This window comes from Nerophis lumbriciformis, linkage group LG29, assembly GCF_033978685.3.
Source record: "Nerophis lumbriciformis linkage group LG29, RoL_Nlum_v2.1, whole genome shotgun sequence".
NCBI classification, from domain to species: Eukaryota; Metazoa; Chordata; class Actinopteri; order Syngnathiformes; family Syngnathidae; genus Nerophis; species Nerophis lumbriciformis.
Window position 1 is genome coordinate 19573222 of NC_084576.2, and position 72089 is coordinate 19645310.

The following is a 72089-nucleotide window of genomic DNA, read 5'->3' on the forward strand; positions in this document are numbered from 1 at the left end:
GTGTACGTTATATGAGGCATAAATAACCAACTGAGAACGTGCCTGGTATGTTAATGTAACATATTATGGTAAGAGTCATTCAAATAACTATAACATATAGAACATGCTATACGTTTACCAAACAGTCACTCCTAATCGCTAAATCCCATGAAATTTTACACGTCTAGTCTCTTACATGAATGAGCTAAATAATATTTGATATTTTACGGTAATGTGTTAATAATTTCACACATAAGTCGCTCCTGAGTATAAGTTGCGCTCCCGGCCAAACTATAAAAAAAACTGCGATTTATAGTCTGAAAAATACGGTATTAGCTTATACCAAACATCACAAAAACATTCAACTATCACAGCACGTGACGTCGCAGAAGCTACGGGGTAAAATATTGCAAGTCCAGGAAGTTCAATAGGGTATGTTCAATGGGATCATCAAGTAGTGATAGATGCTTTTCAAAGACAGACTGCTCCGTTACGCCAAAAAAAATCCATAAATTAGCAACATAGCAAGATTGTATAGAGCGCATGGTTCAAAAAGTAGCGGCTTATAAACCTTAAATTACAGTTATCGCGTTGATGGTTAAAAAAAAAAGAAAGTGTTCGATTCTTCTTTTTTTTCGATTATTGAAAATTATGACTCTGTTTAAAATAACAATAATAGGAATCACGATTCGAATGTGAATTGATTTTTTTCATCACCACTATCAAATAGTACAATCGTCTGCTAAAACATTGATGTAACCTGTGACAAAATGTGTCAAAACAAGTGGCACTGAACCTCGAGGCCAAACTATGACTGTAACAAAGCACCCAAAGTACTTCAAATATCGACTTTGGACAATCTGGACCAGCCTATGCCAAGACTGACATACTGCTTAACACTTCTATTGCAGTCATCTTTCATTGAGAACCATGTTGATATTATGTAATTATATTATGGATTATACAATACGTGACTGTGCATTCCGGTTTTGTGAGCGCAGAGAAATAGTGCACAAACGGTTCAAGTAAACAAGCATCAAAAGTGGAAGCGCTTGTGGAACCACCCTCATTCGCCACATGCGAATCCCGCCCAATGTTACTTTGTTGTTTATTCCTGGCTCCTTTCTCGCAGGAAGTGTAATGCAATGATGGCTGTAAGACTTCCATTCCTACACTGATGTTCAGTTCACAGTTTTATGCTGTTGGTTGCGACCACTGTTTGAACTTAAAAGTGTTTATAAAGTACAAGGAAGAACATTTTTGATAAACAAATAGATAATCTTTTTCCATCTCATTATGTAAATCAAATTTTTTCAACCAACTATTTATTCATGGGAACTTTATGTCATCTGTGTGACAAACTGTGCACAGGCAGTGAGTAATTGCTATGAAATGGAAAAGAGGTAGGATTAAAGCAGCACTAAGTAACTTTTTAACCTTCATAAAATATTTTCATAACGTTTGGGATGATACAACTAGTGGAATGACACCTCTGTCATGCCCTGAGGGGGTCTGAATTGCTTTTACTGGCACTTAGCAACTTTGAGGAGGGTGGCAGTACGTCTCTAATTTTATTTTTTGTAATGTAAAAAGCAGACCGCATCAAGAAATGTTCTTGGATTGCGCTACAACATGACGCTACTACCAACAATGTATTAGGCCGGATACCGATGCAAAGAAAGACCAACCGAGAGAGTTTTTTAAAATAATTTTTAGACGCAGAATCAGAGAAACAAAACTTTTGAATGTCTTGGCGTTTATTCACAAGGCTCTGTGGATTCATGGAAGGAGTTTAAAATCCAAAAGGAAAAGGCAGTTCGTGCCACGACTGACACGGTTCCAGAGGAAGGTTCTGGACTATCTTGCCAATTGTGCGGAAAGTTAATCAGTTTGGAGTGCACAAATGCAGAGTGAAGAGGTTTGTGTACGCTTTATTATTCGCCTTTAATATACCTGATTCATTATCTTTCATCTCATTTGTAAGTCCGAATTAAACCAGCATTTCCATAGCTACCTTCTTAAATAAATCGTTTTTTTCAAACCACCGATGCCCTTCAAAATGTTATGTTCTTTTCATTTATGAAGCAAGTGAACAGCCTCCACTTCATGACAATTGTTGCTACGTTTATATCTGCTTCCGGTTTGTCATCATCATCGGCGGTCACTCGAAGAGAGTATGACAATCCTCCTGGTAGGGGTGTATCCCTTTATGGAGGATGCCTGTGCGTGACTTTGTTTAACGTGGGGAGACTGGTGCACAGACAGTCACCACACGACCCTTGACAGATCCGGATCAGGGTCCAGTGGCATGGAGTCCAAAACGACTGGGGCCCCTTTTCTGATGCAGCCTTCATCCGCCATCCCAGCCGTTGTGACTCTTGTTTGTTTGTTGTTGACGCTTGCTTCCGGCTTGTATCCCTTACATTGAGACTGGGGTCCTGTCAGGCCGCACACAACCCCTCAAGAGTTCTGGTTTCCAATCGCATGATCCAGGTGTGTTAGTACAGCTTGTATCCCTTACATTGAGACTGGGGTCCTGTCCGGCCGCACACAACCCCTCAAGAAATCTGGTTTCCAATTGCATGATCCAGGTGTGTTAGTACGACTTTTCAAACATCAAACACGATCGGATTAAGGTTATTTCCATGGGTTATAAGAGGCTTATTTGAAAAATCTGACTAATTTAGTGCTCGGACACGTACTGACTGTCATATTCCTCAGGAGTATAGACGCACAGCTTGTAGGTTTAATGTGCACAGTTGAATATCTTAGTTGCTCAGTCATTTTTTTATACAAGTTTAGATTGGGTTATATAATTTCAGGATGGGGAAAGACGGTAAAATCTCTTGTTTCCATGTTAGCATTTAAGCCTGCAAGCTAGGCCGGTCTGTTTGTGAGTTTATCAAAGTGCAGTTATCAATTAAGTTTTTTTGATGATTTGAATTTGCCACTTAAAACTTTTATCACTGTTGTCATTAACACCATTTATGGCTACATCCCTATTGAAGACCAACACAGAAGTGTGCAAATTCGAGATGCAGTCTCATTTTTCAGCATGCAGTTCCTGTGTCACCGTGCAGTCACGAGCTCAGGCAGTAAACAAAAGAGGCCTTCCGTGAAAGGGTGTGTTGGCATGGCCTCTATAAAACCTTGTGGGTGGTGCAAGGATGAAATGTTAAACTACTCTGCTGTTGGCCTCATTAAAACATTTATAGGTTGCAAAAAAAGAACCAAGAACATAACACATCAGATACCAGGTGTAGTTTTGTCTTTCTGTGATGAAAGGTTGTAAAACGTAACTGTGGAGAAGCCTTTGCAATACAGCACAAGGCCATGTGTTTAGCAAGTGTTTCCAATACATTCTCTTATTAGTGGCGGCCCATTACAAATAGATTCATCACTACCTGTTCCCTCTTGCTCATTACCACATAAAGCACCTGGTCTGCCAGAGAATAACACAACGAAGCAGGAGGGATCAGTGTTGCCAATTTAGAGAGTTCTTGCACCGCTCTAGATAATCTAAACAACTATTGACAAATCTAGTGTAGACTTTTGGAGAGTGTGACATGAAAGCTTGAGTACTGCTGTGGGCTCCTCCCCCATGTAAAAAGCATTCTGTGAGATAATAAAAAGACAAACCCCGACGTAATAAAGTTAATTTGTGCTCAGGGTTTCCCCCTACATGTAATTGACTGTGGCACCACGCCACGGAAAAATAAAGGCCGCCACACCTTAAAAATGCGGGGTTTTTATAAATGTGAAAACCAATTAAAGTAGTATAATGTACAAACGGACCTATATAGCCTATTATTTGTCCACTATTGACTAGTGTATGCAATGAAAATTCAGCCACCAAAATAAGATTGATCACCAAAACAGGATATTGGGATGACGTAAGCAATACGCACGAGATTGTCTAGAGTGAAGGCAGCATGTCTGCGACGTGGGGGTACTTTAAAACATCAGAGAAATACCCACGGACAGCGATCTACAAAATGTGCAATGAGCAAATAGTAAGAGAACAGTGGTGGCTTTTAAAGGAGAAAAAGGCTGGCGCGGCAGCACAAAGCAAGTGTGACGTCAGGCTCTTTGCAGCTCTCGCTGTTTGTCGCGGACATCGAGCGACAGAAGTAAAGAGTCTCCAAACACGAGTACAACCTCCAATAACACCAGAAAAAGATGCTACATTTGTTGCTAGTTGTTTTTGATAAAGAAAGTCACTGAAAGGATTGTAGAAGTCACAGGAAACTTAAAAAATTCTTAAAATATATTGTACAATAAGCAGCAACAATCGAAAAATAGAGCAAAACTATATATAAAAATAAGTTATTAATACAATTGAACACAGATTTGTTTTTAAATGTATGTATAACTTGTTTTTGGCCTTTTTAAAGAAAATGTATGCATCATCGCATATTATTGGCAATTTGGTACAATATTTCTAAATAGGGGATGCGTAAAAAAAAATGTATTCACATCCGCAAAGCGATTCTTATTCATGCAGATTCTAAAATCAATTCCATCCATTTTCTACCACTTGTCCCTTTCGAGTCGCGGGGGGTGCTGGAGCCTATCTCAGCTGCATTCGAGCGGAAGGCAGGGTACACCCTGGACGAGTCGCTACCTCATCACAGGGCCAACACAATTCATGATTATCAAATATTTTTAAAGATTGATTCTTAAAAAAACAGTGTCTTTAGGCCATGTGTATTTGATAATACATCCGCAACCAAAAAAGGAGATATTGTAACCTGTGAACCTTTGAAAAGGTTTTCTTATAATTATACCAAATATATTGCGAGAAGCGGATTGAATCAGAAATCGTGTCGAAATCGAAAATCAGTCTGAAGTGAATCACCAAATCGAACCGTGAGGTGCCCAAACACTACCACTTCTAGGTCTTTTTTTTTTTTGCTTTTACAACTGCGTCATAGCCACTTATGCAAACATCCCAACCCAAACAAACAGATTGCACTTCTGTGTGAGTAGAACATGCCCTAGAGTAGCATTAAACTACATTTGCACCGCCATCATGCAGGCCGTTAAACGAAACCTCAGCATACGTCACCAGAGTACAAAGGATTAATGGTCCGCGTTCTGCTGAAAGGCGCCAATCAACAACAAACGCGAGCGTGTTGGCATGTTGACGTCAAACTAAAAGCAGCACTTAAAGCTGACAGTGTGATACGCTCAAGCCTGTTAGCCTCTTGCAGATAAACGCTCGCCTGGAGTGAAACCGAGGCCTCCAAAGCGTTGATGAACGCTGGAACGCAGTTGGGATGTTTGGCTGAAGTGACGGAAAATCTTACAGCCACTCAGAACCAGAACCTTCCAGAAAACCCAGCAAAGGGATTCGTTTAGTTACAGTCAAGGAGGTTAGATAATAAAGTCTCTGGTACTGTTCGCGTGCATATGTAGAAGTGGTTACATAAGACCAGATGTAGGCCAGCCGATGCCTTTTTGCTGACATGGCAACAACTCTCACAGCCAACACGAGCGTTGGATGACACGACAACACAACAGACGCTAAAACTAGCTTTATTCATCTCAGGCAGTCTACATATTTATTATTCACCATCGGAACGCTGATATCAGAGCGCCATTCTGCAACCACAGTGAGAGCACTGTGCCTACTAGACTCATGACCCAGGCACACAATAATGGCTCACTGCCCGCGGACACACAACCAACACCATGCCTAAAAATATCAATACTGACAAACGCAATGTTGTTTGTGGTTGTCGGTTTACGGCGTTTTGTGCTGACAAAATACTCACATCAATGACTTAAGTTTGTACTACGACTAGGCAATAAAACAATATCAATATGTATTACTATAGACCAGGGGTCGGCAACCCGCAGCTCCGGAGCCGCATGCGGCTCTTTGATCACTCTGATGCGGCTCAGCAGCTTACTTGCTGAACCCCCCCAATTTTCCCGTGAGACTTCCGGATTTCAGTGCCTCTCGCAGAATTCACCGATTTTTACCCTTTCAGCTATAATAAGGGCGTGCCATGATGGTACAACATTTGGCGCCCTCTACAATCTGTATTAACAGCGTGCCAACCCAACACTTGTTATACAATATACATTTGCTGCTGTCACACGTATGTGACAACAAAGCATACTTGGTCAACAGCCACACAGGTTACACTGACGGTGACTATATAAAACAACTTTAACACTCTTACTAATAATGCGCCACACTTTGAACCAAAACCAAACAAGAATGACAAACACATTTCGGGAGAACATCTGCACCTTAACACAACATAAACACAACAGAACAAACACCCAGAATCCCATGCAGCCCTGACTCTTCCGAGCTACATTATACACCCCTGCTACCACCAAACCCCGCCCCTACCCCAAGCCTTCTCCCTCACACATCAAACCCCCCTCCCCCCCACATCAACCCCCCCTCTGTGCGTCGGTTGAGGTGGGCGGGGTTTGGTAGCGGGGGTGTATAATGTATCCCGGAAGAGTTAGGGCTGCATGGGATTCTGGGTATTTGTCCTGTTGTGTTTATGTTGTGTTACGGTGCAGATGTTCTCCCAAAATGTGTTTGTCATTCTTGTTTGGTGTGGGTTCACAGTGTGGCTCATTATTAGTAAGAGTGTTAAAGTTTTTTTTTATACCGCCACCGTCAGTGTAACCTGTGTGGCTGTTGAACAAGTATGCCTTGCTGTCACCTACTTGAGCAAGCGGAAGCCCCACACAACATGTGGCTGATCATGCTCGCTGATTGTGGTGGGCGCTATATGCTGTACCATCACGGCACGCATGACGCTTCATTTAAAACCCGCGTGCCGCACCAGCTTACAAATTCCATACAAAAGGTGTGGGCGGCGTGTCTGAGACCCCTGGTTTATACAAAGCAAAAAAAAAAAAAAAATTTATGCAGCGTTATTTCATTTAAAATTTCAAAAATGTTTGCGGCTCCCATTGTTTTCTATAATTTGTGAAACTGGTCAGAATGGCTCTTTGACTGGTAAAGGTTGCAGACCCCTGCTATAGACAATCGATATCAATAAAAAATGCAATCAATCAAACGTTCAATATTTTTTTCTTCTCCGTCGGAAAAAAAACTGAAGTTGCAAAGCAAGGTTGGTTGCATGAACAAGAGGCACTCGCTCTCTGGTAACAGAGCAACGCGGGAAGTAATCACTGATCGTTGGGAGTGACATTCTAACCGCCAATCAGGTAACAGTGTCAACTATCAGGTTTGGTTGCGCTGTCTTATCTCGCGGTTGATTCTTTGCATGGCTTGAGAAAAGAAAGAAAAAAATGAGTTCTGCAGAGAGCAAAAAAAAACAGGAAACAGGAAAGGTCCCCTCGACATTATGTCAGTTTTTTGGAGTTTTTCAGACCAATGTGGTTTGTAAATGATGCAAGTCACTTGTCCTCACTAAGATCCGTAATTCCACACCACCTTAGCCTAAACCTGCAGAAAATAGTTCTCGGGTTTATCAAAGTCGCATTTTCATACTTTGCGCCATTTTGTTACACTTTATTAAACATTACCTACATATTCCTTTTGCACCATAACTTAAAGAGGTTATTGTTAAGTGTTCAATGTGAATTTACAATTTTGTTTACATTGATTGTTTTCTATGGTTGTGTTGACATTTCCTTTCCGTCTGAATGGCTGAGAGAATTATAATCAGAGAAGGGTTGCATTTAAAATAAAAAGGTTTACATTTCATATATTTTTCTCCTGCTCCTTATTAGAGAGGTGATAAAAACATAGAATTTTTCGATATCGACCTATACAAAAAACACATATTGTGATCGTTTTTAGCCGTATCACCCAGGCCTAGTTTGTACCACTTTTTATCACTGTGTTTTATATATTCTAACGTACAAATGGACACTTCCTGTAAACCCTTGTTATACTGCAAGCACACACAATCACAGGTCACAGCGTTGGGTACAACTGCACAATCTAATGCAATCTAATAATACAGGACAACAGTTTACAAAGATAATTCACATATAGAGAACAGCAACAGTATGGTCATTTTATTATTATTTTAACGGCTGAATTCATGCAGAGCAACACATATCCTAGAATCAAGGAAATATATGATCTAATGCTGTTGCTAGCCCGGTGCTATATTTGCATCACTGCACAGTACTTTTTTGGTTTTTACAGTGACTGACAGGAGTGTACACGAATGATAATTATGTAAAACAAAATGCAATGGGAAAATGCTAAATAAAGAAGCAGCAATCACATTAACTCTGCTACACAAATGCTATGAAATAAAACAATGCTGCAAATGCCAAACACACACAAACCCCCCAAAAAACTTGGTGAGCGGCTGCATCGCTACTGAAAGTTACTCGAGATTATAAATCATGCCTCTTACCTGGATAGTAGGAGGATGTGGCCATAAACCGAGAAGATGGTAAACTTTGACATTCAACTTGCGAGAAAGACACTCGTTTGCGGCCACTTTTTTTCTCTCTTTTTTTTTTTTTAAACCTCCGGGTGGATTTTGATTGATTCTTCATCTCAACGAGAAGCATACTTGCCAACCTTGAGACCTCCGATTTCGGGAGGGGGGGGGGGGGGGGGGGGGGGGGGGGGGGGGCGTGGTTAAGAGGGGAGGAGTATATTTACAGCTAGAATTCACCAAGTCAAGTATTATTTATTTTTACACACACACACACACACACACACACACACACACACACACACACACACACACACACACACACACACACACACACACACACACACACACACACACACACACACACACACACACACACACACACACACACATTAGGGCTGCAACAACTAATCGATTAAATCGATTATAAAAATAGTTGGCGATTAATTTAGTCAGCAATTCGTTGGATCTATGCTATGCGCATAGGCTACGTTTTGGGGTGTAACGGTACGTGCATTTGTATCGAACCGTTTCGGTACGGGGGTTTCGTTTCGGTGCGGGGGTTTCGTTTCGGTGCGGAAGTGTACCGAACGAGTTTCCACACGGACAAATTAAGTAGCGTACTGCACGTTGTGTAAACAATACTCAAAATGCCGGACATTTGAGGCATTTATCAGAATCAGAATGAAACTCCGCCCTGACAGCTCCGCAAAAGAGGACATGGCCGGTGAAAAGAGGACGGATGGTCAGTCTATCGTAGCCCGTTAGCTGCTAGCATGCTAGCAGCGACCGATCGTAGCCCGTTTACTGTCTCATGCTGCTTCCCTTATTCCGTCACATATTAATTGTGCCCCCAACAATGTGACCAAACCGGAACAAAAAATATGGTCCTCTCTAGAGATGTCCGATATTGGCCTGCCGATATCGGCTGATAAATGCGTTAAAATGTAATATCGTAAATTATCGGTATCTTTTTTTTAATTATATATATATATATATATATATATATATATATATATATTATTAAATCAACATAAAAAACACAAGTTACACACTTCTTTCTGTTATTAATATTCTGGTTCCTACATTATATATCAATATATATCAATACATTCTGCAAGGGATACAGTCCGTAAGCACACATGATTGTGCGTGCTGCTGGTCCACTAATAGTACTAACCTTTAACAGTTAATTTTACTAATTTTCATTAATTATTAGTTTCTATGTAACTGTTTTTATATTGTTTTACTTTCTTTTTTATTCAAGAAAATGTTTAATTAATTTATCTTATTTTATCATTATTATTATTTTTATTTTTTTTTAAAGTACCTTATCTTCACCATACCTGGTTGTCCAAATTAGGCATAATGTGTTGATTCCACGACTGCAAATATCGGTTGATATCAGTAATTAAAGAGTTGGACAAAATCGGAATATCGGATATCAGCAAAAAGCCATTATCGGACATCCCTAGTCCTCTCCAATTTACATGAGTTTTGTAACAAAAATAAAGTTAACATATACTTGCATGAAATTACCAAAGAAAATACATTTTTAATCATATTATATGTAAATATGAACTTGTATTTACACATTGTATATATTTACTCTAACCAACTATGAAATTATATAACACATATACAATGTGCTTCTGTCAGCAGCTACACTGCATATTGTTTAAAGACTACAGCGGAGTAAAAACACTGCAAGATGTGTGTGTACCAATGGTTGTCACACACACACTAGGTGTGGTGAAATTATCCTCTGCATTTGACCCATCACCGCCCTGAGGTCGTGAGTTCGAACCCTGGCCGAGTCATACCAAAGACTATAAAAATGGGACCCATTACCTCCCTGCTTGGCATTCAGCATCAAGGGTTGGAATTGGGGGTTAAATCACCAAAAATTATTCCCGGGCACGGCCACCGCTGCTGCTCACTGCTCCCCTGATCAGCGCTCTTCAGCACAAAGATGCCCCACAAAAGTTGCTGCAAGTCGAAAGCTCCTTTCGTTCTTTATCTCCATTTGTTGTGATAGAAATACACAAGAAATAAACAAGTCATCCTCGTGGTGGGCGTGTGTTTAAAAAATATGTTTTAGGAACGCCCCCATCGGTGATCAACCAACCAGCGTTTGACAGTAAAGTCCCCCGAAAGGCTTCAGGGTCCCTTCGAAAAGTCCCACCGAGCGTGGAGGAACTCCGAAAGGCTCCTGAAGAACTAAAAAACTACCTGGGTAGGTTTTGGTGGAAACACAGGGAGAACTTAATTTACCTGGGTAAGTCCCTGTGGTGGAAAAGGGCCTAGCTGACTTTTTGCTGGCGTTTATTTACGAGTTAGAATGCATAACACAAATGAAAAACATGTGTGCTTGTCTAACATAAGGATTGTGAATGTTAGGGCACAATTTAAAAAAATGCAGTTCCGCTTTCTTTCATGCAGTTTTTTTTTTATCTGGCAGGGTTGACGTGCTTTCAGTTTTATTAAAGTTGCAGCATCTTCCGGTTGCATTTGATTTACGGTGTTTGTGAGCTTCTGATTAATTTCTGTGTGCAGGCGCTTTAAGACTCAATCAACCCTGTCGGCCACCGTAGATGTTTTGAGAACTGTAGAAACATGACACGCATGTATGTCATTAGAATATAAAACACATCAAAAGTTAGCTCTTATTCTGCCTACAATCAAAACATAATGTAAGTCATGTCGTCATAAAACACATTAAATAACACTGAGATGACGAAACACTCACTTTCACAACTGCAAATGCTGAACATTTTAAAACGAGTTCAACTTGGAAACATTCGATGTGCTCGACATTAACCGGAAGTCATGTTACCTAATATTTAAAAACACCCAATAAGTGTTTGCATTGCGTTTAAACGGTCGTTACTCAGCCTGGGCTTAATATTTATCGACATTAACAAGGGGAAATGTTTTTTTTTCCAGGTAAAGACTGAGACGCGCGAAGCTAAAAAGTGCTACAATTAGCATGAAAACATGAGACTTCCTACCTTTGCTCTGTTTTCAACATGACAGCCTTTTCACGTCCTTGGAAAATTCTTTTAACAAAAAAGACGCTCAAGAAAGTTCACCATCCGGCAGGAAGAAGCGAAACCCTTGAAGCAGAGTCTTTGGCTGCTCGTTTATGTTTGTCTTTTTTAAAAACAGGTACAAAGTTGGCTATGATCATCGCTTGACTGCCGCTGGGAATCTGCTGGTCTGAGTGGCAAGAGGCGCTATTTAAATGGCAGGAGCCGCCGCAGTGCATTGTGGGTAGCACACCCGCCCCACGCACGAAACTGCAAATACTGTATTGACTTGTTCCTAAATAATAATATTACACACCCCGTTTCCATATGAGTTGGGAAATTCAGTTAGATGTAAATATAAACGGAATACAATGATTTGCAAATCATTTTCAACCCATATTCAGTTGAATATGCTACAAAGACAACATATTTGATGTTCAAACTGATAAACTTTTTTTTTTTTTTGCAAATAATCATTAACTTTATAATTTGATGCTAGCAACACGTGACAAAGAAGTTGGGAAAGGTGGCAATAAATACTGATAAAGTTGAGGAATGCTCATCAAACACTTATTTGGAACATCCCACAGGTGTGCAGGCTAATTGGGAACAGGTGGGTGCCATGATTGGGTATAAAAACAGCTTCCGGAAAAAAATGCTCAGTCTTTCACAAGAAAGGATGGGGCGAGGTACACCCCTTTGTCCACAACTGCGTGAGCAAAGAGTCAAACAGTTTAAGAACAACGTTTCTCAAAGTGCAATTGCAAGAAATTTAGGGATTTCAACATCTACGGTCCATAATATCATCAAAAGGTTCAGAGAATCTGGAGAAATCACTCCACGTAAGCGGCATGGCCGGAAACCAACATTGAATGACCGTGACCTTCGATTCCTCAGACGGCACTGTATCAAAAACCGACATCAATCTCTAAAGGATATCACCACGTGGGCTCAGGAACACTTCAGAAAACCACTGTCACTTAATACAGCTCGTCGCTACATCTCTAAGTGCAAGTTAAAGCTCTACTATGCAAAGCGAAAGCCATTTATCAACAACATCCAGAAACGCCGCCGGCTTCTCTGGGCCAGAGATCATCTAAGATGGACTCATGCAAAGTGGAAAAGTGTTCTGTGGTCTGAGGAGTCCACATTTCAAATTGTTTTTGGAAATATTTGACATCGTGTCATCCGGACCAAAGGGGAAGCGAACCATCCAGACTGTTATGGACGCAAAGTTCAAAAGCCAGCATCTGTGATGGTATGGGGGTGCATTAGTGCCCAAGGCATGGGTAACTTACACATCTGTGAAGGCACCATTAATGCTGAAAGGTACATACAGGTTTTGGAACAACATATACTGCCATCTAAGCGCCGTCTTTTTCATGGACGCCCCTGCTTATTTCAGCAAGACAATGCCAAGCCACATTCAGCACGTTACAACAGCGTGGCTTCGTAAAAAAAGAGTGCGGGTACTTTCCTGGCCCGCCTGTAGTCCAGACCTGTCTCCCATCAAAAATGATGCGTAAAATACGACAGCGGAGACCCCGGACTGTTGAACGACTGAAGCTCTACATAAAACAAGAATGGGAAAGAATTCCACTTTCAAAGCTTCAACAATTAGTTTCCTCAGTTCCCAATCGTTTATTGAGTGTTGTTAAAAGAAAAGGTGATGTAATACAGTGGTGAACATGCCCTTTCCCAACTACTTTGGCACGTGTTATAACCATGAAATTCTAAAGTTAATTATTATTTGCAAAAAAAAAATAAAGTTTATGAGTTTGAACATCAAATATCTTGTCCTTGTAGTGCATTCAATTGAATATGGGTTGAAAAGGATTTGCAAATCATTGTATTCCGTTTATATTTACGTCTAACACAATTTCACAACTCATATAGAAACAGGGTTTGTAAAAAAAAAAAATCAAAAAATCAAATGACCCCTTTAAAGTTTTTGTTGTTATGCAAACTAAAGCGAAGACAATTCTTTCCACAATGATCCCGTTTGTGTCACGTGGGGGCTGCAACTTACTACGGGGTCGCTCCTCCCAGATGCAGACGTACAACGTGAGGTAGGAGATGATTTATTTCTCATAAATCATACACCGAAGATACAAACAGGCAAAAACAAAACAAAAGGGATGCGTGCCTAAGGTAATTACTTAGCACATGAATCATAGAAGCTAGGAGACAAGAAATACCTGTTATACCTCAATACATGTTGCGTGTAGCAAACAATGAAGCCAGACCGAGTGTGACGAGCAACGTGAAAAAATAGCTCTCTGATTAGTGGTCGACAGTAGGTGAGCGTGCCGACCACTAACCAGAGGCAGGCGAACCCAATTAATCCCCATGGAAACCAAAACAAACCCAGAGGTGCACAAAACAGGAACTGAGGGAGTCCAAAACTAACAGAACATAACTAAACAAAACATGATCCGGCCACGGATCATGACAGTTTGTACATTTTACAGTGTCATTTCCAATCAAGAAACCACTTGCTGATTACAAAAAGGGGGACCTGTTATTATGCAAAACCAACTTTTCTTACCTATTGGTACCTGCTGTCGTGTATTTGGGATATGCATAATGGTGCCTTCCATTTACCTGAGAAGTTGGAAGTCGGAGCTGGGAATGACATTGTGAGCGTTCTAGTTACGAGGTCGGAAATCATGATGGCTTTTTTTTGTGCTTGCCTTGTCCAAACGTAAACAACTTATGGGAAAATATGCACTCCTTCTGCAACATTCAAACACTGCGGTTTAAGAGGAAACACACACGCTATTGCTAGCGGCGTAAAACGTAGTGGAAATGGAAAAAAAAACTGAATTTACACTAGAGTAACGTTACCATATATAAACAGATCACATCATATGTGGCTGATTTAGTGCGACAAAAACTAATCAAAAGTGTTAATAATGGATATTACAGGAGACTACCGCAGTGGTCCCCAACCACCGGTCCGCAGCCCGTTTTTTTAAATTTATTAAATCAACATAAAAACACAATGTATACACTAAATATCAATATATATCAATACAGTCTGCAGGGATACAGTCCGTAAGCAAACATGATTGTATTTCTTTATAAAAAATAAATAAAAACATTTTCAAGCGTTGACCGGTCCCCAGCTACAAAAAGGTTGGGGACCACTGGACTACCGTATTTTTCGGATTATAAATCACAGTTTTTTTCATAGTACTCTGGAGCGACTTATGTGTGAAATTACCGTAAAATATCAAATAATATTATTTATCTCATTCACGTAAGAGACTAGGTGTATATCAGCAATCGTCACACACACACGTCAACCAGTAAAAATTTGGCGGGGGCGGGTCATGGCAGAAGTGCATCGTGAAAAAAAAGATGCTACTTGCTACGACTTCCGTAAACATGTTCTATATGTTATAGTTATTTGAATGACTCTTACCATAATATGTTACGTTAACATACCAGGCACGTTCTCAGTTGGTTATTTATGCCTCATATAACGTACACTTATTCAGCCTGTTGTTCACTATTCTTTATTTATTTTAAATTGCCTTTCAAATGTCTATTCTTGGTGTTGGGTTTTATCAAATACATTTCCCCCAAAAATGCGACTTATACTCCAGTGCGACTTATATATGTTTTTTTCCTTCTTTATTATGCATTTTCGGCCGGTGCGACTTATACTCCGGAGCTATTTATAATCCGAAAAATACGGTATATGATTGTTTACATCCAGAGCAGCCATCCTTTGGTGAGAATGCTCCGACCTCGAGGGGCGTTACAGTTGAAATTCCGCCTCAGAATTTGGACTTCCTAGTACAAATGTAACGCACAGGGGCGCCGCTAGGGATTTTGGGCCCCATGAAAAGAATCTTTACAGGGCCCCCAACACAGTGTCATTATTTTTTCTGTATTATAATTTCATCATCATTAGGGGCCTGTCTGGGCCCCCCTCCATCATGGGCCCCTAGAATCCGTCTCCTTTACCCCCCCTTTTCGGCGCCCCTGGTAACGCACCATGAGTCCCGAAAATTTTAAATCGAACCATGGAGGTATTGAAGAGATATTTATAAAACAATCTTGCCTTGCTTCATACTTACGGGAAACGAGCCGTTTGGAATTTGCCAGATTGATGAGGTCAGCGCATACTTGCCAACCCTCTCGGATTTTCCGGGAGACTCCCGAAATTCAGCGCCTCTCCCGAAAACCTCCCTGGACAAATTTTCTCCCGAAAATCTCCCGAAATTCAGGCGGAGCTGGAGGCCACGCCCCCTCCAGCTCCATGCGTACCTGAGTGACGTGTTGACAGCCTGTTCTCACGTCTGCTTTCCCACAATATAAACAGCTAATGATCGAGGGCGAGTTCTTGGTTTCTTATGTGGGTTTATGTTTCATGGCAGTTTCATTAACGTGCTCCCAGCGTGGTAACAACACACAATAGCAGCAGTCAAGTTTTCGTCTACCGTAAAGCAGTTCGTCTGCCGTAAACAGCAATGTTGTGACACTTTTAAACAGGGCAATACTGCCATCTACTGTACATGCATATGTGACCCACCCATAATGTGTCACATTTTTGTGTTGATTTATTTATTTTATTTTGTCGTTTGAATTCGTTTTTGGAGCTGTCATTACACATTTATCAGTATTCACATTGGTCAGTAGGGGGCAGTAGGGCGTTTCTTCCCAATTGAATGCTATCACCTGCAGACCGGAAGTGTCATGTCATTCTGATGAGCGCGACCAGTCTGTGAATAATTGAAACGTCCTGTGTGCTTTTTCCTCCTGTATAACAGGTTAGTTTTGGTGAATCAACTCACTGAATAATATCCATGTGATCTTTATAAGTTTAAGTACACATTCTGATGGTGGAGCCTAACTCTAAAGTGTTTGTGAGTTGTAGTTTGTATTTGTGAATGAATCCAGTGCACAGCTGCAGTAATCAATACAAAAAGGCGACGTGAGTGCGCAATGTTTATGTAAGAACTTATGATCCTAATTCAGACTCCCAAATTAGAGCTCCCGTTTTCTTATTGATTTTATAATGTATATTTGTATAATGTGTGTGTTCTGAAATAGTGACAGAGAATAGAACAAAGATGCACAATTCAACCCTTAACTCAGCAATGAGTAGATGAGTGTTGTGTGTGTATATGTGTAAATAAATGAACACTGAAATTCAAATATTGATTTTATTTATATATATATATTTAAATATATATATATATATATATATATATGTAATGAAATATATATATATATATATATATATATATATATATATATATATATATATATATATATATATATATATAGCTAGAATTCACTGAAAGTCAAGTATTTCTTATATATATATATCTTAACCACGCCCCCCGCCCCACCCCCGACGACGCCCCCCACCCCCCACCCCCCGAAATCGGAGGTCTCAAGGTTGGCAAATATGGGTCAGCGAATTATCCCTATGTGGTCTAAATTTACCCATTGTAGTCAATAATCTCCTTTTTGACTATCCTCTTGTTGTGGGGCAGACTGCACGTGCATCCTCCGCTGTTGCCATTTCAAACACAAAGTAGCGTATTGTTCTAACTTATATCTGTCAGTAGACTGGCTATGGAAGTGCTTAAAAACTACAGCAAAGATGGCGGGGAGAAGACACAGTCAAAGCGGAGTCACGTAAATAAGGCCGCCGACAAAACGGCGCACCCTGAGGAGGTGGTCAGAAAGCGGCTTGAAGATGGTCTGTAAATCATATTCTATGCAACATTTTGACCAAAAACCAGCATTATATGTTATGTAGACCAGAAGGAAGTGTTTTTAATGTAAAAAAAAACAAACTAAAATTACCTTTTTAAGTCAAAATCTGTGGCTTGACTGTAAATATAACAATTTGGAAAAACTGCCATTGGAGAAAATAAACTGTAAATGATCAATCTCATGGTTAAAGTGTTCGCCCTGAGATCGGTAGGTTGTGAGTTCAAACCCCGGCCGAGTCATACCAAAGAGTATAAAAATGGGACCCGTTACCTCACTGCTTGGCACTCAGCATCAAGGGTTGGAATTGGGGGTTAAATCACCAAAAATGATTCCCGGGCGCGGCCACCGCTGCTGCCCACTGCTCCCCTCACCTCCCAGGAGGTGATCAAGGGTGATGGGTCAAATGCAGAGAATAATTTCGCCACAACTAGTGTGTGTGTGACAATAATTGGTACTTTAACTTTAACTTTAATACGAAATATCAGACTTATCACACTGGTATTGATCCAATACTAATAACTACTTTTGGGATTGCATCTCTAATGTGCAATTTGTCTGAAACAAATAAGCAAACAGCAGACCGCCACGTTTCTGCGTAACATAAAAGCGTTCATTCATAACAAGCTCTACGCTTCTTGATTCATACGCGAGTGCTGCTTTGTCCCGAGGGATTGACCTACTTTTCCTGAGCTTTTTTTTTCAACTCTAAACTTATCCAGGACAAGTTTGCAGATTTCTACTATTACTACTAAAGTACAAGTCATCGTTGGAAATGTAGACTTTGAAGCTACTTTTTTTTCAGCTACACTGTTCTAAAATGACGTGTATTTGCTTCGGCGTGGTTAAAAAAAGACGGACCACGGACTATATTTCCTTTTTTTGATTGATTGATTGAAACTTTTATTAGTAGATTGCACAGTACAGTACATATTCCGTACAATTGACCACTAAATGGTAACACCCGAATAAGTTTTTCAACTTGTTTCAAGTCGGGGTCCACGTTACTCAATTCATGATAAAAAACCTTAAACCCCAACTCTAATGCCTCCCAATATATGACGCTTGGTGAGTCTCTATAGCAGGGGTGTCAAACTAATTTTAGCTCAGGGGCCGCATGGAGGAAAATCTGTGCACAAGCAGGCCGGATTATTAAAATAATGGCCTTAAAACAAAAAACTCAAGACAACTTCAGATTGTTTTCTTTGTCTTACTTTGGCCAAAAATAGAACAAACACATTCTGAAAATTATACAATAAAAATATAGGAAAAAATACCGCCAGTGGTAAAGTTTAGATCCGTGAAGGAAAGAAGAAAGTGAATAAATGTTTATAATTGAATACATTTACATATGCAGAAAAATGTGTTTTCTTTTGTATAATTTTTTTTAATGAATTAAATAACGTTTATGACAACCTTTTCCCAAAACACAATATAGAATGTGAGATATAACTGGCAGGCTAGTCCCTGACAGTTTGGTCAAGTTTGAGTTTTTCCTCTGTCATTTTCTGTCAACGCTCTTATTTTGGTTATTTCCTCATTGTCTCCCTGAGTGCTGCTTCCCCTCAGCTGCGGCTGATTGGCACCTGGCCACACCTGGTGTCAATCAGCCAACTGCTAATTAAACCTGCCTTCCCCTCCAGTCAGTGCTGGATTATTGTCATTGTCGATGTCACTACTACCTGTCAGAGTTTGTAGGTGCCGAACCCCAAGATGCAGAGAAGGCGGGAGGGAGGTTTAAATAGCAGCTGGCTGATTGACACCAGGTGTGGCCAGGTGCCAATCAGCCACAGCTGAGGGGACACAGCACTCAGGGAGACAAGTAGGAAATAAAGACAAAATAAAAGTGCTGGACAGAAAACTAAGACAAACGCAGAGAAAAAACTAAAACACAGTCAAACTGTCAGGGACAAGCCTGACAGTAGCCCCCCTTCCTATAACAGATACCAGACGTTCTAGAACCCCCCCCCCCCAAAAAAGTCCAAAGTCACGGGAGGGTGGAGGGAGGACAAGGAGGTGGGCCACCAGGCTAAGTGTCCCCGCAACCAGCGGGGAAGAGTTAGGTGGCGACGGCCAGTTGAACGCCGCCGCAATTGGCGAGGTGGCTCGTCCGCCGGTGTGGGAGAACCCACCGGAGACGATGGTGGTGGCGCCCTCTGCTGGCCCACCGGAGACGATGGTGTTGGCGCCCTCTGCTGGCCCACCGGAGACGATGGTGGTGGCGCCCTCTGCTGGCCCACCGGAGAAGATGGTGGTGGCGCCTTCTGCTGGCCCACCGGGGAGGATGGTGGTGGCGCCCTCTGCTGGCCCACCGGGGAGGATGGTGGTGGCGCCCTCTGCTGGCCCACCGGGGAGGATGGTGGTGGCGCACTCTGCTGGCCCACCGGGGAGGATGGTGGTGGCGCCCTCTGCTGGCCCACCGGAGTGCATGGTGGCGGCGTCTGTTGGCCCACCGGAGAGGAGGATGGTGGCGCCCTCTGCTGCTGGCCCACCGGAGAGGAGGATGGTGGCGCCCTCTGCTACTGGCCCACCGGAGAGGAGGATGGTGGCGCCCTCTGCTGCTGGCCCACCGGAGAGGAGGATGGTGGCGCCCTCTGCTGCTGGCCCACCGGAGAGGAGGATGGTGGCGCCCTCTGCTGCTGGCCCACCGGAGAGGAGGATGGTGGCGCCCTCTGCTGCTGGCCCACCGGAGAGGAGGATGGTGGCGCCCTCTGCTGCTGGCCCACCGGAGAGGAGGATGGTGGCGCCGTCTGCTGCTGGCCCACCGGAGAGGAGGATGGTGGCGCCGTCTGCTGCTGGCCCACCGGAGAGGAGGATGGTGGCGCCGTAGGTTGTAGACCCACCGGAGAGGAGGATGGTGGCGCCGTAGGTTGTAGACCCACCGGAGAGGAGGATGGTGGCGTCTGCCGGCCCACCGGACTGCATGGTGGCGTCTGCCGGCCCACCGGACTGCATGGTGGCGTCTGCCGGCCCACCGGACTGCATGGTGGCATCTGCCGGCCCACCGGACTGCATGGTGGCGTCTGCCGGCCCACCGGACTGCATGGTGGCGTCTGCCGGCCCACCGGATTGCATGGTGGCGTCTGCCGGCCCACCGGAGAGGATGGCGCCGTCTGTTGCAGACCCACTGGGGTGAGGAGTAGCTGTGCCTCCCCAGCTGCACAGCTACTCATAGCCCCCCCCTCAAGGGACGGATCCAAGACGTCCCACGAGAAACCAACACAGGACAGGGATGGGTGGGAGGGATCACAAAAAGAGGCAAAGCTTTTTTTTGATTCGGCCATCAACGATAAAGCTTTGTTAAGTCTCTCCGCCAAGGAAATCTCCGCGAGGTTCGTACTAGGCTGGATCATTATGTCAGAGTTTGTAGGTGCCAAACCCCAAGATGCAGAGAAGGCGGAAGGGAGGTTTAAATAGCAGCTGGCTGATTGACACCAGGTGTGGCCAGGTGCCAATCAGCCACAGCTGAGGGGACACAGCACTCAGGGAGACAAGTAGGAAATAAAGACAAAATAAAAGTGCTGGACAGAAAACTAAGACAAACGCAGAGAAAAAACTAAAACACAGTCAAACTGTCAGGGACAAGCCTGACACTACCTGTCATAATACTTGTCGTTGTAGCTCTGTCTACTTTTGTTCACTCTGGTCATGTCATAGTTCCTTCGTGTCACACCTGCCGCCATCTCTGCATCTTGGGGTTCGCCACCAACATACTCTGACAATAACAAGATAATGCATACATTTATCATTGGTTTTCAACATGGTTACACATTTTTTTTACTGCGGGACCCCATTTTTATGACTTTATGGGGTCCCTGGAACATACTTGCCAACCTTGAGACCTCTGAATTCAGGAGATGGGGGGGGGGGGGGGGATATTTTCAAGTATTTCTTATATATATATATATATATATATATATATATATATATTAGGGCTGCAACTAACAACTAATTTGATAATCGATTAATCTGTCGATTATTACTTCGATTAATAATCGAATAAAAGAGACAAACTACATTTCTATCCTTTTCTCGTTCGGTACACTTCCATGAATGAGTATATCCGTTCGGCCACCGTGTTCAATGGAGAAGTCTGATCTTCAAAATGTGCAGGCAGCATACCCCTTCCCCTTCCAGCTGTCCTGGATGAACTGAAATTTTTTTTTCCAATCATTTTGGAACTTGCAAGCGTACTTTTTCTTCTTACTCGTTGTCGCCATGTCTCTTCTTCCTTCTTCTGCTTCGTCTATGTTATGTTTTTGGACATTACTACTTGCCGTAGTTTTGAAGCAATGCATGATGGGAATCCGGATGTTGTGTGTCAGTGTATTAAAGGGGAACATTATCACAATTTCAGAATTGTTAAAACCATTAAAAATCAGTTCCCAGTGGCTTATTATATTTTTCGAAGTTTTTTTTAAAATTTTACCCATCACGCAATATCCCTAAAAAAAGCTTCAAAGTGCCTGATTTTAACCACCCGTCCATTCTCCTGTGACGTCACATAGTGAAGCCAACACAAACAAACATGGCGGAAAGAACAGCAAGCTATAGCGACATTAGCTCGGATTCAGACTCGGATTTCAGCGGCTTAAGCGATTCAACAGATTACGAATGTATTGAAACGGATGGTTGTAGTGTGGAGGCAGGTAGCGAAAACGAAATTGAAGAAGAAACTGAAGCTATTGAGCCATATCGGTTTGAACCGTATGCAAGCGAAACCGACGAAAACGACACGACAGCCAGCGACACGGGAGAAAGCGAGGGCGAATTCGGCGACCGCCTTCTAACCAACGATTGGTATGTGTTTGTTTGGCATTAAAGGAAACTAACAACTATGAACTAGGTTTACAGCATATGAAATACATTTGGCAACAACATGCACTTTGAGAGTGCAGACAGCCCAGTTTTCATCAATTAATATATTCTGGAAACATACCCTCATGTCAGCAGGCCAGGGAAGCTAGGGTCGATATTCTTCTCTTGATCATCTTCGGGACGGTGTGAGCCAAGACATCCAGGGGGGTTTAGCTCGCTCGTCTGCGGGAACAAACTGCCGCCATTGCTTGCCGTGCTACCGAGGTCCTTTGTCCCTGAATTGCTCACACACTCCGGCAGATTCAATGGGGGTCTGGCGGCAGATTTCTTTGACTTTATCGTTGGAATAGCATCTGCTTTGAGTGTCGCAGGATATCCACACATTCTTGCCATCTCTGTCATAGCATAGCTTTCGTCGGTAAAGTGTGCGGAACAAGCGTCCAATTTCTTGCCACTTTCGCATCTTTGGGCCACTGGTGCAACTTGAATCCGTCCCTGTTCGTGTTGTTACACCCTCCGACAACACACCGACGAGGCATGATGTCTCCAAGGTACGGAAAACAGTCGAAAAAACGGAAAATAACAGAGCTGATTTGACTCAGTGTTGGAGAAAATGGCAGATTGCTTCCCGATGCGACGTCACATTGTGACGTCATCGCTCCGAAAGCGAATATTAGAAATGCGTTTATTTCGCCAAAATTCACCCATTTAGAGTTCGGAAATCGGTTAAAAAAATATATGGTCTTTTTTCTGCAACATCAAGGTATATATTGACGCTTACATAGGTCTGGTGATAATGTTCCCCTTTAACGTGCCGGCTGGAATAAACACACGCTGAGAAATAGCTCCGTGCCTGCCTACTTTATGGGTTATAGATAAACCTATGGATAACGGAGACATATATAATAGTCTTCTTTTCAGGTGTGAGAAGACGCTAAAGGCAGTGCCTTTAAGGCACGCCCCCAATATTGTTGTCCGAGTGGAAATCGGGAGAAATTCGGGAGAATGGTTGACCCGGGACATTTTCGGGAGGGGCACTGAAATTCGTGAGTCTCCCGGGAAAATCGTAAGGGTTGGCAAGTATGCCCTGGAACCCGATTTTGAAAATTCCTAGCACCAACACTGATGGAGTATTGGTGCGTGCAAAACAGCAGCAGGCTGGTTCTAATACTAATCAAATATCATTCCGGGTGCCATAGATCATTCAGATCCGGCCCGCGGGCCTTGACTTTGACACCCCTGCTCTATAGAAAATATTAGCATCAAGCGAGAACAGGAGTGCACACGGACCCCTCGTTATGTAAGGTGGAATGGAAAAGCGTGTTTGTGCCAAACAGATTATGTGATTAGTAACGAGATAGCGTCGCGGCTACTTGACTGCATTTCTCTCGCCATGCTGCGGGCACTGTGGAAACTCACTCGCATCGTGACAGAGCTGCTCAGGTCATGTCATGTCAGCAAAGATGGCGGCGTGTACCCTTTTAGTTCGGACATGAGCGGGCCCAAATATGACATGTATTTCACAACAGCAGTGCAGTTGTGCACCGTTGCATTAAAGACATAAAAATATGTTACGTGTGTTCACGCCACAGGAAAAAAAAGCACTGCTAGAGTGTTGCAATGTTCTCATTTGTGTTTACTCGAGACCCACTGACATACTTGCCAACCCTCCCGGATTTTCCGGGAGACTCCCGAAATTCAGCGCCTCTCCCGAAAACCTCCCGGAACAAATTTTCTCCCGAAAATCTCCCGAAATTCAGGCGGACTCAGGTCCTCCACAATATAAAAAAGCGTACCTGCCCAATCACGTTATAACTATAGAATGATGGAGGGCGAGTTCTTGGTTTCTTATGTGGGTTTATTGTTAGGCAGTTTCATTAACGTCCTCCCAGTGTGGCAACAACACACAACAACAGCAGTCACTTTTTTGTATACCGTAAAGCAGTTCGTCTGCCGTAAACAGCAATGTTGTGACACTCTTAAACAGAACAATACTGCCATCTAGTGCATTTGATGAAAGCACTTTTGTGCATGCCACACATCAATGCATCATCAGAGAGGGTGTTCAGCATGGTTCGAAAAATAGGGACAGAGAATAGAACAAGGATGGACAATTCAACCCTTAACTCAACAATGAGTAGATGAGTGTTATGTGTGTGTATATGTGTAAATAAATGAACACTGAAATTCAAGTATTTATTTTATATATATATATATATATAATAAAAAAAATATATATATACCGGTATATATATATATATATATAATAAAATAAATAAATATATATATATATATATATGAAATACTTGACTTGGTGAATTCTAGCTGTAAATATACTCCTCCCCTTTTAGCCACGTCCCCAACCACGCCCCCCCCCCACCTCCCGAAATCGGAGGTCTCAAGGTTGGCAAGTATGCCCACTGAGCAAGCACAGCGGCATAGCTTAAATATTTGACCTCATTATTTGAAATACAAAGTTGCTCAAGTGCCCTCATTTCTGACAGATTACATCACAAGTGTTGCAGATTACTGCAGTGTCCTTGTGCTTCACAGCAACAGCCACTGCGTTAGGGGCAGGGCAGGCAGTGCCCCACAGGGACTGGCTGATGCTGATGCCATTTTTTCCCGCCGCATTTTCTAATACAGAGATTTGCAGCCATTAAATTTTTTACCGCCTCTCCACTTTGGAGTTGCAGGGGGGGGCTGTAGCCTATCCCAGATTTTACGAAAATTAAATAAGATCGTTGAGAGCTTGTTTTTGTTCTTTTGTTGGCCCGTGGTATATATATATATATATACATATATATATATTGCACTTTTTGGGGGGAATTTTGCCTATTCACAATCTTATGTAAGACAAGAAAACGTATCTTTTTTTTTTTTTTTATGAATTGTAAATAGTAAATAAATGTAATCAAAAGTCAGCTTACAATGGAGCCGATGAGAGTCGCTCTATTCTAGGGATGTCCCGATCCAGGTTTTTGCACTTCCGATCCGATACCGATATTGTTTTTGCACTTCCGATCCGATACTGACCGATACTGGCCTATCTGAGCATGTATTAAAGTTTAAAGTTATTTAGCCTACTTAGTTGTCAGAATCATGTTGAAAAGGGTTTTAGTACTCTTGATAACAACTAGCCAGCTGAATTAGGGGAGTTTGAATAATACACAATGGTTGGTAACAAGAAACTGACCTGTTTATTCAAGGATAAACACAAAATAGACAAAATTATACATGACAAACAGAAATGGCATCATTGAACTAGGGCTGGGCGATATGGCCTCTTTTTATAATTGCGATATTTTAAGGCCATATCGCGATACACAATATATATCTCGATATTTTGCCTTAGCCTTGAATGAACACTTTATGCATATAATCACAGCAGTATGACGATTCTATGTGTCTACATTAAAACATTCTTCTTCATACTGCATTAATATATGCTACTTTTAAACTTTCATGCAGAGAAGGAAATCACAACTAAAAAAATTACTATTTTTTTCATACGGTGTTGATGTGGAAATGTTTGCCTCGGCATTTTGATGGTGTGGGCGTGTGGCACCGAATGGAGATAAGCGTCTCGACAGACGTCACAATATTTGAACAATGATGACGAAAACTGTTTTCTCTGTCGTGTCCGTGTGTCGAAAATTGTTATGCGCTTTTTTTTTTTTTTTTGATTTTGTGTGTGGCATAGATTTGCCGTGCGCAGAGGACGCTTGAGCAATGCGCAATTGCACAGGCGCACACCTTAGAGGGAACGTTGATCGCACGGCTGCGCTAGCATCACAGCTAACGTTAGCCATGCTGCTACCTCTCTGCTGGGAGAGGACGTATACGTATGTGACAGTATGTGACGTGTATAAGAAGGTGCGCTTGCTGTCTGTGAGAAGGAGACACAGGAAAGAGTGAGAAGAGCCTGTCGTGTAATGCCAGCAGCTAAAAGCAACTGCGTGAGAATCCATAGACCTGTGGATGTGTTGAAGGTGTGCTGGAAAATGCGGAACGGAAATTAGGGAGCAGCAGAAAAGTGGAATGTATTATTTAAATCGGTGCGTTGGAAAACACGGACCGGAGTTTTTTTTTTAAACTGGATCTGGATCGGCATTTTCCCATACCTTGCCGATACGCATTTTTTTGCAAATATCGGCGGCCGATCCGATCCAAATATCGGATCGGGACATCCCTACTCTATTCTGCCTATAAAAGCCCTTAAAAAAACATCCAAACAGCTCCATTAAGGTTTTATATACATGCTGTAAGTATGTATGTAATGTAGCACATTTATAATAACATTTAATATTTACGTATTTTCCTTATTTTAAGCATACATGGCCCATTGTCACCGATTCTGTTCATAACTTTTATGGACAGAATTTCTAGGCGCAGTCAAGGCGTTGAGGGGATCCGGTTTGGTGTCTGCAGGATTAGGTCTCTGCTTTTAGCAGATGATGTGGTCCTGATGGCTTCATCTGGCCAGGATCTTCAGCTCTCACTGGATCGGTTCGCAGCCGAGTGTGAAGCGACTGGGATGAGAATCAGCACCTCCAAGTCCGAGTACATGGTTCTCGCCCGGAAAAGGGTGGAGTGCCATCTCCGGGTTGGGGAGGAGAGCCTGACCCAAGTGGAGGAGTTCAAGTACCTAGGAGTCTTGTTCACGAGTGAGGGAAAAGTGGATCGTGAGATCGACAGGCGGATCGGTGCGGCGTCTTCAGTAATGCGGACGCTGTATCGATCCGTTGTGGTGAAGAAGGAGCTGAGCCGGAAGGCAAAGCTCTCAATTTACCGGTCGATCTACGTTCCCATCCTCACCTATGGTCATGAGCTTTGGGTTATGACCGAAAGGACAAAATCACGGGTACAAGCGGCCGAAATGAGTTTCCTCCGGCGGGTGGCGGGGCTCTCCCTTAGAGATAGGGTGAGAAGCTCTGCCATCCGGGGGGAGCTCAAAGTAAAGCCGCTGCTCCTCCACATCGAGAGGAGCCAAATGAGGTGGTTCGGGCATCTGGTCAGGATGCCACCCGAACGCCTCCCTCGGGAGGTGTTTAGGGCACGTCCAACCGGTAGGAGGCCACGGGGAAGACCCAGGACACGTTGGGAAGACTATGTCTCCCCGCGACCCGACCTCGGATAAGCGGAAGAAGATGGATGGATGGATGGCCCATTGATTTAAAAAAAACGCATCACAGCGTTCGCTTTTTTTGAAAACATCACTGATTACTAGTCACTGCAGACTTTATGAGCGCCAACAAACATAATAAAACATCACTTACTGTACAATGTCTGCTGTCATTAGGATTACGACTGACAGAATCTTCTTATATCCCTGTTTGGATGAAGAGTGACTCATAAACTCCGCGAAGAAAAGGGGGATGCAACCAATCATCTTTCGTGTCTATATTGGCTGTCAAAGTGTACCAATATGTCCTCATCCTTCTAGTATCCATATGAGAGGCATGATTTATCATCTTCCACAAGCAAGGAAGCATTTTACCACTCGATGATGTCACCACACAAGCTTGTGTTCACGGTGCCGCTATAAATAGTTTGCCTGCGTTAGCGCTTATAATAACAATATTACTAATACTTGGTTAACATTCAAGTCACGAAATGTATTGTTGGCGCTTTTTGGATGTTTTTTTTATTGGGTTTTATGGGCGGAATAGAGCACCTTCTATTTGACTTTTATTTACAAGTTAGAAAGCATTAAAAAAAAAATACATCCGTCGCAATGTCTCTCATATTGATTGTGAACGATAGGCAAAATTCCCAAAAAGTGAAATTTCCCTTTAAAACATCACAAAATATTTGTGGTATTGTCCCCGTCATCTGATGAATAATGGCGTCTTATGGGCGGAAAAACAAGTTTCCCAGTAGGAAATGATGGAAATAGGAATAATCTGGCAGTTAATCTGTTCATTTCAGAGGCTAGCAGGGTTTCTAAAAGAAGCTCATCTTGACCCCCAGCTGGCACTTTGTTACGTAACGCCAACATTTCCACCAGCAACGCACTGAAGGGTCCACAAGGACTTTTAACGCACACATCATGATGTTGGACGTGGACTAACACCAATATTTGAATGAAAAATAAGTACTTCACATCTGCTTGTACCCGCCTGAAACCGCCCAGTCAGCACGTTTTAGTTGTCATAGTTCTGCAGGAAGCGACTCCAATTAGCCTCTGTCCTCCCTTCCCCTGTGGTCGGACTTACTAACTCCACTTTATCCTTTTAATGGCTTCTCCCGAAGAGCAAAGCGTTGCTGAGTAATGTCAGGAAGGTGAGCTTAAAATAGTCTCCATTAAGATTTAGCCACCACATTATGCAAGACAATGACATGCATGCATGCAGTCGTACTCATGCATGTCCAAACTTTTTTCCACTGGGGGCCGCACACTGAAAAATCAAATCAAAGCATGCGGGGACCGTTTTTATATTTTTCATTTTCAAAACAGATACAATGTTTAGATTTTTTTTTTTACCTTCAGGGCTCTACTTAAGTTTGGTCATTGGGACCCAGAAGGGCCCCAATATAAGTCTTAAATTTTTTTAAATAAGTAATGTATTATAATATTTTTTTATGCTTTAATCTCTTGATCAACTTCAGGTCTATCTGTCGATATAATGTTTTTGTTGTTGTTGTTTCATGTTCTTTATGTCAAAAACCTTTTTTTTTTTTTAAATGGCAAAAACACAAAACATGCAATATTTTCCCCAAAATTATTTTAAAGTGGGATATTTGATGTTACGTAATTGGAGCCTTAGGTCAATAATTTATGACAACACTGATTTTAATTCATTATTTTTTGAGCAATGACAGTTTAAATTTTTTTTTATTGGGGATACAAAAGGGCCCCACTCATAAAATTGTTAAAAATAATTCATACCTTTTTTGTTTTTTACTTTCAACAAGTATGTCTCTTATCTGTTTTTATAATTTTGTTATGTCTTTGTTTGTTTAGAATAGAACATAATAGAAAGTACTTCGCTCACAATAGACAATAAACACTTAGGTATTTTTTTACATGTGAATAATATAAATACAGTCTGGTATATACAGCATTATTCACATGTAAATAATATAAATACAGTCTATTATACAGCATTATTCACATGTAAATAATATAAATACAGTCTATTATACAGCATTATTCACATGTAAATAATATAAATACAGTCTATTATACAGCAGTATTCACATGTGAATAATATAAATACAGTCTATTATTCAGCATTATTCACATGTGAATAATATAAATACAGTCTATTATACCGCATTATTCACATAAGAATAACATAAATACAGTCTATTATACAGCATTATTCACATGTGAATAATATAAATACATTATACATTTAAGTACAGTCAAAAAGGAACATATGCTTTATACAGTCTGATGGCTGTCGGTATAAAGGACTTCCTGTGTCGTTCCGTGTTGCATTTTGGGAGTCTGAGCCTTCCACTGAACATGCTCATTCTCTCCGCCAGGTCCAAGTGTAGTTAATGTAGTTAATGCCCCCTTTTGATCATGTCGTGTCTGATCATGGCGGAGCCAGAAGTCGAGTTTGCTAACATGGAGATATTTTCACTACTTTTCTTTTGTCGAGCACAAAGAAAATAACATTTTAGTTAAATGTAAATTGTGCTTTGGATCAAAGATGCCATCTACTGCCCAAAACAGCAATTCAAATCTGCTGAAACAAGCTACATAGCAACATGCTTCGACGAAGCTAGTAAAGAGAGACAGAGACTCTGATGCCACTTCACCTCCACCACCACCACCATTCACCGCTGAAGGTACACACTCTGTCAATCAATGTTCCCTCTAATTGTTCATGTGTGAGCAAATGCAAAAAGTCCCTGAGCATTGAGTGGAGTCCATGTGAGCAACTTTAGACGTGCACACTGTGGCTACACCAGCAGCACACCTGTCCCAAACCTCACTAAATAACAACTTACATCTCCATCCATCCATCCATTTTCTACCGCTTGTCCCTTTCGGGGTCGCTGGAGCCTATCTCAGCTGCATTCGGGCGGAAGGCAGGGTACACCCTGGACAAGTCCCCACCTCATCACAGGGCCAACACAGATAGACAGACAACATTCTCTTATTATTAGAATCAAATGACAGCAGTCATTTCCATTTCTAATCTAAGTGTTTAGGCCCACTTATAATGACAATAACAAAAAATATTGTTTTTCATGAACTGTGTACTTGTATTGTTTGTCTGGGTGGAGGTCCTGCTTTGGAAATAATTTGTACCCCTTTCAGACATTGCATTTAGTTCCCATTAAAACATTCACATGTTGCACAATGAGATGTAAGCAGGGGATCATGTGTACATTCCTGCAACTTCCTGTTTGTAAAAAATATATTTTTATTAGTATTTATTTAATATACTAACAGCATTTAATGATTAATATTTATAAATTAAGATTCCTAATAAATGACACTAGAATTAGCACACATTTGATTGGTAAATCATAGTGTAACGACCTGGAATGACACTTTATGTGTGGTGTTGGAGTTGTCCGACTTTTTGTGTGGCTGTAAACGCATCACTGGCTAAGAGCCATATGTGCAAGTGTTGGCGCACGTGAGAGAGCGAGCGGCTGCTGTTGATATAACAAAGTTGCTTTTGGTCTGGTTTGTACTGCAGAAAATGACCAGTTTTGCTAGATATCATTTTTTTTACTAATGTTTTGGTGATGTGTTTATGGCCGACAGTAAAGAGTTTTGCTCAGTAAAGTGATGGATGGAATTCATGTCCTCAAAGCGTCTCGACAGACGTTACAATATTTGAACAATGATGACGAAAACGGTTTTCTCTGTCGTGTCCGTGTCGTGTCGAAAATTGTTATGCGCTTATTTTTTTATTTGATTTTGTGCATGGCATAGATTTGCCGTGCGCAGAGGACGCTTGAGCAGTGCGCAATTGCACATGCACGCTCCTGAGAGGGAACGTTGCTGTCAATTCTCTTATATACTCTTTCATTCTAGACTTCTAGAGTGTTTGATTATCACATCACTCTAAATGTATAGACTATAAAGTTCACAAACATAAAGAGGGATCCTAGTGGGCCAGGCCAATCTTTCCTTATCTCTAGACTAAAACTGGGGAAATGTGTAGTGTTCTGGGTTTCAGACATGATTTTGTATAAGAATTACTTGAGGAAGAAAATGCCTGGTTAGACTTTGTGTATGTAGTGTGTGCCTTTCTTGGTTTACATCTATGCTGTTATTATGCTGTTTGTTACTTATGTATGTTATGTTGCAGCTATTTAAAATAGTTTTGTCAATTTGTTCTGGCCAGAAACAAATTGGCCTTTGTAACATATCTTTGTCTTTGTGTGTTGTATGTAGACCACATGGCTTAGCAGAGTTCAGTGATGCAAATGCATGTCAAGTTGATCAACAGATTGTATTATTCTCCAGTGCAATAACAGTACTGAAATGAAGGCTAAAAGGGCATTAATTGGAGCTTTAAAAAAAAAAGAAAAAAGAAGTAACTAAATAGTTACTTTTCACAGTAACGCATTACTTTTTGGTGTAAGTAACTGAGTTAGTAACTGAGTTACTTTTGAAATGAAGTAACTAGTAACTGTAACTAGTTACTGCTTTTCAGTAACTAACCCAACACTGGTTATTTATAGTTTTGTTTTTTTATGTCCTTTTTGTCATCAAACTTTTTCATGCCAAACACACAGCCTTCAATAAGTTCACAATTCACAACATTGAGTTTGTTTCATTATTATTTTTTCATCAATTACGGTTTTAGAGAAAAAAAACAGCCTGCATGGCAGCTTTGTGTTATTAGAGTCAAAGTGGCAACTTTTTCTCGTTACATTTCACCTGTTTGCTCTTTTATTCCACTTTTGTGTTTTTAATAATATTTTTAGAACACCTGTGCTAGGCCCTACCTCATTTGTCCACATATGCTATCTGATATTGTCCAACTCCCATCCTGTCACCTACAGTGTAGTAGTACTCTTTTCTCCACAGCGCCATCTGCTGAATGTGGTGGGTCTCTTTGCAAGCCGTGCACCAGGTGTGTTTGTTTCTAAGCACAGAAAGTGAAAATACATGAGGAAATGTTCACATTTTATTTCATTTATTTGACACTTTTTGTGTAATCAAGCTAACAATCTAACAAAACATCATCGTCTATTCGCGGTTGGGCATTCGCTCCCCCACACATTTGCAGATTTCTTCTTAAAACAAGTACAGGGTGCCCATCTGAAACACTTATTTTGACCTAAAAAGCACTGAGTTTAAACAAATATGAATCTTACCCCCTCATCTTTGTGGCGCCTCCCTAGAGCATCACCCCTAAAAAAAAGGTATTTATAGGACTTTTATGAGTGTGTAAATTATTTGCAGTATTTCACCATTTGCTGGTGGTCACGGATCATAACCCCCGTTATTATAGCTACAGTGTAGTTTTTTCCGTTATACAGTGGAACCTCGATTTACAAACCCCGTTTCCATATGAGTTGTGAAATTGTTTCTTATCGAGAAGTTTGCTTCACTATACGAACTTTGGTACTTACGAAGGTTCCACTGTATTTGCACAATATCACATAGCTTTTTCGTGTGTATGATGTGACAAGTTCTCACTAAAGACACATCACATACCAGTCACAGTAAGGCCATGACTAAAGGGGCGGAGCTAGGCAGAGTGCAGTGCGTTGATTGGTAGACAGGGAACAGTCCCTTCCTAAATGGGGAGCAGAGCAAAAACAAAACATTAAATGTCTGATTATTTTTCAGCGGAAGTCTTGAATGGAAAATCCTAACCTTGGCTTGGACGAGTCAACATTGTGATTCCCACGGCCAAGGACTATGACGACAACGGAGAGGTCCGGCAGGCCTGCATGAAGACCTGAAGGAGAGCGTGGGAACTTCTCGCAGGGAACAACTTGACAAAGTGCGCGGCAAAGGACGGAAAAGAAAGCGGAGAGGAAACGAGAGAACAATGGCGACGTACGGACACGTTTGTTGTGGCCCAGAAATTTAAAAAAAGGCCAAGTTCCCACGGTGACCTTTCCCACGCTGCAGCTCTCTGTTATTTCTGTTCTGTCACAATGTCTTTGTCCGTCCTAATCTTTGTGGACGTGCTTCACTTCTCCTTGCTGCTGCATTTCATACAGGACAAACGGTTAAGACAACAATACGACATCACGTTACTTGGGCTCATGTGCGTGTCTTCTCAGACCAATGTCATTTCGGCACAAAGGTGTGTTTGTTTTCCTGCGTTCTATTCACATTATAAATCATAACCACATATTGAAGTCAAAATAAAATATTTTAATGATCCCTCCATTTGTTTGGTATTTCTTTGATACCAAGTTAAGAAAGTAAATGTGCAAGTAAAAAAATCTATGAATGTTTTAAAGGATAAATATATAATATATAATATAACCTGGTCCCTACACACCGGAGCTCTTGTAAAAAGAGCTCAGCAGCGCATGCACTTTTTGCGTCGGATGAAAAGAGCACAGCTCCCTCCCCCCATTCTCAGCACATTCTACAGAGGCACTATAGAGAGCCTGCTGACCAACAGCATCTCTGTCTGGACTGGAGCCTGCAGTGCCTCAGACTGGAAGTCTCTCCAGAGAGTGGTGAGGACGGCGGAAAAGATCATCAGGACTCCTCTTCCTCCTATCCAGGAGATCGCAAAAAGCCGCTGCCTGGCCAGGGCTCAGAAAATCTGCAAAGACTCCTCCCACCCCCACCATGGACTGTTTTCACTGCTGGACTCTAGACAGAGGTTCCGCAGCCTCCGAAGCAGAACCTCCAGGTTCTGTAACAGCTTCTTCCCTCAGGCCGTAAGACTCTTGAACGCATCATAATTAAATTATCCCCTCAACTCCCCCCAAAATGGATTAACTCACTGGAATAAAAAAGACAATATAACATACATCCATAAACGTGAACACATGTGAAAAAGTGCAATATATTTATCTGTACAGTAATCTATTTATTTCCATCCATTTTCTACTGCTTATTCCCTTCGGGGTTGCGGGGGGCGCTGGAGCCTATCTCAGCTACAATCGGGCGGAAGGCGGGGTACACCCTGGACAAGTCGCCACCTCATCGCAGGGCCAACACATATTAGGGATGTCCCGATCCGATGTTTGGATCGGATCGGCAGCCGATATTTGCCAAAAATTGCGTATCGGCAAGGCATGGGAAAATGCCGATCCAGATCCAGTTTAAAAAAAAACTCCGGTCCGTGTTTTCCAACGCATCTATTTAAATAATACATTCCACTTTTCTGCTGCTCTGTAATTTCCGTTCCGCATTTTCCAGCACACCTTCAACACATCCACAGGTCTGTGAATTCTCACGCAGTTGCTTTTAGCTGCTGGCATTACACGACAGGCTCTTCTCACTCTTTCCTGTGTCTCCCTCTCACAGACAGCAAGTGCACCTTCTTACACATGTCACATACTGTCACGTCATACATCACATACTGTCAGGTCATACGTCACATACTGTCACGTCATACGTCACATACTGTCACGTCATACGTCACATACTGTCACGTCATAGTCACATACTGTCACGTCATACGTCACATACGTATACGTCCTCCCCGAGCAGAGAGGTAGCAGCATGGCTAACGTTAGCTGTGATGCTAGCGCAGCCGTGCGAGCAACGCTCCCTCTAAGGTGCTCGCTTGTGCAATTGCGCACTGTTTAAGCGTCCTCTGCGCATAGCAAATCTATGCCACGCACAAAATCTAATAAAAAAATAAGCGCATAACAATTTTCGACACACGGACACGACAGAGAAAACAGTTTTCGTCATCATTGTTCAAATATTGTGACGTCTGTCGAGACGCTTATCTCCATTCGGTGCCACACGCCCACACCATCAAAATGCCGAGGCAAAAATTTCCACATCAACACCGTATGAAAAAATTAGTGATTTTTTTAGTTGTGATTTCCTTCTCTGCATGAAAGTTTAAAAGTAGCATATATTAATGCAGTATGAAGAAGAATGTTTTAATGTAGACATGCAAGCCTTGAAAGAAAATTTTGAAAATCAAGACTACATTTCCTGCAAATGGGTGCATTTCTACCCTATATTTTAACTTTAGATTTATTCTCATATCAAACTCTTTTGGCTGTCTTTTTGACACTTACATCCGGCGCCCCCCTCCACACCCCGGATTATAAATAATGTAAATAATTCAATGTGATTATCTTGTGTGATGACTGTATTATGATGATAGTATATATCTGATAGTATATATCTGTATCATGAATCAATTTAAGTGGACCCCGACTTAAACAAGTTGAAAAACTTATTCGGGTGTTACCATTTAGTGGTCAATTGTACGGAATATGTACTTCAGTGTGCAACCTACTAATAAAAGTCTCAATCAATCAAAACACATAGAATCATCATACTGCTGTGATTATATGCATCAAGTGTTCATTCAAGGCTAAGGCAAAATATTGAGATATATATTGTGTATCGCAATATGGCCTTAAAATATCGCAATATTTAAAAAAGGCCATATCGCCCAGCCCTAGTTCAATGATGCCATTTCTGTTTGTCATGTATAATTTTGTCTATTTTGTGTTTATCCTTGAATAAACAGGTCAGTTTCTTGTTACCAACCATTGTGTATTATTCAAACTCCCCTAATTCAGCTGGCTAGTTGTTATCAAGAGTACTAAAACCCTTTTCAACATGATTCTGACAACTAAGTAGGCTAAATAACTTTAAACTTTAATACATGCTCAGATAGGCCAGTATCGGATCGGAAGTGCAAAAACAATATCGGTATCGGATCGGAAGTGCAAAAACCTGGATCGGGACATCCCTAGAATAGGGCGACTCTCATCGGCTCCATTGTAAACTGACTTTTGATTACATTAGTTGATTGGTTCTGACAACTAAGTAGGCTAAATAACTTTAAACTTTAATACATGCTCGGATAGGCCAGTATCGGTATCGGTCAGTATCGGTATAGGATCGGAAATGCAAAAACAATATAGGTATCGGATCGGAAGTGCAAAAACCTGGATCTGTGTCACAGATAGACAGACAACATTCACACTCACATTCACACACTAGGGCCAATTTAGTGTTACCAATCAACCTATATTTATTTATATATATTTATTTATTTTATATATATATATATATATTTATATATATATTTATTTATTTATATATGCACCTTATTGCTTTTTTATCCTGCACTACCATGAGCTTAAGTAACGAAATTTCGTTCTTATCTGTGCTGTAAAGTTCAAATTTGAATGACAATAAAAAGGAAGTCTAAGTCTATAAGTTTATGTAGCCTCACTTCGACATACTACACACACTACCTACCAAATTGAAAAAAGAGGGCTTTGACTTATCTTTAACGCTTAGCAGCCACTACAGCACAAGTTGAATATTTAACAACTCGGTGACTCATGCTCAATATACAAAATAACTTAGTTGAAAAGCATTCATGTTGTCGAAGACGTAATTTTACCTGAACATTGTAGCGTACTTCCTGTTTACATTGGCGCCTCACACCAACAACCAATCACACGTCGCCACCTTCCTCTTCAGTTTTTGATTGGCGCGCGGCGTCGACGTACCTCGTACACCCATTGGCTGCTGAGATACAACGAAAAGGGGAACGAGTAGCGACAATGCTTACTAGAACAAAGTCAAAAATACATTCTGACAGAACAAGAAAAGTACATTAAAAGGTTTGTCGTTTATACGTATGACAACTTAGTCAAGAAAGTCACTCATGTCGTCGAAGCTATGCTTTTCTGTTCGTACCACGTAGCTTACTTCCTGGTTATTTTGGCGCCTCACAGCAACAACCAATCAACGCCACCACTTTCTTCGGTTTGTGACATCAAAGTAATTCTTGCAGCCATTGGCTAGCAGAAAGAAAGAAAAACGTGACGAATAGCGACGATATTTCCTAGAAATAAAACAGTCAAATTTGTATGAAAACATTTAAAAAAATGAATTGTACCTTTTCAACCTCATTATACTATTGGCTAAATGTAATATTCATAAATGTGTAACCTACTTGTATGGGCTTTCCTCTTTGTGATGTTAAGTTCCTGTTATACAGTATATGCCTTGAGCTCTTATTTTGAAGGCGCTAAGAGCGAAAGTGATGACATATACGCTGTTATACAGCATATGCCTTGAGCTCTTATTTTGAAGGCGCTAAGAGCGGAAAAGATGACACGTTGGAGTGGAGCGGAGGTTTTTGAAGGAAGGAAAATAAAGTGGTCCTCGTGTAAACTGGAGCCTCCGTGTTTGTTATTTTGTAGTTTTATACAGTATAGCCGACATCGATAAACCATCGGTTACAAATGTAAGTTTCTCAATACCCGACCTGTTTTTGTGCCTTTAAAAAAAGAATTAGAACTCTACGTTAAAACACTCTCTACCTCGAACAACCAAAAAGCTGTGAAAACGACGATGCTGTGTTCCAAATTTAAATTATTTACAGAACTTGTGTGAGCCTATGGCTTTGCACTTATATATATATTATATATTGCATTCTATTTGTTACTTTGAGTTTACAACCCCCTGGCGCTGATTTGTACTCCATCCATCCACTTCCGCTTATCCGAGGTTGGGTCGCGGGGGCAGCAGCCTAAGCAGGGAAGCCCAGACTTTCCTCTCCCCAGCCACTTCGTCCAGCTCCTCCCGGGAGATCCCGAGGCGTTCCCAGACCAGCCGGGAGACAGTCTTCCCAACGTGTCCTGGGTCTTCCCCGTGGCCTCCTACCGGTTGGACGTGCCCTAAACACCTCCCGAGGGAGGCGTTCGGGTGGCATCCTGACCAGATGCCCGAACCACCTCATCTGGCTCCTCTCGATGTGGAGGAGCAGCGGCTTTACTTTTTGCTTGTACCCGTGATCTTGTCCTTTCGGTCATAACCCAAAGCTCATGACCATAGGTGAGGATGGAACGTAAATTGAGAGCTTTGCCTTCCAGCTCAGCTCCTCCTTCACCACAACGGATCGATACAGCGTCCGCATTACTGAAGACGCCGCACCAAACCGCCTGTCGACCTCACGATCCACTCTTCCCTCACTCGTGAACAAGATTTGTACTGTTTTTGGTATTTATTTTGATTATTTTTATTATTTCTCGATTGTTTGTAAATGTTGCAGTTTATAACACTTAAATAAAAAAATTTAAAAAATCCCAAAATAAAAAACATTGTCAAATAAGTAAATTGTAACAGCAATGGAAAAGCACATACGTTCAAATAGGTTGTCATATACGTATGATACATACCTTTAAAATGCAGCTAAACAAGACACTTTATACCCAGTGGTCTCTTGATTTTACAACCATATTTTATGTAGTTTTCATTGGTTCATCCATGCACCATGTCATCTTAAGCTCATCTATTTTAAATTGCTTTCAGGAAGACATGAATCAATTATTAAAGCACCAAAATGAGTGTATGGATGTATGCTGCAAGGGCGAGTCAGGAACACACAAAGGAAGGAAGTTGCATGATGTTGCAAATCAACACAATGTTCACTTGAAAGGGATTTTTTTTTTTATGACTGACATCGAGCAGCACAAAATAACCACACTAGATCACTTTAATGTCCCCAACTATCATGCAACAATGCCACAAAAATACCGCCGCAATGTCTCGTCATCTGTCGTTAACTTTCATGTACAGCATGTTTTAGTTATACCTCTGGAGGCACAAGTCACAGCACAATGCCGCCCCCTTGTGACCAAACATGGACTTCACGGCCCATTATTTTTAAGGCTCATCCCAAAATCTGGATCCTAGAGTAATTAAAGCTTAATTTCACATGTATAAACTTTCTTTAGTTATTGGTCGACTGTTAAAAATAGAAAGAGGGCATCTATTATCCAATTGAAATGAAAACCCTACAAGGGTTTAAGAAAACCTGGACACTTTATTTGTTCTTTACAAAAACAAAAGATGACATGTACCTTGGAATGCTCGATGGTGAGTGTTACTTGTGGTCCAGTGCATCTTCTCCAGGACAGAAGGTCACAAAAACAAGGTGGCCAGCACGTTTACTCCTTTGCCCCCCCCCCAAAAAAAGCAGTCTGCTGTTCCAAGTTGTCATCTATTCTTTGGGCACAGCGAAAGGTACGTCCACGTCCAACTTGCCGCAATCGTGGACAACGATGTCTTTGAGAGGCTTGTCGCGGCTGTCTGTTTTGGTGTCCTCAATCTTCTTCACCACATCCTAAAACGACAGCACGTTAGCATGCGTCTTGCCTCATTGCACCACTTTAGTCCATTAAAAAGATCTCACTAATGCAATGTTTCATCTCGAGCTGCAGCCATTAATACATGAAACCTATTAGAAAAAAGCTTCGACTTATAATCAGTTGCTTCAATTAGTCGATTGAGTGTAACTAAATTTTTTTTAATAAAATCCAGACCACATAAAAGAAGGTCAAACAAGTTGCATAGAAAGTAAAAGATGGTATAAAAAAGGTAAAATACAGTAAATACACAGAAGGTAATAGAAGTAAATTAAAGGAAAACAAAAAAGTAATTGAAGGTAAAAAGGTAAATAGAAGGTAAAATGACGAATAGATGTAAAATAAGGTAAAAGTAGTAACAAAAAGGTAAATATGAATATAGAAGGTATAATAAGTTGAATATATGGTAAAAGGAAAAAGAAGATACAAGCTCAAATGAGTCAAATAGAAGGTAAAAGAAGGCAAAACAAGCTACATAGAAGGTAAACATTTAAATATACGGTGAAGAAAAGGTAAAAAGGAATTCAGAAGGTAAAAGAAGAAAAGGTAAAAGACAATCAAACAAGGTAAATTAAAGGTAAAATAGGTTAAAGGTAAGGCAAGTTAAATAGAAGGTAAAAAAGGAATATAGAAGGTAAAATGCATCAAATAAGTTAAATAAAAGGTAATATGGGTTAAACAGAATGCATATAGAAGGTTTACAAAGATAAAACAAGGTAAGAGACGGTCAAAGAAGGTAAATCGAAAGTACATAAAAGGTAAAAAAGGTCAAACAAGTTCAAGTACCAGTAGAGTGGAAAAACAAGTTGTCTATATTGAAGCTATTATCATATATGTCTTATTTATGACACCAAGACTTCCGAAGTTTGCGCAAAAATAGATATCATCAAATTAGTATTAATCTTACGGAGATTGCCGAGCCATTTTGAGAGATAATGAGGAAGCCAGTCACGTGATCCGTGACGTAGAGTTAGGAACTGCAGATCCCTTCCCCATCAACAACAATGCCAATCAAGCAGACGATTACTTTGGGAAAAATTATGATCCAGATCTTTGTATTTTTGAGCCTGGACACAGAGGATGAACAATACATTTCAGAAGCTGAGTGATGGATGCAGTTTCATTGTGACACTATAGCATCCGCAGCATTGTCAGGTGCTAAACATACTAACTAACCATAATAAAACAAATACTTTGTGTAATTTTTTCCACTCTCGCTGGGATGCCGACCGACGGGGACGCTCACATAATCCTGTTTAGATTAACAATCAATCACAAAAGGTTAAAAAAAGTTGCCACTAGAGTCTTTTTGACATCGGGGAATGTTAAAGTGAACGAGCCTGTTGGTCCATGGCCACATTTGTCTACTACCAGGTGAGCGATGCATGAATTATAACCTAGAATTTACTTTCAGCAAGTTTGAGATGAAGCAGAAGCAGCCGTCGGTGTGTCAACAATAGCTTCAAAATGCTAAAATAGTCTGTGTTGGCGCTTATAATAACAATATCACTTATATTTGGTTAATTTTCAGGTCATGATATATAAATGGAGTATTGTTGGCGCTTTCTGGATGTTTTCAAAAACAGTATAATGAGCGCAACAGAGGACCATCTGTTGACTCAACTGTTAGCTATTTATTTACGATTTATTTTGAACGCATAAAAAAAGCCAAGCACATATGTGTTCCTGTCTTACATAAAGATTGTGAATGATAAACAGCTTTTTGCGTATTTCCAGTATGACTGATCTAATAATATGGTCAGAGTGCAGAAGCGTTACTACTGTGATGTAAATCTCCGAAAACAGCCAAAAGTTATTCACAGCGCAATATTGATTCAAAATGGCTGACTAAATTTGTAGCATTTGGTGATGTTTAAACAGTGTTTTCACATACTTTGCAGATTGTAAATACAATTGGATATGGTTTAATGGATACAATGATAAACAAATACGCATATAAAGTCAACTTGTTTTTCCACTCTACTGGTACTTTAACACTAGAACTCCCAGGATTTTTTGCTCTACCTATAAAACCCAGGGGGCATCCAAACGGCTGGAAGGCCCCCTGTGAACCTTCCTTTTGTTATCTAAACGGGGCAATCACACAGGAGGAGGGGACATGCTAACTTATATGAGGCTTCCATGAGATATTTTCATCTATCACCACTCCTAAGAAATAATTTTGTTGAACATATTCTATTGGTGTATCATCAATAACAATCCTGATCGGTATATTACTTTTGCAATTGCTAAAGAGCATTATTTTGGTCTTCTTTAACGGGGCATACGTCTCACTCACTTTCACTCTAACACTGTATCCTGATAACACATTTGCCTAAGTGATTGCCTCATTCACATAACAAAAGGAGGGCCTTGCAGCCGATCGGCTGACCTGTGGGTTTTATAGGCAGAAAAGCTAAATGGCTGCTCTTTGGGAGTTCTAGTGTTAAAGGCCTACTGAAACCCACTACTACCGACCATGCAGTCTGAGAGTTTATATATCAATGATGAAATCTTAACATTGCAACACATGCCAATACGGCCGGGTTAACTTATAAAGTGCAATTTTAAATTTCCTGCGAAACTTCCGGTTGAAAACATCTAGGTATGATGACGTATGCGCGTGACGTCGATGGTTGAAACGGAAGTATTGGGACGCCATTGTATCCAATACAAAAAGCTCAGTTTTCATCGCAAAATTCCACAGTATTCTGGACATCTGTGTTGGTGAATCTTTTGCAATTTGTTTAATGAACAATAGAGACTGCAAAGAAGAAAGCTGTAGATGCGATCGGTGTATTAGCATCTGGCTACAGCAACACAACCAGGAGGACTTTGACTTGGATAGCAGACTTGCTAACCGACGCTAGCTGCCGACCGCATCGATGATCGGGTAAAGTCCTTCGTCGCTCCGTCGATCGCTGGAACGCAGGTGAGCTTCGGTGTTGATGAGCAGATGAGGGTTGGCGTAGGTGGAGAGCTAATGTTTTTATCATAGCTCTGTCGAGGTCCGTAGCTAAGTTAGATTCAATGGCGTCGTTAGCAACAGCATTATTAAGCTTCGCCAGGCTGGAAAGCATTAACCGTGTAGTTACAGGTCCATGGTTTAATAGTATTGTTGATTTTCGGTCTATCCTTCCAGTCAGGGGTTTATTTCTTTTGTTTCTATCTGCAGTTAAGCCCGATGCTATCACGTTAGCCCCGTAGCTAAAGTGCTTCACCGATGTATTGTCGTGGAGATAAAAGTCACTGTGAATGTCCATTTCGCGTTCTCGACTCTCATTTTCAAGAAGATATAGTATCCGAGGTGGTTTAAAATACAAATACAAGATCCACAATAGAAAAAGGAGAGAGTGTGGAATCCAATGAGCCCTTGTACCTAAGTTACGGTCAGAGCGAAAAAAGATGCGTCCTGCACTGCACTCTAGTCCTTCACTCTCACGTTCCTCATCCCCGAATCTTTCATCCTGGCTCAAATTAATGGGGTAATCGTCGCTTTCTCGGTCCCAATCGCTCTCGCTGCTGGTGTAAACAATGGGGAAATGTGAGGAGACTTTCAACTTGTGACGTCACGCTACTTCCGGTACAGGCAAGGCTTTTTTTTATCAGCAACCAAAAGTTGCGAACTTTATCGTCGTTGTTCTATACTAAATCCTTTCAGCAAAAATATGGCAATATTGCGAAATGATCAAGTATGACACATAGAATGGATCTGCTATCCCCGTTTAAATAAAAAAAATTCATTTCAGTAGGCCTTTAAATATAATTATAGAATGTAAAACAAGGTAAAAGACATAAAAGGTAAAAGAGGGAATATAGAAGGTTAAAAAAGATAAAACAAGGTAAGAAACAGTAAAAGATGGTACAGTATTTTTCGGAGTATAAGTCGCACCGGCCGAAAATGCATAATAATGAAGGAAAAAAACATAAGTCGCACTGGAGTATAAGTCGCAATTTTTAGGGAAATTTATTTGATAAAACCCAACACCAAGAATAGACATTTGAAAGGCAATTTAAAATAAATAAAGAATAGTGAACAACAGGCTGAATAAGTGTACGTTATATGAGGCATAAATAACCAACTGAGAACGTGCCTGGTATGTTAACGTAACATATTATGGTAAGAGTCATTCAAATAACTAACATATAGAACATGCTATACGTTTACCAAACAATCTGTCACTCCTAATCGCTAAATCCCATGAAATCTTATACGTCTAGTCTCTTATGTGAATGAGCTAAATAATATTATTTGATATTTTACGGTAATGTGTTAATAATTTCACACATAGGTCGCTCCTGAGTATAAGTCGCACCCCCGACCAAACTATGAAAAAAAACTGACTTATAGTCCGAAAAATACGGTAAATAAAAAGGTAAAAGTTGAATAGTGTATAAAAAGGTAAGAAAGGAATCAACAAGGTAAAAAGTTAACAGGATGTAAATAAAAAGTAAGTTAAATGGAAGGTAAAAGACAACCAAAGAAGGTAATGAAGAGTATGGCAAGTACAAAAATCTGTTTATTTTAACAATTTTCCCTTGAAAATATGTATCAAAGCTATAAAGTGTGTTTTGTCCGAATAATCGAACAAACCAATGGATAGATTCCTTGATCACTAAAATGGATAGTTGTATCCATTCCATACATATTTGAATAAATACGTATTTGACAGGAATGAAAAGGAGGACAGGGGCATGGACGAGTGTCATGTTTCGGACTCACCATTCCCTCCAGCACTTTGCCAAAGACCACGTGTTTGCCGTCCAGCCAGGTCGTCTGCACGGTGGTGATGAAGAACTGCGAGCCGTTGGTGTCTTTGCCGGCGTTGGCCATGCTGAGCCAGCCGGGGCCGTGGTGCTTCAGCTTGAAGTTCTCGTCGGGGAAGCGGTCGCCGTAGATGCTCTTGCCTTCACACGGACACACGCAGACGAAAGATTAGCACGACCGAGTATCGCCAGTTAGCACGAGGAAGGATGAAGACACACCTCCAGTTCCGTCTCCCTTGGTGAAGTCTCCTCCCTGGATCATGAACTGCTTAATCACGCGATGGAACTTGCTGCCTTTGTAGCCAAATCCTTTCTGGGGATGGAAACAAAAACACAACCGCCATGATCTTCTGCAACACTTGGGGCTGCCAAACCAAAACTGAACATTTTAATAACAATAGATTTAATGTGCTAAACACACTAACGACAATACAACGTGGGTCAAAAGATATGCAAAAATATGAAATGTGAATAAAAGAACCAGAAATCTCAGCTTTGAGGAATAAGTGACAAGTAAACCTCTCCAAAATGTTTCTCTTTACTTTTATTATTATAATTTGTTACTATCATAAATATTTACCAAAACAATGTTTACAAATGTTATTCTAACTCACCATTTTTGTACACTAATTGTATTGTTATTATTTACAACTATCTACTGCTATTATTAACACTATAAATAGTATTTACTACTACTGTTATCATATTACTATAAATAGTATTTACTACTACTGTTATCATTCACTATTTGCCAATAATATTATTTACTAATTACTTTTCATTTGATATTTGTATTATTTACTGTAACTTCTATTCATATTTTTGTATTATTTTTGTATTATTAATTAATATTTATTACCATTTACACTATTATTATAACCAATATTAATTATAATTTACAAATCATATTTACTAATATTATTCGGGACCACTCATTCATCCCCTAAACACGCAACCACCCCGTCCTTAATGTCGAGGCGGGTACTTGAAACCGCGACTAAACTAGGAATCTAAAGCTCGCAAGAACAATCCATACACCCACAACACATGTCATCTGCTTGTGTTGTTGTGAACGACATCATCGACGTCACATCAACTTACAAACACGACAGCGGTTGCAACTTGGGAGGCGCCCTCTTTTTTCAAACAGCTTCAAATCGCCTTCACATGTCAAGCTGAGAACAGCAACCCACTTCACTCCTTCACAATAATAGCGCTGTGTGCCACATCCGGTCTGACTGCGCTAACAAATTAAAGGTTTAAAAAAAAAGTACCTTGCACAAGCATAATGTACTTAAATTATTGCACTTATAGATACATTTACACAATGATTATGCTTTGACCTAAAATACTGGTCAAAAATGTCCAAAGATGTATTGCGTCAATAAATTTGAAAGATTTTGCATTTAATTAACAAACATTTTATAAAATTTTATTTGACACAAAAAGCACACACCATACATATGGTGGTAAAATAAGTGTAAAAAGTAAAAAAAGGAAATTAATTTTTCTTAAATGTAAAATCAAAATAATATTGTTTTTTTATATTGCTATTGTTATTTAAATATCTTACTACTATTATTTTCCTGTTGTGGTTTATTCATTTCTAATTCATATCAGTTTTTTTAACTATATTTGAAGTTGAGTTTTGGTGGTACAATAAATAGTCTTGTTTTCATAATGAATAATCGTACAATTAACGGTGATTACAATATCAATCAAAATAATCGTGATTATTATTTTTGCCATAATCATCCAGCCCTAGTAAACTCTTCATCTTCGACATCAGCTTTACATGACATTGGTGAACCTCTGACGTGAACAATACGGAACATCGACATGTGACATGCAATGCTAATAATTGTCAAGATGACCAATTTTTGGCAAAACAACTTACGCTCGTGGTTTCAGGGCAAAAAAGCCCAGTACTAACTTACAGGAATTACCCAAGATGTGACTAAGTATTTCCAGGTAGTGGCCATGTTGTAGTGGCCGGGTGACTGCCAAAAGGTGACTATATAGGTGTTATTTTTTGTTTAGGAGGGTTGTAATTATGTTAAAGTATTTAGAAGGTAATAAACAGTTCTTCCATGCCTAAAAAAACATCAAAGATCATGTATGGAATGATTGCCGATAAAGAGTCTTTGAAAATAAGGCGCATGTCAGCGGCCATTTTGGTTTGCAGGTGCTGCTTTAGGGGCAGTTTGCAGTTATTCTGAGTAAGGCGGTCTTTAATTTTGTCCGCAGGCCAATAAAAAAAACACTTTCGATACCCCACATGAACAACAACAACCTTAGCTACATGCCATTTGTTTTGGCTGTCCATTGTATTGGTATGTTTTTGCTTGTCCAAAAAAGACCACATTTATTTGCAAGAATAATAAGAAGAAACTTTTAAGTCTTTTTGAGCAACCCCTGGAATTTGAAGGAAACATTTCTCACCTCTCCAGTTGCCAAGGCGACGAAGTTCTCCACAGTTTTGGGGACGGTCTTCCCGAACAACCCGATGACGACCCTCCCGATTTCCTCGTCCCCGATCCTCATATCAAAGTAGACCTGTTGGCAAGGTGGCGTCAACACTCAAAAGTTGAAAATGACTAAAAATTACACCTCCCAGCCACTAAGCGGCATAATAACATGCTTTGTATGTGGAATTAATTTAAATACTCTTTTTTGCTACTTAATTTTGTGAACTGAATTTCCCTTTCATAGCAATATATATATATATATATATATATATATATATATATATATATCTCAATCAATGTAAAAAAAAAAAATCGCTGCAGAAATATTTGAAGAGTCTTGAAACAACAAATATTTATGCACTGATTTTTAAAAGACTATTTAAAGTACGGGACGTGTGGCGCTGTTGGGAGAGTGGCCGTGCCAGCAACCTGAGGGTTCCTGGTTCGATCCCCACCTTCTACCAACCATGTCACGTCCGTTGTCAAGTCAAGTCAACTTTATTTATATCGCACGTTTTCAACAACTTTTAAATTGAACCAAAGTGCTTTACAGGTTAAAAAAGCATAGAGCAAAAAAAAAAAAAAAAAAAAACAGAAACAAACAAAGAACATAAACAATGAATGTCCTGAACAAGATAGTACAAAAGCAATACGGTAAAAGGGGTCGAATAAAAAGTAAACATTTGCAGAATAAAAATAATAAAAGTGCGACAAATTGAAAAATAAAACTAAAGCGAGGGGGTGGGGGAGACTAGAAATGGTGGCCTAGTGGGCGGACTCAGCTCAGGTCAAAGGCCAGCGAGAAGAGGTAGGTCTTAAGGAGGGTTTTGAAGACCCCCAGGCTCTGGGCTGACCTAATGTGGAGGGGAAGGCTGTTCCAGAGCTTAGGGGCGGCAACAGAAAAGGCTCTGTCCCCTCTGGTCTTTAGCCTGGATCTGGGGACCGCCAAAAGCAATTGGTCAGCTGACTTTAAGGCTCTAGACGAGGTATGATGATGCAGCCATGGCCAGACCATTTAGGGATTTAAAAACAATTAAAAGTAATTTAAAATCAATGCGGTGACGGACAGGGAGCCAGTGGAGTGAGGCCAGGACTGGAGTGATGTGCTTGCGTTTTTTGGTACTGGTGAGGAGACGGGCAGCCGCGTTTTGCACAAGCTGCAATCGGCGGAGTGATGCCTGATCAATGCCAGTGTACAATGAGTTGTTGTTGTCTAGCCGGTGTGTGATGAAGGCGTGGATAGCAGTCTCCAGGTCGCTCTGGGAGAAATAGGCCTTGGTCTTTGCTAGGGTTCTGAGATGGTAAAAGCTGGTACTAACCACTGAGCTTTTGGTGATTTTGAAGGCACTATCAAAGATCACTCCGAGATTTCTCACGGAGGACCGGATGTTTACACCCAGAGGACCTAGAGCACTGACAAACGAAACTGGAGATGTTTCACCGAAGATGATGATCTCGGTCTTGCTCTCATTAAGGTTGAGGAAGTTAGCACTCATCCATGCTTTAATGTCAGTCAGTCAAGCGGTGGCTGAAGTGCGACCTGTCCTGTGGCCTTAAGAGGTAAGTAGATCTGAACATCATCGGCATAACAATGGAATGAGACATTGTGCTTGACCGGGATTGTGTCCTTGAGCAAGACACTTCACCCTTGCTCCATCAGTGTGTGAATGTGGAAAAGTGTCAAAGTGCTTTGAGTACCTTGAGGGTAGAAAAGCGCTGTACAAGTATAACTCATTTACCATTTTAATATACCTCATTTTTAAGGACACACATTTTTATTGAATAAGATTTGATGTAAAAAAAAAAAAATCCCTTCACATAGTGTCAAAAATAAAGCTTTCGTGATAAATAAACACATTAAACTAACCACGTTAAACCCAGATTCCGATCTAACAAAGGTCTTAACTCATTCTCTTTCTATGCCACATCAATGTGGAATGCGCTCCCAACAGGTATAAAAGAAAGGGCATCTCTATCCTCCTTCAAAACCGCAATAAAAGTACACCTCCAGGCAACTTCAACCCTAAACTAACACCCACCCCGGATTGTTAATAATCAAATGTAAACAATCAAATGTAGATACTTTTCTTATGCCTTCTGATCTCTCTCTCTCTCTCTCTATGACTTTTCTTATGCCTTCTGATCTCTCTCTCTCTCTCTATGTCCACTACTTGCTGTACATATCCTACCAAGTCAGACCTACACTGTTTCAATATCCATTTCTCTGTTTTCAATTGTTGATGACTGATGATAACAACCAAACCTAAACCCCCCCTCCCTCCACACCCCGAATTGTAAATAATGTAAATAACTCAATGTATACACCCTGATGATTATCTTGTGTGATGACTGTATCATGATGATAGTATATATATTTATCATGAATCAATTTAAGTGGACCCCGACTTAAACAAATTCAAAAACTTATTCGGGTGTTACCATTTAGTGGTCAATTGTACGGAATATGTACTTCACCGTGCAACCTATTAATAAAAGTCTCAATCAATCAATATATTTGTATTTATGTTGCCAAAAAGATAGGGCTTAACAGTTTTCATTTGACTGGGAGCATTGAAGTAATGCCTCGTCACACGGTCACAGCCAAAGAAAATGCATCCAATTTCCCAGCAGCCATGAATGCAACACTGGCACTAACAAAGGGAGATTGTTAAAGCTAGGTAGTAGCCCGTATTAAATCTTAAAGTGGTCATAATAACATTGTATTAAATGTAGGGAAACAAGAACATAAATGTAAACAAGGCACGATTAATGACAACTGCTTACCTGCTGTCTAAATGTTTAATTAGGCTAAAATGTTAAGCTAATGCTAAGGAATGTTAGCATTCGCTAGCTAGCTTGGCTGTGACGTGGCTGTTAGCATTAGCTTTCGCATTAGTTCTTTAAGCTGTGATGCTAACATACCTTAGCGGTTACTTTAGGGCCCTTCTTCCCGTCCGCGGACGAACCGCCGGGAAAGGCGAGGAAAATCAAGGAACCGACGATGACGGTGGCTGCCACAAGGAACTTCATCCTCCTCTCGCAGAGTCTAACCATCAACGAAAAGACTAGCGGCCAGGGAGCGTCAAGCCGGCGCTGGTCGCTTTATAACGTACCCGGGGGGAAGGTGCACGATGTTCGGGGAGGAGTCTGTCTGGCTGCCGTGGCGGGTTCAGCTTCTGCCTGCGAGGTCACGGGGACGTGACGTCATGACACATGGCTTTTTTTTCAGCCAATCACAACCAGACGCGTGCTGTTTTTTTATTTATGCCGGATTTCCAGCTCCCCTTTAATTTATTTGATTATTTTAATCTACATTAGTTATAGAAAAACTATTGTTTTAATCATCAATGGAAGATATCCTGTTAATGAGTTTAAAAAAAAATGCTGACATTAGATTGATAGATAGATAGTACTTTATTGTTTCCTTCAGAAGAGTTTCCTCAGGAAAATTACAATTCCAGCAGCAGTGTACAGAATTGAGATCGAATTTAAAAAAGTAAAATGTAAATAATGGGGGTATACATGGAAATAAAAGAGAAAATATTACATTAAGAATAAAAACAAAAAGCAACAATAAGAATATGAATAAAAATAAACAGCAACAATAAGAATAAAAATAGGCAGCACGGTGAAACAGGGGTTAGTGCATATGCCTCACAATACGAAGGTCATGAGCAGTCCTGGGTTCAATCCCGGGCTCGGGATCTTTCTGTGTGGAGTTTGCATGTTCTCCCCGTGACTGCGTGGGTTCTCTCCGGGTACTCTGGCTTCCTCCCACCGCCAAAAACATGCACCTGGGGATAGGTTGATTGGCAACACTAAATTGGCCCTAGTGTGTGAATGTGAGTGTGAATGTTGTCTGTCTATATGTGTTGGCCCTGTGATGAGGTGGCGACTTGTCCAGGGTGTACCCCGCCTTCCGCCTGAATGCAGTTGAGATAGGCTCCAGCACCCCCCGCGACCCCAAAAGGGACAAGCGGTAGAAAATGGATGGATTGAACTAGACAGTAGTGACCATGTTATGAAAATGTATTGCACATTATGGTTGACAAATCTGTAATACTATAAAAAATGCCAATCATTTATTTTTGGAATGGTATACATGGCATACTTATGAATTATATTAATCTATTAAAATTGTTATGATACAAGCTACATTTTTCATACATAAAAGTAAATTTTTTAAAGGTGAAACCCAAAAATAGTTAACAATAAAGACCCTAAATAATTGTCTTTTTTGGATTAATTTAAGTTGTTTTTTATAAGCCCAATTTTTCTTGTATTTTTAATATTTCTTTGATTGTAACTTACTTGAACTTTTAACATGTTTGTATAAGAATTTTTTTTTTTTAAATATATTGAAATGTATTGGAAAGGCCTTATTTGTTTGTACATTGTGTGTTCAATTGCTCAATAAAAAAACAAAAACAAAAAAAAACACTTTATTGTGGTCTCAGAAAAATAAAATGTCAATCAAACTGTAAAAATAGATTATGAACATGTACAGTATTTTAAATATACAGAACATTAGTAGTATCATAATATATTTATGGACATGTATATTATACATACAGGGTCTTAGTAATACTACAATACATTTATAAAAATGTATATTATGCATGCAGGGTGTTAGTAATACTAGAATATATTTATAAACATGTATATTATACATTGGGGACGGCGTGGCGCAGTGGAAGAATGGCCGTGCGTGACCCGAGGGTCCCTGGTTCAATCCCCACCTAGTACCAACCTCGTCATGTTCGTTGTGTCCTGAGCAAGACACTTCACCCTTGCTCCTGATGGGTGCTGGTTAGCGCCTTGCATGGCAGCTCCCTCCATCAGTGTGTGAATGTGTGTGTGAATGGGTAAATGTGGAAGTATTGTCAAAGCGCTTTGAGTACCTTGAAGGTAGAAAAGCGCTATACAAGTACAACCCATTTATCATTTATACAGGGTGATTTGAGAAACACCTTGCGGTGCAGCTTGGACACATCTTCAGTAAAGAACCGAGGTTCATTGGGTCTTTGATCTCTATACACCCTCGCCTGGGCGACCCAACCGGGGCTGATCAGGACCCGGCTTGTGTCCAAGCAGCGTACTACTCCATCCGTCTCCCCTCTTGATCCACAACCACCTTGAGGCTTTCTCAGCAGCCTCGCTGATATTTCTGGTGGATTTTCTCTCCAGCAACCCTCTGATTCCAAGAAGTCTGAATGCTCGATGTACAGATTGCCCTAGAAAGCCCCTGCAGCCCACTTCTATAGGCTCACAGCGGGCCTTCGAGCCGCTCTCTCTGCATGCCTCGACCAGCTCAAGGTATTTGGCCTTCTTTCGCTCATGGGCCTCCTCCATCCAGTCTTCCCAGGGGACTGCAAGTTCCAGCAGCACAACATGCTTCGTTGAGTCAGAAGTTAACACAAGGTCTGGCCTCAGTGAATAGTGTTAGTAATACTTGAATATATTTATGAAGGTGTATTATATATACAGGATGTTATAGAATATATGTGTGAACCTGTACATATATACAGGATGTTGCTAATATATTTATGAAAATGTATATCATAAATACAGGATGTTAGCAATAGAATATCCATCCATCCATCCATTTTCTACTGCTTGTCCCTTACGGGGCCACGGGGGGTGCTGGAGCTTATCTCAGCTGCATTCCGGGGGTAAGCGGGGTACACCCTGGACAAGTCGCCACCTCATCACAGGGCCAACACAGATAGACAGACAACATTCACACTCACATTCACACACTACACTCTTAGAAATAAAAGTGCTAAGTAGAACCATATAAGGTTCTTCGGCTCGTCCTCATAGGAGAACCCTTTTTGGCTCCAGGTAGAACCTTTTTATAAAGGTTCCACCTGGAACCCTTTTGGAGGGTTCTACCTAGACCCCAACATGAAGGGTTATACCTAGAACTGTGTGTGTAAGGTTCCACCCAGAACCCCCCATGAGAGGTTCTACAAAGAACCCACGCAGAGAGTTCCACTAAGAACCCTTTCATGTTTCAAGGGTTTCATCTAGAACCCACACAGGGAGTTCCACTAAGAACCCTTGCGTATTTCAAGGGTTTTATCTAGAACCCACGCAGGAAGTTCCACTAAGAACCCTTTCGTATTTCAAGGGTTTCATCTAGAACCCACACAGGGAGTTCCACTAAGAACCCTTTCGTTTGTCAAGGGTTTCATCTAGAACCCATGCAGGGAGTTCCACTAAGAACCATTTCATGTTTCAAGGGTTTCATCTAGAACCCACACAGGGAGTTCCACTAAGAACCCTTTCGTTTGTCAAGGGTTTCATCTAGAACCCATGCAGGGAGTTCCACTAAGAACCCTTTCATGTTTCAAGGGTTTCATCTAGAACCCACACAGGGAGTTCCACTAAGAACTCTTTCATGTTTCAAGGGTTTCATCTAGACCTGACACAGGGGGTTCTAAAAACATCCCTTTTCAAAGGTTTTCACCGATAACCGTCTTGTCTTCTGAGGGTTCTATAAAGAACCATATTGTATTCTACAGATCAGTTTAGTTCATATTATATTGTGGTCATTTATCATGTTGACATTGAACAAACATTCAAAACATTTTAATGAGAAAAACATTTATTTAAAGATAGTCCAACAAAACAGGAGAGGCTGTGTAGGTCCCAGGGGAGAACAGGTCAAAAGTCAGCATAGGTCCAGTGGAATTAGCAACATGACAGGCCAGACACATCATGCTGTCCTCAGTAGGTGAATTTGTGTAAATAAATCTCCAGCAATGGTGACATGGCAGAAAGAGACACAAAATAGTTTTAGTTCAATCAATCCAAGGTGCACTTACTGCATTTACTGTGCCTTATTGTAAGCTATCTACAAACAATACAATAATGCATGGTCCAATGAAAAGAATCAGTGTACATACTGTATGTACTAATTGTGACAGTGGAACAGAATCATGAGAAAGTGAGGGAATCCCACAAAGTTTTCACATTGATTTAAATAATGTTGAAATACTTTTCAGTGTTATGTAATAAGTACTCAAAATGTTACGTATTGTAACAATAATGGAAATCTAGAGACGTCACTATGCCAAAATCAAACAAAATGTATTGGTCCAAAATATGTATTAAATAAGGGGTATTTTTTTTTATCAATATGTACAAACAAAAGGGCAGCAGCAGGAATTTGACCATTAACAAGAACATAAAGCATGAAATCCCATGCTGCAACACATCTACTCACTACTCCCCACTTCCGACACAGTTGTATAGTCTCTTCACTGAAATGGGTACAACACTGTGGTCCTTGATCCCCAACACAAATCTTTCAATGAAAATAAGAGTTTTTCTCAATTCCTTTGGGTACTGGGCAGCAAAAACAATATAGAGTGACATTAATGCACTCATAGCATATGATATGTCCATGCTGCTGTCCTCAGTCAAAACCTGTATACCATCCAGGTATAGGGTTATCCTTTGTGCCTGCGAAGGGTTCCCCTCGTGTGTGTTATGGAACATGATTGCTGGAGTAGGCACGCTTGGCTCCTATGCAATAAAAACAGATACATGTCAGTAAATAAAACCTGCTGTGAAAACAGCAAAATGACTCAATGTTGCCATAATATGGATAATGCCAATTCCTAAATCTTGACCTTAAATGCAGTTACCTCCAGTAGAGTGTATAGAAAGGATGAGTCCTCTCTGAAAATGGAAGGCAACAGTAGAATTGCTGCATCCCTAATGAGTCCTGAGAAAATACAATTATTCTGTAATATTTTTTGTTTTCAGAAATACAGATTGTGGCTCCTATAGATACACATATAGGCCTAGATACCTCGTCTTACTGAATCATCCAGGCAGGCATTGATTGATTGCCCTCTGGCAGCAGTCCTTTAGATCACACATAGATGCTCTTTGAGCCATCTTCGTTGCCATTCGATCCAGCTCTGTGACCATTTTGCGATCAGCTTCTACAAGGAATTGCTCCTTCATCTCCCACAGAAGCTGTAAGGAGGGATAAAAAGTGTCATCTCAAAATACTTGATGATCATTAATGAAATAATACACATACAATTAAATATTGTCAATTAAATGCTTGAAGATACCAACTATTTTAGGAAGCTTCAGTGCGGGAAACTTTTCGATGATTTCCTCTGCCTTGGCAGTTGCCATGAAAGTCTTTCGGTATGCATAGGTTCGTCTCATTCTCTCCTTTAAAGAGTTCAGATCTGGGTGTACCTTAAGCATCTCTGTAGACATTTCATTGATATGAGCTTTAATGCTCCTTTCATCCTCTCTACATTCTTCACTCTCCTGAGCCTATATGCATTCAAGAAAAATTACAAGCAATATAGTAAGAGGTAACCATTAAGATGAGGTGTACATGTTTTTTAAAAAGTTATATACCGGTAATATGGAATAATCATCCTCTCTGTATAACCTTCGTCTTGTGTTATCTTTCTGCTATCTTTCTGCTACCACTATGTTGGAGACCAAGCTCAAGCCCAGTCTCCCTGCTCCTCCTACCCGCACATTAGTGTGTGCTCAACATGGATGTATTAGATCCATGGTGCTCACCAGCCCACCCATCCCTCCAAAGACGAGCTAGATGGAGACCGCAACGCCGCTACCGACAACGTTAAAGCTCCTTCTAACATTGACAATTTATACTATATTATTTCATTAAAATAACAACTACGATAACCTTTTTAGGATGATTTCAGATTAATTGTACAGATATATTGTAACCTATTTTGTTATGGCAGCTCTCAGCAGAGCTTTGTCAGGTATTGTATTGTTTGACCACAATACAATTTGTTTGTTTGTTTTCTACAAGAAAACAAACAAATAAGCAAATGAACAAAACATAACAAGAAACAAATGCTTAGTCCACCTTTTACCATAAAAGTCCTCAGCTAGGGTCAAGCATGCTGAAATAAGATATTATATTTAGCTCACCTTGATTCTCGGAAGTTTCTTCTGTTCTCTCTCCTGTTCTTCTTTGTTCTGTTCTGTTCACAGTAATCACTATTGGTATGTCACACCTGGTTTGTAGGCAGGGAAGACCAGACCATGTGGTGCAATCCATGGGGCAACCAGCTCTTAACTCACACATGACAGCCACCATCATGCCAGTTCCCTGGCCCAACACACCAAACCTTGCCCTTTCCCCTGGGAGATCAGGGTTCAATTCCCAGCATCAACAAACCCTGATGTAGTAGCCTAAAAGTCAGCATTACAGTGTGATTTTTGCATCAGTTAAGGCTTGGCCTCTGACATCAAAGACCGTTGTCTATCAATGAACTTATGTGCAGCTTCACAACTGGACTAAGCCAGTCAGCAGGGTACAGCAGCCATGGGATGAGGCCGATCATGGAAAAGTATGAGGAGGAGACAAATACATGAGTAAAATTGTCTGTAAAATAAGTGTTTAATATTTTTTAAATTGTCTGTCACTAATCCACACATCACCTCAGTATGCATTAACATGGTCACTCTGCATCAACCAGGCCTTGAACTCACAACTTCAAACTGTATTCCTAGATCACCTGACTTGTAACAAACTTTCAAAAGCCTTTGTCCAGTGAGTCGTATAGCTCACTTAGATGCCCCAGAAAGAGGGGTTATATCCTTGCTGCAGGGACCACCTTGCTAATTCTTTGCTGTGTGTCATTTCCTCCTGAAGAAGGGAGTAGTGTAACTAAACTAAATAAACACAATTATAACTGCTGCGCAGCGATGGGTCGGGTCCGGGCGATTTTTGGCAAATTAAGGCAATTCTGAGCAACAAACAGGAGAACAGGAAGGCAAGACAGTTGACATTATAATGTTCCTTTTGCACCAGTTGAGGCTAAAATCCACAACAATAGAACCAAAGACTGTGGTCTATCATGCTGAGCTAATTGGCAAGTGACAATTCAACAGTGGCTTCACAAATTGATTAAGCCATTCACTGTTGTGCATGCAGATTTGAAACCACTGTAAATATATCAGTTATCAAGACAAAAGTCTGAAAATACACATATTGCATCTAGACAGAATGGAGATATTGGTAATTTGATTTTTTAGTTGATTCGATTTGCTCCATAAGTTAATAACTTATGTTTAATCTATCATGACTCTAAAATGTATATGTTTGCTTCACAAAGACCATCTGGCATTTTCATGAGCTGTCATCACCACCTTTGTCAGGGCTTGAACCCAGATTCTTTGGCACCAAGAACCAGCTCCTAAATCACTGAGCTATTTCTCAAACGGAATCACCAGCCAGACAGCAGTTGTCCAGGCAGATTTCAAAAATGGTCCTCCCAGTCACAGCTAATCTTTGCCTGAGTCAACAAAATTTGCTGATGAAAATCTTGCTTTCTTATAATTAATGGTTGTGGAAATAAATTGGTAACAGAACATTTCAGTTATAGGACTGCCATTATTTGCATGTCTAATCAGAAGGTGTAAGTTAATAGACTAGTATGGTGGACCTGATGACTGAAGGCAGCCAGCTGGTTAGCTCAGTCACTATTGCCAGTGACTTTAGACTGGGTGGCAGGTGTTCAAATCCCAAGATGGGCAGTTATGTTACAGTTTGATCAACAGGATCTGGGGAAGAAGAAATTGCTATAATTAAAATAAACAAACAAATTGTATATGAAAAGTATTTGTATCAGTAGTCACAAGGAAATGTATTTTGCACCATTATTGGCAAATGTTATCAGGAAGTATGTCCCTGGTGACACAGGATCTTACCCATGCTTTCAACAATCCCTGAAGAACTCTTTCTTCCAAAAACGGTTCTCTGGATCAAAATAGTTCTTACTGGAACCCTTAGTGTTAGTGAGAACCCTTTTAAAACCAATTATTCAGAAAAGGGGTTTTAAAGGGTTCTCTGGATCAAAATGGTTCTTACTGGAACCATTAGCGTTACTAAGAACCCTTGAAAAACCCTTTCTTTGGGAAAGGGTTTTTCAGAAGCAAATGGTTCCAGTTAGAACCTCAGCCCTTGTAGAAGAACCCTTTTGGAACCCTTATTTCTAAGAGTGTAGGGTCAATTTAGTGTTGCCAATCAACCTATCCCCAGGTGCATGTCTTTGGAGGTGGGAGGAAGCCGGAGTACCCGGAGGGAACCCACGCAGTCACGGGGAGAACATGCAAACTCCACACAGAAAGATCCCGAGCCCAGGATCGAACCCAGGACCTTCGTATTGTGAGGCACACGTATGAAACTGTATGTAATATATACTGTACAGGAAGTTCGAAATAATAGAATATATGAAAATGTATATAATACACTGTACAGGAAGTTACATATAATAGAATATATGAAAATGTATATTTAGGACAGTTTTTCCTTCTTCTTCCTCTTTTTTCCACATTCATTTACTATGGAAGGTTCTTTGCTTTAAAGGGACAAAAACTGAAAAACGTAACTTGAATGTCAACACAATTGTCTTTACCTTGTTCTGTTAACAAACTTGTGATTGTGTTCAGTGTTATTAATTGTTTAATGTATACACCTTTCTCCCTTTAGTATTCACTTATTATAAATGTGTGTATATATATATACACATATATACATATACAGTGGTGAGCCTTCAGGGCCAACAAGGCCTTCTCAGCTGGCCTAAAATAACCAGAAATCATAATTACAGATAAAAGTACTTTTTATATTTACTTTCCCTAAATATCTAAAAGTATTCATATTCTCTTCATGTCTTATCATGCTATTTCCAGTGCTGTTGTGTTTAGTTTAGAGTTTGTATCCAATCAGAATTCAGCTAGCTTATGTTGCCATGCTGTACGAAATCTGCCTGGGGCCTTCAGAATCAACAATGCAGGCGTCTATGCACTGTAAGTGAACGGGTACATACAGTTGATAGACAATTGCGATAGCCAATCAGATCACGAGTTGTTGTCAGTAAGGCCTTCTAGATGGCCTAAGGTTGAACGTGACATTTACGCGTCCTGTGATTGGATACTCACATCGGGACCGTTAGCGGATTAATTTGAGAACACACACAGTTGATAGACAGTTGTAATAGCCAATCAGATCACATGTTGTTGACAGTAGCCTATCTAGGTAGCCTGATGTTAACGAGACTGTGATTGGATACTGACGGAGGCAGATAATTACATATATCCATATTTGTGTGTTACTTCTTTATTTTCATAGTCATATTACAAAACAGCTAGTGTTCTTTATTTGTTATCTTTTGGTTGTCTGCAAGTACTGTGTGCCAACTTTTAGGAATGTGTGTGTGTGGGGGGGGGGGGGGGGGTCTTCTCTGCTTCTCATCAAAAGCCGACTTTAGATAAGAAACAAAAGGGACATGGGTTGAGGTGAGAGAGGGGGGGGGGGGGGGGAGATGGGGGTGGAGAGTGTTTTTCCATTTTTCTCCTTATCTGGTTATCCTCAAGTCCAGGGGGAGTAGCAATAAATCCCTTCTCTTATCTTTTCCTGTGCCCAGCTGTGGAGGAAGGGACAAGGAGGGTGGGGGCAAGGGAGACGTTATAGGAGATAAGTTTTTCCGTATGTGGGATTAGACCATTTTAGCTGTGCTAGTGAGCGCTTCTGTACGGGATTTGGTCTCACGTTTATTTCCAAAGGCTTTGGAAATAAATTACAAAATACCTATTCTGTCTCTGGTGGTCCTTCTTGCTCAGCTTCGTGTGTCATCAAAAGAGCTTGGGAGTGACCAGCAACTTGAATTCCCTGGGAGGAACAACTGGTCGAAACGCAACAATACTCACTTCTCATTCCAAAGGGAGTATCCGAGTTCAAGTTCAAAGTTCAAGTTGCTTTATTATTGTCCATTCTTAACATGTACAAGACATATAAGAACTGAAATTACGTTTCCAATCACAAGTTGCAATTTAGCAGGAAGCGGGAAGTGTTGACCCACAAAGAAGGAGAACAAAACGTTGATTAGGTGGAAGAAATGTATTTGCAAGGCCATTTTCAAGGATACTTAAGAGAAACTACATCTTGTGAGACCATGTCGGCATTGAAATGGGGAAATGCCCACCATTTCCACTCGAATCAACCGACTACGAGGGGCTATACGGCCTCGAATGAGTGTTACAAATTGTAAGGTTCAAATATGTTGTTTGTTTATTTTTTCACGTTTATTATGCAATTTTAATTTTGACAGTACCACATAAGATATGTTTTAATTGCTGATGCGGGTTTATTGATTTTTAAAAGCGCCAGAAAATAACCCGTTTTGTACACTGTTGGTGGTGATTCAATGCCCAGTAGGGCATAAATGTGTTTCTGTATCGTATTTCTCCAGCAATGGTCATGTGGGGACATAAATTATGTTTTTTTGAGAGGTAATCACTAGTCACTTACGGGGTCGCAGGGCGTGCTGGAGCCTATCCCATATACTGTATATATATATACATACATATATATATATATATATATATATATATATATATATATATATATATATATATATATTTGTGGACATTTATATGCCTCAAACTTCCATCCATCCATCCATTTCCTACCGCTTGTCCCATTCGGGGTCGCAGGGGGTGCTGGAGCCTATCCCATATACTGTATATATATATATATATATATATTTATATATATATTTTGTGTACATTTATATGCTGCAAAACTGGCTAAAAAGTTAGCATGCTAATGTGAGCATGCTAGCATACTCATCAGCTCAAGGTTTGGCATCATGCCACGCCCACATCCTATGTCGTGGTCGTTATCACCAGTCTGTTGAGTATCCGTCTGACCATGTAAATTCTAAAGTGATGTCATCATGACAGTTTAATTGGTGATGGCGAGGAACAGTTTTTGCCGCCAGGCTTCGCTCACTATGAATGGGTACGAACAGGTGCTGAGCCATACGGCACTTCGGGGTGTCGTCATCATCATTTGTTATGATCAAAATCTGAATTTGCGGAGCCGAATTATTCAAGTTTTGTGTTATTTAAAATGTTGCGGTGAGCCATCAAGATCAAAGTTTGGCGCCATGCCACGCCCCACATCCTATGGCGTAGGCAAATTTCCTTCGCAATTCTATCATCGCCCAACTGTCTTGTAGCGTTCGTTTCAACCACGGCTCATTTGGTCAAAGTCTCCCGGAGAAGCTCGTTAAAGAACGTTCGAGCCCTGTTTTTATCCCGAAAAATGGCCTACTTCCTGTAAATGTTCAAATATGGCATCTTGACATTTTCAACTGCGTCCTCTCATGATTGAGATCTCCATCGATTTTTGTCACAATACTTGAATCTGGTAGCGGGATTTTTTTTCTCATTTTTAAGGAGGCGCTATTGAGTTAATTTTTAAAATGTCGTGTTTTGGTGTTTGCGAAAGGTCCCTGGGACCCGAAAGGGTCTCTCAGTCATTAAAGTGTTAAAAATAAGTCTTTTAACTTTTAACAGAAATATCTATTGATCAATTTCAGGTCTATCTGTTGCCATAAACTTTTTTTTTAACGTTTTATGCCAAAAAAAACCCTGTTTTTTGAATAGCCAAAACACAAAATATCCAATATTTTCCCCTAAATAATTCAGAACATGTATTTTAATTCATTATTATTTGTACAACAATGACAGTTAAAACAAGGTCTAGGGCAGTGTTTTTCAACCTTTTCTGAGCCGAGGCACATTTTTTTCATTGGAAAAATTCAGAGGCACACCACCAGCAGAAATCACTAAAAAACGAAACTCGGATGACATTAAAAAGTTGTTGTCGCAATTGTTGGACATGACTTTAAACCATAACCAAGCATGCATCAATATAACTCTTGTCTCAAAGTAGGTGTACTGTCACCACCTGTCACATCACACCCTTACTTATTTTGTATTTTTTGCTGTTTTCCTGTGTTTTAGTTCTTGTCTTGCGCTCCTATTTTTTTTTGGTATTTTCCTGTAGCAGTCTCATGTCTTCCTTTGAGCGATATTTCCCGCATCTACTTTGTTTTAGCAATCAAGAATATGTCAGTTGTTTTTATCCTTCTTTGTGGGGACGTTGTTGATTGTCATGTCATGTTCGGATGTACATTGTGGACGGCCGTCTCTGCTCCACAGTAAGTCTTTGCTGTCGTCCAGCATTCTGTTTTTGTTTACTTTCTAGCCAGTTCAGTTTTGGTTTCGTTCTCAATAGCCTTCCCTAAGCTTCAATGCCTTTTCTTAGGGGCACTCACCTTTTGTTTATTTTTGGTTTAAGCATTAGACAACTTTTTACTTGCACACTGCCTCCCGCTGTTTCCAACATCTATAAAGCAATTAGCTACCGGCTGCCACCTACTGGTATGGAAGAGTATTACACGGTTACTCTGCTGAGCTTTAGACAGCGCCGACACTCAACAACAACACATCATTTGCAGACTATAATTACTGGTTTGCAAAAAATATTTTTAACCCAAATAGGTAAATGATAAATGAGTTATACTTGTATAGCGCTTTTCTACCGTCAAGGTACTTTGACAGTATTTCCACATTCACCCATTCACACACTGATGGCGGGAGCTGCCATGCAAGGCGCTAACCAGCAGCCATCAGGAGCAAGGGGTGAAGTGTCTTGCCCAAGGACACAACGGACGTGACTAGGATGGACGAAGGGGGGGATTGAACCCCAGTAACCAGCAACCCTCCGATTGCTGGTACGGCCACTCTACCAACTTCGCCACGCCGTCCCTGTGGTGAATTTAGATCATCTCCAACCGCACACCAGACTGGATCTCACGGCTGTGCCGCGGCACAGTGGTTGAAAAACACTGGTTTGGGGATCCAAAAGGCTCCTACTCATAAAAGCGTAAAAATAAATCATATATGCTTAATGTATATTATTTTTTCAACGATTAAATCACGAAATCAACTTCAGATCGATTAGTTTTTAATCAATCGAGTTTTAAATCGCGGCAGTTTTTCGTTCGTAGGGCTGTGAATCTTTGGGCACCACGTGATTCGATTCGATTCTTGGGGGTAAAGATTCGATTCTCGATTCAAAATCAATACTTTTTTAATAACATTGGGTGCTAGTTCTATGATTAACTACATTCCTCCATTAGACAAACATATCTGATCAATTTCTGTATTACTTCAAAGAAAACTGGTTTTGTTATATTTTGCTCGTTAGCATATATGTCGATGTGTTCATTGACCGGGCTAGCATGCTAAGCTACACAAGTGTGACGAAGCATTTGTTCCACGAACATACTAGCTTTTTTTAGACAAGGTCATAGGACAATATAGTTTACATACCAAATGTCTATTTCTATTTATTACAAGTAATAAGAAAAGGTAAATGCCTGACTTACCTATCAAGGAGGAATTTAGCAAGTTTGGCGTCAGATGAAAAAATCTTCTCCGCCTTCAATGGTCTACATCTTTCAAAGGCATCCTCGATACAAATCCTAGTTTTGCTCCTGGCTTTGTCATGAATAAGTGACATGGGGATAAGTTGATTGGCAACACTAAATTGGCCCTAGTGTGTGGATGTGAGTGTGAATGTTGTCTATCTGTGTTGGCCCTGCGATGAGATGGCGACTTGTCCAGGGTGTACCCCGCCTTCCGCCCGATTGTAGCTGAGATAGGCTCCAGCGACCCCAAAGGGAATAAGCGGTAGAAAATGGATGGGGGATGGAAGTTGATAATCATAACGACGCATTTTACATTTACTAAGGTCTGACATGTTTAGTAACTTTACGAAGATGGCGGTGCGTAACTGGCAACCTGGATGTGACACTCAAGACTTTCTAATTGGTCAAACGGTGGGCGGGGCATAGAAATGAAAACAATAATATTTCGGGGCTGTAAATCTCATTTTGAACTGAGCATAACCCGGCTGAACTACTGTTATATCAGTTATAGAGGTATTAAAAAAAGAACATGATTTATTAATGCCTTTTGACATATCAGGGCCATTTAATGAGGACTTAACATTTAGTGAAGTGAATTATATTTATATAGCGCTTTTCTCTAGTGACTCAAAGCGCTTTACATAGTGAAACCCAATATCTAAGTTACATTTAAACCAGTGTGGGTGGCACTGGGAGCAGGTGGGTAAAGTGTCTTGCCCAAGGACACAACAGCATTGACTAGCATGGCAGTAGCGAGGATCGAACCTGGAACCCTCAGGTTGCTGGCACGGCCACTCTCCCAACCGAGCTATACCGCCCCAAATAGGCAACATTTTAAAAAATGAACGCAGTTCCTCTTTTTAAGTAAACCTATACAGCAGATATGATCTACAACAATGTGAGTTGCTTGAGGGGCTGTACGGGACATATTACACAAATTGATTAAGAATCGTTGCAAATAGGAATCGTGAGTCAATCAATAATGGCCTTTTTAACCGACTTATTAGTCAGTATTGCAACAATTTCTTGTTAAATCACACCTGCCAACTCTTTTGTTCCACTCATGTGCCGCGGGCCGTTACAAATGAGCTGCGAACCGAACTTTGTTGCTATGAAAACGTTAGCGTTGAAAGGACTCTACACAAGCTTCAATCTGCGTTTTATGTTGCAAAACAAACTTTCTCACGGCAGTGTGACGCAGTCAATAAAAGGTTCAGATATTAGTTTTGGTTCTTGTGGGCCTTTTTTTTTTATTATTTCACAATCCTTCCAAATGTACAAAAACAGAAAGAAACAATTCACCAACATCATGACGCTCTCCACTGCTGTCGGATATCCATGTGCATCCGCCAGGACTGGAAATCTCTAACAAAAAAAATAATAAAAAAATCGCAGAAATTTTGAAAAGCCGTCCCCTTTTGCTTAAAAAAAAGAAAAAATCTCCCCTGCTTCTTCCACGGTATTTCCAAAGCAGCAGAGGACCAAATTGCCTTTCAACTTGGCTTCAGAGCATTCTGTAGTTCACTAACAGAGGAATAGAATTGAGTTCTGTGGATTCCCCCAAAATGGTGCCAGGGATGCCGTGGTCCCTCCCGTCTTCTCATTGGACTTTTTATAGGTCGATCTTGGGATCCTTCTTCTTCTTCTTCGGCTCCTCCTGCACCTCCAAGGGGTTGGCCGCCTCCTTTTTCAGGTAGGCGATGAAATCGCTGACCTCGCGACCTCCCTGCAAGGCGGGAAGAGCGATAACGTCAGCCTCGCGTTCGGTCGCCAGCGCACATCTTCGTCGGGGCGATACTTACCTCGTACTTCTTTGGCTTCGTCTTCTGGCCGGCCGGCGAGAAGTAGATTGTGGGGAATCTGGGTGGAGGAAAGAAAAAAAAGGCTTTTTAGACCTTCACTTTCAATTGCAAAAAGAAGACAAACAAGCAGCAGTATCTTGCTCCGACTCACCCAGAGACTTCGTAAGGTGACGGCACGTCGTTGGCTGTGGCGTCCATCTTGGCGATGACTACGTTAGGATCCATTGCGAGCTTTGCGGGTAAAAAACAAAACAAAAATAAACTTCAACATTTGCACAATTAATCAGTGTATTTCTTTTTAAGTCATTGTTCAACTTTTTCCAAATCCGATACAATACCGATATTGGAGTTGAGTATTGGCCGATACCGATATTAACCCTACACAATAGGAGCACAAATCTTACATACCGTATTTTTCGGACTATAAGTCGCACAGGCCGAAAATGCATAACAAAGAAGGAAAAAAACATAAGTCGCACTGGAGTATAAGTCGCATTTTTGGGGGGAAATTTATTTGATAAAAGCCAACACCAAGAATAGACATTTGAAAGGCAATTTAAAATAAATAAAGAGTAGTGAACAACAGGCTGAATAAGTGTACGTTATATGAGGCATAAATAACCAACTGAGAACATGCCTGGTATGTTAACGTAACATATTATGGTAAGAGTCAATCCAATAACTATAACATATAAAACATGCTATACATTTACCAAACAATCTGTCACTCCTAATCGCTAAATCCCATGAAATCTTATACGTCTAGTCTCTTACGTGAATGAGCTAAATAATATTATTTGATATTTTACGGTAATGTGTTAATAATTTCACACATAAGTCGCTCCTGAGTATAAGTCGCACCCCCCGGCCAAACTATGAAAAAAACTGCGACTTATAGTCCGAAAAATACGGTACTTTTATTTTTTTTTTATTTTAATGTGGAATGTTAAAAAAGGTACGATTAAGTGAAATTACTCAAAGAGCAATGGTACAAACTTACCTCCCCCCTTACAACAAATTGCTTTAAATCTATTCATATTCAAGTCTTCATTATTCTTTCAAACTAATTGTAGCTATATTGCATATAATTATGAATTCATGGTAGTTTAATCTTTACTGTCTTTTATTAACTGACTTTGTCTTTCTTCTTTGCCTGGTCCTGGTCCCAGGCAGCCTGTCAAAGTACTTTGTCATGTTGTGTTCATACTTTTATTTTAATATATAAGCAGATGTACAAATAAAAAAAGTGACCTTAAACCTTGACTATGGACTGTGACTGTACTTTCACAATATTATGTCAGACCCACTCGACATCCATTGCATTCGGTCTCCCCTAGAGGGGGGTGGGTTACCCACATATGCGGTCCTCTCCAAGGTTTCTCAGTCATTCACATCGACGTCCCACTGGGGTGAGTTTTTCCTTGCCCTTATGTGGGCTCTGTACTGAGGATGTCGTTGTGGCTTGTGCAGCCCTTTGAGACACTTGTGATTTAGGGCTATATAAATAAACATTGATTGATTGACTATATTCTTTGACTACGGCATTGAGCAGTTTCCTTTATTTCAAGGAACTCACCTATGTATTAATGTTCTACTCATCTATGTCAGGGGTGCCCAAAACACAGCCCGCTCGTGTATTCAGTTTGGCCTGGGAGACGTGAGTGTAAATCAGGAATCTGGCTTTTAAAATATCTGACAATCTGATTTTTGCATATTTGCCGCCATATTGTGAACAACATGAGTAAATCAGGTCAGTGACCATGAATTGTATGTTTAAAAAAAAAACACCAGCACAGTATTTACTAATCACCCAATCCAAACAACCTTCCCTAGTCATGGCCCCAAAAAAATTGCAACCAACAAAAAGTCAACAGATGTGGTCACACAACCTGCTCACTGAACCACTGATATTATATACAAAAAAAAGATCAAGCACAATAAAAAGTTGCACCAATTGATTACAATGCATGATGGGAAAAACGCAAAACACTCTCCACACTAATCCATGTTCGCCGCATTTTTTCTGCTTGATTACAAAACTTTAAAAGGAGGTCGTCACAGAAGTAAACATGGTAGTAGTCAAACTTTCACATACTCTTAATATCCAGTTATATTGATTATTAATTATATATCCTTTATGAACATATATTTGTGTATGTATATTTCCACTTTACATGCAGTCGGCTTTCGGACCACATCCAAAATTTTTTTTACCTCAATGCAGCAGACAAAAAGTTTGAACACCTCTGATCTATATCGTCCGAAGCTAACAACGTTATTTAAATTTCGCACATACACACATCTGCTTGTCTATACGCACAGACTGCAGATCTTATTTTGAAACTCTGGACAGGAACGCGGCGTTCCTGTTTGCAAAAACGGGAACTCCTAAGCAGCACGAGGCCGTTCATTTGTGGCCACACTTGGAGGATACTGAAATATTTTCTCTGTTAACTGGCTGTCCAGCTTCGCACAAGCAAACACGATAAAGGATTGCTTGTATCACAGCTTAGATTGGAGATTTTACATGCAAGCCGATATTATTCGATAGTTGTTTTTTTCAGATAGTGGACCAATATCCAATTAAATATATCGGGACATCCCTAATTCGGCTCACCTTCTCTCCAAGCTCGACGTATTTGGGCTCCAGGCTCTTGCAGTGTCCGCACCAGGGGGCGTAGAACTCGATGAGCACGTCTTTGCTGTCGTCGTTGACGATGGCATCAAAGTTCTCGGCCACCAAAACCTGAAGACGAGCGCAGGCGGGGTGATGATTGACGAGCGGCAACGCGGTGCTTTTATTATGAAGGTGTGTCGGGTGTTCATCTCACCTTGACGGGCCCGTCGTTGTTCTCGGGTATGGGCTCAGACTTGAGGTAGCGCTTCAACTTGCCATCAAAGAAGTCCTGCAGGAAACGCTCTAGGGCTTTTCCGTCACGGCTGTTTGTGGAGGAGAAACAAAAGAAAGTTTGAAGTAATCAGCAGGAAATTTAAGCTCGACTTGGGAAAACCTTTTTGACTGAAAGTGTGAACGTACGAGAACTCCTCGGCCATGACATATTTGTCTCCCTTAGTGGTGCGGATGGCCACCAGGGGGAGCTCTCCGTCTTTGTTGTCAAAGCCAAACTCGGACAGGTCGTGGGTGAAAGAGAACTTGTTGGCCACGGTGAAGCTGAGCTGCTTGCCCTGGTCCAGGAAGGTCTTGGCCACCTTCATCACCCTGCGAAGACACGCGCGCCTCGTAAATACCGAGTCAGCTTTTTACCCACAGAAAAACCAGCCCGGTAGGCCTTGGTTTGGTACCTGTTCCTCCAGTAGTTGGAGCCTTTGGGGTTTTTGTCGTAGTCCACGTCATAATAGGCCACCAGCAGGTCTTTCCCTTTCAGCTGGTCTTTGTTGTCGTCGGTCATGTGGGGGCAGATTCCAAATCTGAGCAGAAACCGTTTGCACAACATTTAGCAAAAAAACACACACAACTTAAAAATAATCATGCTAAAAGTGATGACAGATCAAAATCTCAACAGCTAATTTTTTGATGGCCTGTGGCACACTTTACAAATATTAAAAAAAAACAAAAAAACATGAAAAGTGGAATAAAAGAGCAAACAGGTGCAATGTTGACACTAATAACACACAGCTCCATGCAGGCTGTTTTTTTAATTTTCAACTGTCATTGCTTAAAAAATTATAATGAATCAAAATCAATGTTAAGAATTATTGACCGATTCAAGGCTTCAATTACTTCACATCAAATATTGCTTTGAAATATTTTGGGAGGGAAACATTGCATCGTTTGCAATATATGAAAAACAAAAAAATTTAAAATAAAAACTTATAATAACCGGATGGATCTGAACTTGATCTAAAGTTAAAAAAAAAAACAATAAAAAAAACATGATGACAATTTAACATTTATGAGTGGGGCTCTTTTGGATCCCTAAGAATTTGTGGATTTTTTTTTTTTACTTTAAACTCATTAATCAAAAAATAACGAATAAAGTCAATGGTGTTATGAATTATTTAATCCAATTACTTCACATCAAATATTTCACTTTGGGGAAAATATTGCAAATTTTGTGTTGGTCATAAAAAACAGGGTTTGGACAGAAAGGGCATAAAACGTGGTTTTACTTTATGTCAATAGACCTTAAGTTGATCTACAGACTTAAGCGTTGAATAAATAAATTAAGTAATATATGACCTATTTTTAACATTTTTATGACTGAAACCCTTCCAGGTCCCTGGGACCAAACTTAAGAGCTCTAAAAGAGAAAAAAAAACTTATTTTGTATTCGTTTTAAAAATAGAAACTATAAAAATTGCCCCCGGATGCTTTTATTTTCAGTGTGCAGCCCTCAGTGGTAATACTTTGGACAACCCTGCTGTCACCCCCACCCTAAATGATAACAGAAACACGTACACGCTGTCCTGAACGAATCTCTTGATTTTGTTGCTGGTGAATTTTTCTTCGCTGAATTTGACCGAGGAGTCTTCAAACTTGTTGCTGAGTCTGGCCGGGCGGAACAGGATGACGCCACTGGAAGATAAAAAAAACAAAAAACAAACAAGTGAAGTGTTGGCAGTGATCTTCTGAAAGAGCGGAAAGAGAGAAAAGACGCGCCGCTCACTCTTGGTCGACGTCCTTGCTCTTGAGGAGCGCCTCGGAGAAGGTGTGGGCGAAGCGGAAGTTCTCCCTCAGGGTGCTGGCGGCCTTCTGGTACTCTGTGTTTGCGGCACTCTCGTGGTCGGCGAAGAACCCTGGCAAGAAAAGAGGACCATGTTCACACCAGCAAATGGAATCTATCGCCAGACCAAGTCGCTTTCGTTGACTGTTTCAACAAAATCAGTAAGGGGTGTCCTGATTCTATTTTTTTTTTACATTGGATACTGATATTGGAGCGAAGACAATTGGCCGATACTAATATTGATTCATTATCAGCAGGAATCACACATACTATTATTTTGTAGTATGGAATGTTAGAAAAGGTTTGATCAAGTAAAATATGTCAAAGGTTAGTGTTTTTTTTAATACCTACAATTGTTTGATTTATCATAAACCGACTGGAGTAGACATATGCTGTCTTTACGTTGAAGTGGAGTTGTAATTGTTTTTTGGTGACACCTAAAGCGCTGAATGAGGCGGACACTTTAATGGATTGTTTCTAATACGCTTCTGGCTTGGACACATTGTATGTGTAAGTAATATGCAACTATAATGATCTGATACTTGTTTATATTGACAAATGTGCGGTTTTATACTGCAATATTGTTCATTCAAGGACACGTATGTCTAGGTTGTGTGCTGTTGTGTAGCTACTGGCTGCTAGTAGCCTACAGCCGACCATGTTTACCTTTGTAAATGACAAATACAATAAAAGACCCACTTTGTGTGCTTATTGGAGGACATTTAGATATTAACTGGCTGTCCAGCTTTGCACAAGTAAACAGGCCGCAAACATTTTAGATGTAATTGGATATAATTGTTTTGCTGCTGATATCGGATCGGGATACCCCTAAAGTAATGCTTGGTTCTATCTACAGTAAGGACGTACCGATTTTTCATATCATGGTTATTGTCACCAAAATGATCACGTTATTATTATAACAGTGTTGGTAAATGTGCTCAAAAATTACTCAAACACTTATAACCAAATGTGATTTTTTTTTTTAAATGAAATACAATATATACCCACACAATATACTTTCTTGGCAAAAGAAACATTTTATAATAAAGTTGTTCTGGCTACTTAAGAGCCATATTATTTTAACTTGAGTGTTTGTTTTTTTTAATGATAGAAAAATATGTGTTAGGTGCGTCATGTCCAGGTTTTGCAGTTTTTTTTATGTATGCTATGTCACTGTTTCAGTTCTTTAACTACTTTCCATTCATTTTTACCTTTTGCCGAGCAAAAATGTGGCAAGTCAATAAAGCCGCCAACATTCCTTCACTATAATTTTCAAATGTTATTGTAATTTAATCTAATATACCGAAAATATTGTCTGATTACAAGAACATTTTAAAAGTATATGAATAAGACAATAAACCTTCTTGAGCAATTCCTTCACTATTTTACCTATGCGGTTGTGCATGGAATAAGTTCAAAAATATCTGCCTGAACATCAAACACCGTTCATACCAATCAAGAATAATGAATAAAGTCAACTTACCAACAACACTTGCGTCTTTGTCTGCAATAAACTTCTCAAACTCCGCCTCGGTCTTGAGCTCCACGGAGGCGGGGCCAGCCTGCTTTTTCAGGAAACTGACAATCCCATCTACAAGAGACCAGTAAACTACTGTTAACACCCATACACCTGTGGTCTGGATTTCTAAGCTAAAACCAAGTACCTGCAGTTCTGGGACCCTCGTAGGGGCCGGAGACTTCTCCTTCCCTGAAGATCTTCAGGGTGGGGTAGCCGTTGACTCCATATTTGCCGCAGATTTCGCTGTTGGCTGTGCAGTCGACCTAGAAAGAATGTAAACAACGTTTACGATCTGAAAAAAAGAACACGTCAAAGATATACGTGTCCCGTTAAGTACCTTGACCAGAGCGACGAGGCCTTTCAGGCGCGTGGCCGCTACCTCGTACTCTGGAGCAAGACGTTTACAATGGCCACACCTAAAAGGGACCAAAGACTTTAGAAAGACAAATAGACTAAAGGAAGTATCTGCTTGGCTGGGAATGTTTAGATAGCTGTACAGGAGTGAATACACAGTACTTTCTCGGCAGACATGGCCGTTAAATGTATTATTTACTGTCTTGATTAGCTAACGACATTGCATAGACCAGACCTGGGCATATTAAGGCCCGGGGGCCACATGCGGCCCGTTAAGCTTTTCTATCTGGCACGCCGGACATTCCCAAATATTTTTTTTAGATGTTTAAGATGGAAAGTGTAGATGCCATTATGATGTGCAGTGATGTTTTCTAATGACCGTAAATCTTGAACTATACTAAGTATTTCAATGGTTGGAATCTGCGCTTTTGGATGATATACTAGTTACTATGGTAATCTAATTAGTTACTATGGTAATCGACGTCACAGTAGCTCAGACGAGGCACCAAGCAGTGTGGGTGGGAAGCGTTTCCACAGACGCGGAAGGACATTTTCACAACAAAGTTCTAAAGCTTAGTGATATATCAGATTGTAGGTAGGCTTATTTTGTACCCTTCGCGTTCATATTTCACTGTTTGTTGGATTTTTGTTGCGTTTCACTTGATTGTAAAATATGTCGATCGAAAGGGGGTGTGAGGGGGGGAGCCTATCTCAGCTACAATGATTGATTGAAATTGTTATTAGTAGATTGCACAGTGAAGTACATATTCTGTACAATTGACCACTAAACGGTAACACCCGAATAAGTTTTTCAACTTGTTTAAGTCGGGGTCCATTCATGATACAGATATATACTATTTTCATAATACAGTCATCACACAAGATAATCATCAGAGTATATACATTGAATTATTTACATTATTTACAATCCGGGGTGTGGGATATGGAGGGGGGGAGGGTTTAG

At 40.6% G+C, this 72089-nt stretch overlaps 2 protein-coding genes and 1 long non-coding RNA gene across 3 annotated transcripts in view; all 3 read right to left on the reverse strand.

Moving 5' to 3' along the window:
* Window positions 1-31023: 31023 nt before the first annotated feature.
* LOC133571847 (uncharacterized) lies at window positions 31024-32918 on the reverse strand. The gene is made up of 3 exons (XR_009810455.1): window positions 32766-32918; window positions 32604-32685; window positions 31024-32028 (listed from the first exon to the last, which is right to left on the reverse strand). It is a non-coding gene; the product is annotated as an uncharacterized lncRNA (long non-coding RNA).
* A 5963-nt stretch (window positions 32919-38881) lies between these two features.
* ppib (peptidylprolyl isomerase B (cyclophilin B)) lies at window positions 38882-49617 on the reverse strand. Its single transcript, XM_061924837.2, has 5 exons — window positions 49381-49617; window positions 46433-46546; window positions 44210-44303; window positions 43947-44131; window positions 38882-39201 (listed from the first exon to the last, which is right to left on the reverse strand). Exons 1-5 carry the CDS (start codon window positions 49510-49512, stop codon window positions 39079-39081), a joined length of 648 nt encoding a protein of 215 aa, XP_061780821.1. The 5' UTR covers window positions 49513-49617; the 3' UTR covers window positions 38882-39078.
* Window positions 49618-63985: 14368 nt separating this feature from the next.
* The window catches only part of pdia3 (protein disulfide isomerase family A, member 3), an 11416-nt gene continuing 3312 nt past the window's right edge, over window positions 63986-72089 (reverse strand). The window contains exons 2-13 of the mRNA XM_061924836.2: window positions 71109-71187; window positions 70917-71034; window positions 70736-70843; window positions 69196-69325; window positions 68988-69104; window positions 67871-67996; window positions 67605-67787; window positions 67399-67507; window positions 67185-67313; window positions 64719-64798; window positions 64568-64625; window positions 63986-64491 (exon numbers count right to left, since the gene is read on the reverse strand). Coding sequence (XP_061780820.1) covers window positions 64378-64491; window positions 64568-64625; window positions 64719-64798; window positions 67185-67313; window positions 67399-67507; window positions 67605-67787; window positions 67871-67996; window positions 68988-69104; window positions 69196-69325; window positions 70736-70843; window positions 70917-71034; window positions 71109-71187 — 1351 coding nt within the window. The 3' untranslated portion in view covers window positions 63986-64377. The remainder of the gene's footprint in view (window positions 64492-64567; window positions 64626-64718; window positions 64799-67184; window positions 67314-67398; window positions 67508-67604; window positions 67788-67870; window positions 67997-68987; window positions 69105-69195; window positions 69326-70735; window positions 70844-70916; window positions 71035-71108; window positions 71188-72089) is intronic.

Bases quoted from the DNA above. Each gene is read 5' to 3' on its own strand.
- ppib (XM_061924837.2), bottom strand. From the start codon at position 49,512: ATGGTTAGACTCTGCGAGAGGAGGATGAAGTTCCTTGTGGCAGCCACC. The intron at 44,304-46,432 runs GTGAGAAATGTT...TTCCATCCCCAG, and splicing joins TCGCCTTGGCAACTGGAGAG to AAAGGATTTGGCTACAAAGG. The intron at 44,132-44,209 runs GTGTGTCTTCAT...GTCCGTGTGAAG, and splicing joins CAAGGGAGACGGAACTGGAG to GCAAGAGCATCTACGGCGAC.